The sequence below is a fragment of the Protomyctophum parallelum genome, assembly GCF_964188405.1.
Source record: "Protomyctophum parallelum genome assembly, chromosome: 17".
Taxonomy (NCBI): Eukaryota; Metazoa; Chordata; class Actinopteri; order Myctophiformes; family Myctophidae; genus Protomyctophum; species Protomyctophum parallelum.
Genome location: NC_139719.1, coordinates 3,751,730 through 3,823,818, shown reverse-complemented (window position 1 = coordinate 3,823,818; position 72,089 = coordinate 3,751,730). Strand labels below are relative to the sequence as shown.

The 72,089-nt window shown below is 42.5% G+C and overlaps 1 protein-coding gene across 1 annotated transcript; it reads right to left on the bottom strand.

The window, feature by feature from the left end:
- Nucleotides 1-25,889: 25,889 nt before the first annotated feature.
- LOC310874551 (equilibrative nucleobase transporter 1-like) lies at nt 25,890-49,580 on the bottom strand (the record flags this gene model as incomplete). The annotated part of the gene is made up of 13 exons (XM_083787409.1): nt 25,890-26,000; nt 35,291-35,414; nt 38,445-38,631; nt 39,637-39,744; nt 41,535-41,684; nt 43,161-43,270; nt 44,321-44,460; nt 44,630-44,722; nt 45,256-45,332; nt 45,501-45,547; nt 45,761-45,890; nt 46,631-46,844; nt 49,500-49,580. 13 exons carry the CDS (start codon nt 49,578-49,580, stop codon nt 25,890-25,892), a joined length of 1,572 nt encoding a protein of 523 aa, XP_083643535.1.
- Nucleotides 49,581-72,089: the final 22,509 nt, after the last annotated feature.

Genomic DNA, 72,089 nt, shown 5'->3' with positions numbered 1-72,089 from the left:
CCAGTCACGTATAGAGTGAAAGATGGAGGCTTGTGTCTGGTTGAGGTTTCGACACATTGTGCGCAGATGATCCGGGCTCACCGGTGGGGCCAATACAGCAACACCTGTATTAGGCACCTCTTGAGCACTGAACTCTGGCACGTCGTCTCGTTCCTCATCATCTAGGGGAATTTCATCTAGTTGGGCAAGACATGCTAATCGATCGAGCTCATTCTCTGCTGCAATGTCGGCCCACGCGTCTTCAGCAGGGCCATTCTGGAGGAACTCCTCCATGGCTTTTTCGATCGAGTCACTGTGTTTCTCAAACTTCTCCCTGTTCCTAGCAACAATTGTATGTGCTTCCCAAATCTCATCTGTTCCAGGTAATCTGACAGACGCATTGTAATAGAACTCTGTGTAAGAGGGGAACTTTTCGGTTTTAAGCGTCGTTTGGTAGCGATGGGGAAGGTACACTTTAAGCAGTGCGCCATAGTATTTCTCGGGTTCTTTCTGTTCCGAGAACTTCGCAAATCGGATGACTGCGACGTGGCTAAGGTCTTTGCGCTTCTTAATGGTTCCCAAGTTGTCGGAGAGCTTTTCGCAATCCTGCTTTTTAGCTTCGTCACCATACACTACCCTGTATTCGGATGCAAATGTAGCTAGACACATGTTGTCAAACTCGGGGGTTTTTGGTCTGGCATTGTATCGATCCAGAATACCCGTCATCCACACATGTTCTGAATCGTCAGCTCTATTCTGCAGCGCGCTGAGCGGAAGGCTCATTTTCATGGCATTGTCATCTACGGGGAGAAAGATAACTTGACGGGAGCATGCTTTCAATTTCAAACTGCAAGTCCGGGCGACTGCCTCCTGTGCACTAACCTGCCTGTTTTTTACATAGGCGTGAACCAATTGGTTCATCGCATCTCTCTCGTTCACTTTCTCTTTGTCTATGCCAACAACTACTTGCTTGAGCAGTTCGCCTATCTCATGTTCTGCCTTGGATATGTAGGACAGCATGTAGGAGATGCACACATAGTGGTCCAGGATAAACTGGATATCTATGTTTGCATTCCAGGCCTTCAGTAAAGCTGGGTTGTAGTTATTTACATAGCCGTCCTTCACTCCACGCTTCATCAAGAGGACATGCGTCTTCCTCATGTTCTCAATACACTCTTCGTATTCTGCCTGAGTCAAATTGCACTTTGCCAGCAAGTCTGAAAGGTCAGTCAATTCTGACGTACTATCAAGCAGCATATCAAACAGTGGTTTGAGTTTGGCCATAGCGGCTTGTGCCTGTGCTGTACGTTTTTTGCCTAAGGGTTTTGCAGAGGCCTTTGCCTCAGGAAGAACTTTTTGAAGTTCTTCCTCCTGAACTTCTTTAAGTTCTTCCTGAATTGGATCAATTGGCCTGGGGTTTGTGATCCACGTTTTGTCCACTGGGGGCTTTGGGAATCCAAACCTGCATGTCTTGTGACCTTTCTTGCATGATTTGGTATGGTTTCTACTGTGCATTTGAACCTCTGTGACAATTTTGTAGAGGATGGGATCTTCCTTCGGATCAGGCACAACGCACTTAATGTACCGGTCTGCAAACTCGCAAATCTTATCGTCTGAGTCTACCCCATACACGGGGGCGTCGGCTATCCACATTAAACAATGACAATGAGGGCTCCCTCTTGCTTGGTATTCCACGCGATGAAACCAAACTATGACGCGGCCAATTGGATGCGCGTTAGACCACAGCAAATTACTATAATACGAAGCAACTCGCCTGTCAAACATGCGCATGGTTGTTACTGCATTGCTTCTGAGAATGTCGCATTTGTCATTCCAGTCCAGCTTGTCGAAGTCAACTATTTGCCCTTGCTGTGCTTTGATTGCCTTTATAACCTCTGGCCATCTAAACTCGGCTGCACTTATTGTCAAAAAGAAGGTGGGTGGACCTAACTGACGAACCATGGCAAACAAATCCAACATGGTCTTGTGCCAGTAAGCTGGAGTACCCCTCATTGGCGACATGAATCTAGTTGCGTCTCGGTTTCCTACAAGTCTTTCAACTTCAGACTTGTTCTGCAACATCTTATTATCTATGCGGCGACCATCTTTGGTTTGGGGTTTGCCTTTTCTCAATTGGATTTGGATTGTGTTTTTTGCCAAGTTTGTCTCTGTGACAAACTGTGCAAAGAACAGATACGTTTGGTTTCTTGAAAAACGTGCGTCAGCACCGAAAAGTCTCGTGTTGAAGTACCTGCTAGGGGAGAGTTTGACCTTTCTCTTCCTATCAAATGTGTTCTTCCCAGTGGGAAACAATGTAGGGAAGGCCCTCGCTTCGAGGTTAGGGACTGTAGTGTAACTGACAGGCTTGTTTCCTTCCGCTGGGGCTATGGTGAATATACCATCTCCATATGTTATCATGTCCTGCCCAATGTCGTCAGGTTGCAAGCAACTGTCTAGGCCATGGCCAGGTCTCAGCGCATCTTGCTCATCTTCAGTACTGGGTGGATGCTGATCCACTGTTTGTGATGAGTCAAGAGCTTCAAAAGAATCAACCGCTTCCATCATTTCGGCCTCATCAAAACTATCCATGTCTAAGTCTGTGGCTGTCTGTTCAGAAGCGGGTAGTTCTATTACAGCTTCATCACTGATACTGTCATCATCTCGGCATGTGATGTTACTGTAGCCTGGATGTGTCTGGATGAGTTTCTTCAGAGCCAGAACCACATTCCTCATATTGACAGTGCGAAACAAATGATGGCCCTTGTATCGCAGACGTCGCTTCAACTTCACTCTGTACAAGCCAGATGAATCGAGCGGTCTAGGTAAGACATTTACGGTGGTTTCCACATTTGATGGTACACACACCACAGCACCAAGTACAGCTCCTTGTTTACCTTTAGGGAGAGTGAGAATCTTGGCAAATGGGAGATCTATTGCAATCAATTGTCTTTCAAGAACATTTAATTGGCAAAGCTCTGGAGGAATGTCTGCTAGCTCCAAGTCGTTTGCAACAGCTATGTCTGGCATTCTACCTGCTGATACAATTCTCTTACAGCATTTACATATCCACTCTGTATGTCTTTCTTTGGGTACGGTGCATTCTGCTGGGCCTCCACATTCATTGTCACAGACATGAACATATTTTCCAGTTAAGCATGCTTCAACTATGTCAAGGTTTTTCGTGTACTTTTCCCGGTGACAAACCTCCACTTGATTAGAGAACAGCGCCCGGTGACACGTTGTGCATACATATGTTGGTCCACCTTCTATGTCTGCATGGAATTTAGCTATACAGCAGTCTTGGAGATGCTTTTCTTCTAAAGCTTTCCTTGCTTCCTTTTCAACGCGCCTATCTTCTCCTTCAACGCGCCTTTTGTGGTCTTCAACCTGCAATCTGAGCTGCACTCGACATAACGCAATGTACCTTCTTTTTAATTTTAAGGCTTGGCGGATGTCACGGCGCATCTTGAAGTACGCGTCCGTTTTGCATTTGTAGGCCATGTAGACCTTCATTTGTTTCCTGACTTTTGCTCTGAAGACCTTATCTGTATCGTACCTAATTTTGTTATTAGCCTTACGCTTCGCCTCATCTGTATTGTACCTAATTATGTTATCAGCCTTACGCTTCCCTCTGAACGCCTCATCTGTATTGTACCTAATTTTGCTATTAGCCTTACGCTTCCCTCTGAACGCCTCATCTGTATTGTACCTAATTTTGTTAGTAGCCTTACGCTTCTCTCTGAACGCCTCATCTGTATTGTACCTAATTATGTTATTAGCCTTACGCTTCCCTCTGAACGCCTCATCTGTATTATACCTAATTATGTTATTAGCCTTCCGCTTCCCTCTGGACGCCTCATTTGTATTGTACCTAATTTTGTCATAAGCAATCTTCTTCAATTTTCTTTTGAAGTACACACTGTTGTGTTCATTTTGTTTAGCCCTATCTATGATGCACCTCTTTGCCTTGTACATTCTCATATACTCGCTCTTCCTGGCCCTAATATCTTCAATTGTTTGTTTTTGAGGAGTTGTTTTCTGTGAATTTCTTTTCACTTTTAGTTTACGGGCTTTGTTCACTTTGTTTAAAGGGTCAAATGAAGTGTTTGACCTGACTTGTGTGGATGATGAAATGCCTGACTGCAGAGGCGGCTTGTTGCTTGATGGCACAGTGTTAGCTTCATCCTCACTAGTTGAGGGTGATGGGACATTTGTCTGTACAAATGTCACTGGCATGAAGTCAAACTGCAATCTGTCAATCGGATTGGCATGTACGCTGGCAGTTAGATGTTCAATTTTAGCGATCAGATCATCCAAGTGAGTGAATGTGAGCATTACTGCTGTTCCTCCTGGACCTAAAGGTAAGCCATCAGCATTTCTTCTGTGCGGGTCAAACATGCCATATCTTCCTAATGCGTCTCTAAATACAGCAATTGTGTATGGCGATATTGTAAGCAGTGCATGCGTCACATTTGCAGACAAACACTGGAGTCTTGAATGAAGATTCAAAAACCAACTCTGCCGTCTAGTCGGTCCCTTTTCTCTCATGTATCCCGTCTGTACAGTAGATTTGATCACAGAGTAGTGATTGTGTTCCGTTTGCACATCGAGAGGCGTTTCCTCCATTGACAGCAAATTGCTCTGAAACAGTTTCCGTCTTTTTAGTCTAGTGATTGTTCTTCTATACAGAACGTCACCCATGTCCAGTACCTTGTTGAGATCCTCTTTCTTCAACTGAAGTCCCTCATTTTGCTTTGCCAGAAATGTGAGAGACATGCATGTACACTGCTTATTCCTTGAACAATTGGGATATAAACGATGATCCTGGCTTCTGGATGCTTGCACAGATATCACAGCGGGTTGTGAAACGAGTGGTTCTTGTACAGGGTCACTGTGGGAAAGGTCCATGGCTTGCACACCACCGTCGGATGCTTGCACAGATATCACAGCGGGTTGAGAAACGAGTGGTTCTTGTACAGGGTCACTGTGGGAAAGGTCCATGGCTTGCACACCACCGTCTTGTAGCCGCGCTTTTTTTGAAGGCGGCACCTCGAGTGGAGAAATTGGCTGTTTATTTGCATCGACTTCCTCGACTGAAGCGCTACCGTTTGGCGATTGGGAAAGGTTTGCCTTAGCGGGGCTATTAAGCCAGAATTTCTTTTTAGCTACCGATTTCTTCTTTGGACGAGTCATGATGTCACAATGTTATGGGACAATATAATGATCACAATTTTACCTCTAAATATGTAGTCGTTAACTAATCAAGAATTTACTTACTGTATATTTACTTACCGTTAAATATATGTAGTATTCAACTAACTAATAATTAACGTACTTACCGTTAAATATAAGTAGTCTCTAAATAAGAATGAACTAACTTACCCCGATATATGAAGTCACTGGTGGCAGACCTGGTGACAAAAAAAAAAGATTCAACTTGACAACTAGTTTCATTGTCTGTCAGCAGCTGTGAATTGTCAAGGAAAAAATATCTTTAGGCAAGTGAAGTGACCGTTTATTACCAATCCTTGATTGATGTATTCAGAATCATGAAAACCCCCTAGTCTGACATGTTACAGGCTACTTAAAGCAAAAGGAAAGTTTGACATTTGACTACCATAGGATGTTAATGGTACCCAAGCATTCAAGAATAGCCAAAAATAGCCGATCTACAAGCGCACAGTGGCAGCATAGACAGGAACCAAACAGACAGTCACGCACAAGGACACATGGAAAGACGGCAAAACATACTCTCCCCATGCTTCTGCCTTATGATCAGCTTTTGTACAGGTCAAAATGTGCAGATCTGCAAGCCTGCGACAGGTTGAGAGCTTGTAGATCTGCTCATTTTGACGTCTAAGTAACCAGTGACTGTGTGCTTACACTACAATACTAGCTGTTGAAACATAGCAGATCTACAAGCTCAGTTCTACTTTAGCTGTTGGAAAATAGCAGATCTACAAGCTCATAGCGCGGCACCGAAGCCGCACTACGAGCTTGTACATGGTGCTATTTTAGAAAAATGTGTCGCAAGTCTTTGAATATACAGTATATTCGCTCAGATTGAATATGTGCTTTTAAGGGGGGGGGGGGGGGGGGGGTCAGCTTTTGTACAGGTCAAAATGTGCAGATCTGCAAGCCTGCGACAGGTTGTGAGCTTGTAGATCTGCTCATTTTGACATCTATCTGGTCAATATAGAGTTGCCGTTCATCCATGCGTGTTGTGTATACGTCAGGACTCAAATGTTAAAACAATGTGACAAAAACAAACCTGAGTGTGGGAACACTACAGACAGTAGACCAGGATGGGAAGGGACGGGTCCACAGTCAATCTCTAGATGTCTGTCAGCAGCTGTGAATTGTCAAGGAAAAAATATCTTTAGGCAAGTGAAGTGACCGTTTATTACCAATCCTTGATTGATGTATTCAGAATCATGAAAACCCCCTAGTCTGACATGTTACATGCTACTTAAAGCAAAAGGAAAGTTTGACATTTGACTACCATAGGATGTTAATGGTACCCAAGCATTCAAGAATAGCCAAAAATAGCCGATCTACAAGCGCACAGTGGCAGCATAGACAGGAACCAAACAGACAGTCACGCACAAGGACACATGGAAAGACGGCAAAACATACTCTCCCCATGCTTCTGCCTTATGATCAGCTTTTGTACAGGTCAAAATGTGCAGATCTGCAAGCCTGCGACAGGTTGAGAGCTTGTAGATCTGCTCATTTTGACGTCTAAGTAACCAGTGACTGTGTGCTTACACTACAATACTAGCTGTTGAAACATAGCAGATCTACAAGCTCAGTTCTACTTTAGCTGTTGGAAAATAGCAGATCTACAAGCTCATAGCGCGGCACCGAAGCCGCACTACGAGCTTGTACATGGTGCTATTTTAGAAAAATGTGTCGCAAGTCTTTGAATATACAGTATATTCGCTCAGATTGAATATGTGCTTTTAAGGGGGGGGGGGGGGGGGGGTCAGCTTTTGTACAGGTCAAAATGTGCAGATCTGCAAGCCTGCGACAGGTTGTGAGCTTGTAGATCTGCTCATTTTGACATCTATCTGGTCAATATAGAGTTGCCGTTCATCCATGCGTGTTGTGTATACGTCAGGACTCAAATGTTAAAACAATGTGACAAAAACAAACCTGAGTGTGGGAACACTACAGACAGTAGACCAGGATGGGAAGGGACGGGTCCACAGTCAATCTCTAGATGTCTGTCAGCAGCTGTGAATTGTCAAGGAAAAAATATCTTTAGGCAAGTGAAGTGACCGTTTATTACCAATCCTTGATTGATGTATTCAGAATCATGAAAACCCCCTAGTCTGACATGTTACATGCTACTTAAAGCAAAAGGAAAGTTTGACATTTGACTACCATAGGATGTTAATGGTACCCAAGCATTCAAGAATAGCCAAAAATAGCCGATCTACAAGCGCACAGTGGCAGCATAGACAGGAACCAAACAGACAGTCACGCACAAGGACACATGGAAAGACGGCAAAACATACTCTCCCCATGCTTCTGCCTTATGATCAGCTTTTGTACAGGTCAAAATGTGCAGATCTGCAAGCCTGCGACAGGTTGAGAGCTTGTAGATCTGCTCATTTTGACGTCTAAGTAACCAGTGACTGTGTGCTTACACTACAATACTAGCTGTTGAAACATAGCAGATCTACAAGCTCAGTTCTACTTTAGCTGTTGGAAAATAGCAGATCTACAAGCTCATAGCGCGGCACCGAAGCCGCACTACGAGCTTGTACATGGTGCTATTTTAGAAAAATGTGTCGCAAGTCTTTGAATATACAGTATATTCGCTCAGATTGAATATGTGCTTTTAAGGGGGGGGGGGGGGGGGGGTCAGCTTTTGTACAGGTCAAAATGTGCAGATCTGCAAGCCTGCGACAGGTTGTGAGCTTGTAGATCTGCTCATTTTGACATCTATCTGGTCAATATAGAGTTGCCGTTCATCCATGCGTGTTGTGTATACGTCAGGACTCAAATGTTAAAACAATGTGACAAAAACAAACCTGAGTGTGGGAACACTACAGACAGTAGACCAGGATGGGAAGGGACGGGTCCACGGTCAATCTCTAGATGTCTGTCAGCAGCTGTGAATTGTCAAGGAAAAAATATCTTTAGGCAAGTGAAGTGACCGTTTATTACCAATCCTTGATTGATGTATTCAGAATCATGAAAACCCCCTAGTCTGACATGTTACAGGCTACTTAAAGCAAAAGGAAAGTTTGACATTTGACTACCATAGGATGTTAATGGTACCCAAGCATTCAAGAATAGCCAAAAATAGCCGATCTACAAGCGCACAGTGGCAGCATAGACAGGAACCAAACAGACAGTCACGCACAAGGACACATGGAAAGACGGCAAAACATACTCTCCCCATGCTTCTGCCTTATGATCAGCTTTTGTACAGGTCAAAATGTGCAGATCTGCAAGCCTGCGACAGGTTGAGAGCTTGTAGATCTGCTCATTTTGACGTCTAAGTAACCAGTGACTGTGTGCTTACACTACAATACTAGCTGTTGAAACATAGCAGATCTACAAGCTCAGTTCTACTTTAGCTGTTGGAAAATAGCAGATCTACAAGCTCATAGCGCGGCACCGAAGCCGCACTACGAGCTTGTACATGGTGCTATTTTAGAAAAATGTGTCGCAAGTCTTTGAATATACAGTATATTCGCTCAGATTGAATATGTGCTTTTAAGGGGGGGGGGGGGGGGGTCAGCTTTTGTACAGGTCAAAATGTGCAGATCTGCAAGCCTGCGACAGGTTGTGAGCTTGTAGATCTGCTCATTTTGACATCTATCTGGTCAATATAGAGTTGCCGTTCATCCATGCGTGTTGTGTATACGTCAGGACTCAAATGTTAAAACAATGTGACAAAAACAAACCTGAGTGTGGGAACACTACAGACAGTAGACCAGGATGGGAAGGGACGGGTCCACAGTCAATCTCTAGATGTCTGTCAGCAGCTGTGAATTGTCAAGGAAAAAATATCTTTAGGCAAGTGAAGTGACCGTTTATTACCAATCCTTGATTGATGTATTCAGAATCATGAAAACCCCCTAGTCTGACATGTTACATGCTACTTAAAGCAAAAGGAAAGTTTGACATTTGACTACCATAGGATGTTAATGGTACCCAAGCATTCAAGAATAGCCAAAAATAGCCGATCTACAAGCGCACAGTGGCAGCATAGACAGGAACCAAACAGACCCTTATGTGTACAAATGGACCCATAAGGGTGCATTTCCATTTGGTCCTAGCTAACATTACATAACATTGTTTGAGTGACATACCTATAGAGGCAGTGACGGACCAGTCAGGTCACCACAACCTGTGGTGACGTGACGGCTACTTCCAACGGAAATGGGATGTCCACACCTGTAATTATGGACAGTAATTTAGTTGTAATTTAGTACCAGCGACACTATATGAGTGCTCCGTACTGTGCAGTTCCCACATAGTGTTTAATATAAAATGTTATATTCCAAACTATTCGTTTTTGATTGATTGATTGATTGAAATATTTATTAACAGTTTGTAGAATGTACAGTACATTTTAAGCACAAACTCAATACAAAGACTGTCAACTGTGAGTGGACGACCCAATTAAGCATTACACTTGTTTACAACAGGGTCCACATTGTTCAATTCATCAAAAAATGTAACAGTGGAATATCTATATTATGGGCGCGTTCGGAAATGCGCCCTGAACGCACTGGTGTGCTCTCTTGTCGTTCGTTTATTCAGTGCACTCAGTGCGTTGTCGTTCGAAAATCCAGTGCGCTGCGCACCGGGTGTGCCGAGTGCACGCACTGAGCGAGACATAAGGGGCGCGTTCGGCTATGCGCACCGGGAATGTGGTCAGTTTGTTGAGTGTGGTGGGCGGTGACGTCACAGAGTGCGTTCAGTGTGCCTTATTTACGAACGACCAGTTACAACACACCATTCACACTGAGCAACCCTACCCTGAGGGTAGGGTTGCTCAGTGCGTGCACTCGGCACACCCGGTGCGCAGCGCACTGGATTTTCGAACGGCAACGCACTGAGTGCACTGAATAAACGAACGACAAGAGAGCACACCAGTGCGTTCAGGGCGCATTTCCGAACGCGCCCATAAACTATATATATACTACTATGCTATACATATGTACTATGGCGTGCTATGACTATATACAATGCAATTATAGTGCCTCACGGCACTCACGGCTATGGTCTCACGGGATATGTGCGTTTCGCATTGTTGATGCCATTATTATTATTATTTTCATTAAGCCTCACGCCTAGCTGATACCACCACATACGATGGTCTCACGGCCCGGGATATGTGCGTTTAGCATTGTTGATGCTATTATTATTATTATTATTTTCATTAAGCCTCACGCCTGATACCACCACATACGATGGTCGTACGGCCCGGGATATGTGCGTTTAGCATTGTTGATGCTAGCCCTGGTCCAAGGCTTACAGCGAGCCTCTCTCTGACAGAGAGAGGCTCGCTGTAAGCCTTGGACCAGGGCTATGTTGATGCTATTATATTATTATTCTGATTATCCTTACCCTGCTTGAATATTAAGTTCATTTTGAATGTACGTTGGCTGGTATTTACTGTAAGAATAACGCGAGTCGTGTCGATCGGTAGTTTAGAGCCAATATCTCACCAATTAGGTCCACACATTGTGTCAAGTAAGTGTAAAGTAAGCACATTGTGTAGAAGTAAGCTAATGAATTAGCCTAGTGATGCTAATGCATGGAGAAGCCGAGAAGCCGTGTTCGTTTACAATAAAAAATATATGAATGGAATACCATTACATGGCTAGAATGGAGTTTACCATACCTGCAAATCTTGTCCTGTAAACGGGGGGAACACACACAAAAAAGGGAAAAGCAGGGAAACAAATAATACCGAGTAGATACGATACAAATACAAAAAAGACAAAAGCACACGAGAAACACCAAAACAATAATACCGGAGTAGATAAAACAATTCAGTAAACTTCGCTCAGAATACAGTACTGTACGGTTCTGTGTTTAGAGAGAAGTGAGACGAGAAAGCTTCAAAGATCACACCATACCAATTCGGCCAATAGGAAAGCAGCTTACGTCACCAGATAGCTGAACCAGGACTTGCTTCTGGCCAATGGACGGCGACGTCGTATGCGTGGCGGCCATCTTAGATGTAGTTTTTGATAACCATAGCTTTCTCAATCTGCAACCGATTTTCAAATGGCTTGGTTTGTTATAAACGACAGAGACGTCCGCATTGCTTTTAGAACTTGGTCGATTGAACCACCCCGGACATGTGATTGAAATTTGGGATGGATTGGACATTCCGTTCGTGATTTATGGCATCTTTTGTGATATAGGCCCCTTCTACTAACTTCGGAAGACGATTACGGCCGAACGATACGCACTACCAAAATTCTGCAGTTGGTGTTTTAATCGGATAGGTCCAGAGATCATGTGTGCCGATTTCTGTGAGATTTGGACAAAATCTGTAGGAGGAAAAGCAAAAAGTGTGTTTTGGACAAAATTCAAAATGGTGGAAAATCTATCATGGCGGAAATGGGGGTGGTCTATATGGGGAGATGCGTCATGACCCAAGGAATCCAGGGAAAAAAATATTTTGATTTTACGACCTACGGTTCAAGAGTTATAAGCCAAAAGGTAAAGTGGGCTGTTATAGCGCCACCATGAGGCCGACCTATAAAATTATAATTTTAATAAATTTTAGTCATAATTAAGAAATATCCCTAAAAGTTTTGTAACTATAGTGATTACAGTCTCCGAGGAAAAAATACTTGAATGTGATTTTTTGCCTTTTCCCATTCATGTCAATGGGGAAATTTAATTCACTAATAAATTCATATCAATTAAACTATACAACATTTCTCTTAACAAAATACAAGCACACGATTCCCGATTTTTCCGGTCAATTTGACATATGGCTCAAGTGCGTACAGCGTACAGTGTGGGAGGTATAAAGCGACAAAAAAAAGACTACTGTGGAATAATAATAAAATTAATAAAGTGTTACAATTACTAGAGTCTGGTTGCCCCTTTTGGGGCAACCACACTAACTAAGCTATTTCGGCTTGCAAGTCTCACATCCAGAATGTATTTTTACATTGACTGTTACTTGTTAAACAAATGAACTTATACAGTTTTCCCCAGTGAGATCAGCCTGTGAGCCATACGGTTTTCTGTAACTCAGTTCACCTGCCGAAACCCGGGATCGAACCAGGGACATTTAGATCTTCAGTCTAACGCTCTCCCAACTGAGCTATTTCGGCTTGCAAGTGTCACATCCAGAATGTATTTTAACATTGACTGTTACTTGTTAAACAAATAAACTCATACAGCTTTTCGTGAGATCGGCCTGGGAGTCATACGGTTTTCTGTACCTCATTTCACCTGCCGAAACCCGGGATCGAACCAGGGACATTTAGATCTTCAGTCTAACGCTCTCCCAACTGAGCTATTTCGGCTTGCAAGTGTCACATCCAGAATGTATTTTTACATTGACTGTTACTTGTTACTTCTTAAACAAATGAAATGATACAGTTTTCCCCGCAGTGAGATTGGCCTGGGAGTCATATGGTTTTCTGTTCCTCATTTCACCTGCCGAAACCCGGGATCGAACCAGGGACATTTAGATCTTCAGTCTAACTCTCTCCCAACTGAGCTATTTCGGCTTGCAAGTGTCACATCCAGAATGCATTTTAACATTGACTGTTACTTGTTAAACAAATAAAATCATACAGCTTTTTCCCCAGTGTGATCGGCCTGGGATTCATACGGTTTTCTGTACCTCATTTCACCTGCCGAAACCCGGGATCGAACCAGGGACATTTAGATCTTCAGTCTAACGCTCTCCCAACTGAGCTATTTCGGCTTGCATGAGCCACATCCAGAATGTATTTTAACATTGACTGTTACTTGTTACATCTTAAACAAATTAACTGATACAGTTTTTCCCCCAGTGAGATTGGCCTGGCAGTCATATGGTTTTCTGTACCTCATTTCACATGCCGAAACCCGGGATCGAACCAGGGACATTCAGATCTTCAGTCTAACGCTCTCCCAACTGAGCTATTTCGGCTTGCAAGTGTCACATCCAGAATGTATTTTAACATTGACTGTTACTTGTTAAACAAATAAACTCATACAGCTTTTCGTGAGATCGGCCTGGGAGTCATACGGTTTTCTGTACCTCATTTCACCTGCCGAAACCCGGGATCGAACCAGGGACATTTAGATCTTCAGTCTAACGCTCTCCCAACTGAGCTATTTCGGCTTGCAAGTGTCACATCCAGAATGTATTTTTACATTGACTGTTACTTGTTACTTCTTAAACAAATGAAATGATACAGTTTTCCCCGCAGTGAGATTGGCCTGGGAGTCATATGGTTTTCTGTTCCTCATTTCACCTGCCGAAACCCGGGGTCGAACGAGGGACATTTAGATCTTCAGTCTAACTCTCTCCCAACTGAGCTATTTCGGCTTGCAAGTGTCACATCCAGAATGCATTTTAACATTGACTGTTACTTGTTAAACAAATAAAATCATACAGCTTTTTCCCAGTGTGATCGGCCTGGGATTCATACGGTTTTCTGTACCTCATTTCACCTGCCGAAACCCGGGATCGAACCTGGGACATTTAGATCTTCAGTCTAACGCTCTCCCAACTGAGCTATTTCGGCTTGCATGAGCCACATCCAGAATGTATTTTAACATTGACTGTTACTTGTTACATCTTAAACAAATTAACTGATACAGTTTTTCCCCCAGTGAGATTGGCCTGGCAGTCATATGGTTTTCTGTACCTCATTTCACATGCCGAAACCCGGGATCGAACCAGGGACATTTAGATCTTCAGTCTAACAATCTCCCAACTGAGCTATTTCGGCTTGCATGTGTCACATCCAGAATGTATTTTTACATTGACTGTTACTTGTTACTTCTTAAATAGCCTCGATACCCAGGCTTTCATTTCGTCTGCGCGAAAGATGAAAGCCTGGAAAAATCCGTGGGCTGAACCAGTCTAAAAGTGGGAGTCAACCCTTCCGGGTGGGCGTCGCTCTAAATTATGTGACGTAGCGCTGCACTAGGGGGGAGAGGAGGGGCCGGGGGTGACGGACAGATCGATGAGATCCAATCAGGGTGCGCGCATTTCTGAGGCGCGACCCGCCCCTCTAGACGAGAAATGTCTCTGTTTGGGTCAGGCTACTTCTTAAACAAATGAACTTATACAGTTTTCCCCCAGTGAGATCAGCCTGTGAGCCATACGGTTTTCTGTACCTCAGTTCACCTGCCGAAACGTGGGATCGAAACAGGGACATTTAGATCTTCAGTCTAACGCTCTCCCAACTAAGCTATTTCGGCTTGCAAGTCTCACATCCAGAATGTATTTTTACATTGACTGTTACTTGTTAAACAAATGAACTTATACAGTTTTCCCCAGTGAGATCAGCCTGTGAGCCATACGGTTTTCTGTACCTCAGTTCACCTGCCGAAACCCGGGATCGAACCAGGGACATTTAGATCTTCAGTCTAACGCTCTCCCAACTGAGCTATTTCGGCTTGCAAGTGTCACATCCAGAATGTATTTTAACATTGACTGTTACTTGTTAAACAAATAAACTCATACAGCTTTTCCCCCAGTGTGATCGGCCTGGGAGCCATACGGTTTTCTGTACCTCATTTCACCTGCCGAAACCCGGGATCGAACCAGGGACATTTAGATCTTCAGTCTAACTCTCTCCCAACTGAGCTATTTCGGCTTGCATGAGTCACATCCAGAATGTATTTTAACATTGACAGTTACTTGTTACATCTTAAAGAAATTAACTCATACAGTTTTTCCCCCAGTGAGATTGGCCTGGGAGTCATATGGTTTTCTGTACCTCATTTCAAATGCCGAAACCCGGGATCGAACCAGGGACATTTAGATCTTCAGTCTAACGCTCTCCCAAATGAGCTATTTCTGCTTGCAAGTGTCACATCCAGAATGTATTTTAACATTGACTGTTACTTGTTAAACAAAATCTCATCCGCAGCTTTTCCCCCAGTGAGATCGGCCTGGGAGCCATACGGTTTTCTGTACCTCATTTCACCTGCCGAAACCCGGGATCGAACCAGGGACATTTAGATATTCAGTGTAACGCTCTCCCAACTGAGCTATTTCGCCTTGCAAGTGTCACATTCAGAATGTATTTTAACATTGACTGTTACTTGTTACTTCTTAAACAAATGAACTGATACAGTTTTTCCCCCAGTGAGATCAGCCTGTGAGCCATACGGTTTTCTGTACCTCAGTTCACCTGCCGAAACGCGGGATCAAACCAGGGACATTTAGATCTTCAGTCTAACGCTCTCCCAAATAAGCTATTTCGGCATGCAAGTGTCACATCCAGAATGTATTTTTACATTGACTGTTACTTGTTACTTCTTAAACAAAGGAACTGATATAGTTTTTCCCCCAGTGAGATCGGCCTGGGAGTCATACGGTTTTCTGTACCTCATTTCACCTGCCGAAACCCGGGATCGAATCAGGGACATTTAGATCTTCAGTCTAACGCTCTCCCAACTGAGCTATTTCGGCTTGCATGTGTCACATCCAGAATGTATTTTAACATTGACTGTTACTTGTTACTTCTTAAACAAATGAACTGACACAGATTTTCCCGCAGTGAGATTGGCCTGGGAGTCATATGGTTTTCTGTTCCTCATTTCACCTGCCGAAACCCGGGATCGAACCAGGGACATTTAGATCTCCAGTCTAACTCTCTCCCAACTGAGCTATTTCGGCTTGCTAGTGTCACATCCAGAATGTATTTTAACATTGACTGTTACTTGTTAAACAAATAAACTCAGAGCTTTTCCCCCAGTGAGATCGGCCTGGGAGTCATATGATTTTCTGTTCCTCATTTCACCTGCCGAAACCCGGGATCGAACCAGGGACATTTAGATCTTCAGTGTAACGCTCTCCCAACTGAGCTATTTCGGCTTGCATGTGTCACATCCAGAACGTATTTTTTACATTGTCTGTTACTTGTTACTTCTTAAACAAATGAAATGATACAGTTTTTCCCGCAGTGAGATTGGCCTGGGAGTCATATGATTTTCTGTTCCTCATTTCACCTGCCGAAACAAGGGATCGAACCAGGGACATTTAGATCTTCAGTGTAACGCTCTCCCAACTGAGCTATTTCGGCTTGCCAGTGTCACATTCAGAATGTATTATAACATTGACTGTTACTTGTTACTTCTTAAACAAATTAACTTATACAGTTTTCCCCCAGTGAGATCAGCCTGTGAGCCATACGGTTTTCTGTACCTCAGTTCACCTGCCGAAACGCGGGATCGAACCAGGGACATTTAGATCTTCAGTCTAACGCTCTCCCAACTAAGCTATTTCGGCTTGCAAGTCTCACATCCAGAATGTATTTTTACATTGACTGTTACTTGTTACTTCTTAAACAAATTAACTGATACAGTTTTTCCCCCAGTGAGATTGGCCTGGGAGTCATATGGTTTTCTGTACCTCATTTCACATGCCGAAACCCGGGATCGAACCAGGGACATTTAGATCTTCAGTCTAACGCTCTCCCAACTGAGCTATTTCGGCTTGCATGTGTCACATCCAGAATGTATTTTTACATTGACTGTTACCTGTTACTTCTTAAACAAATGAACTTATACAGTTTTCCCCCAGTGAGATCAGCCTGTGAGCCATACGGTTTTCTGTACCTCAGTTCACCTGCCGAAACGCGGGATGGAAACAGGGACATTTAGATCTTCAGTCTAACGCTCTCCCAACTAAGCTATTTCGGCTTGCAAGTCTCACATCCAGAATGTATTTTTACATTGACTGTTACTTGTTAAACAAATGAACTTATACAGTTTTCCCCAGTGAGATCAGCCTGTGAGCCATACGGTTATCTGTACCTCAGTTCACCTGCCGAAACCCGGGATCGAACCAGGGACATTTAGATATTCAGTCTAACGCTCTCCCAACTGAGCTATTTCGGCTTGCAAGTGTCACATCCAGAATGTATTTTAACATTGACTGTTACTTGTTAAACAAATAAACTGATACAGCTTTTCCCCCAGTGAGATCGGCCTGGGAGTCATACGGTTTTCTGTACCTCATTTCACCTGCTGAAACCCGGGATCGAAATAGGGACATTTAGATCTTCAGTCTAACTCTCTCCCAACTGAGCTATTTCGGCTTGCTTGTGTCACATCCAGAATGTATTTTAACATTGACTGTTACTTGTTACTTCTTAAACAAATGAAATTATACAGTTTTTCCCGCAGTGAGATAGGCCTGGGAGTCATATGGTTTTCTGTTCCTCATTTCACCTGCCGAAACCCGGGATCGAATCAGGGACATTTAGATCTTCAGTCTAACACTGTACCAACTGAGCTATTTTGGCTTGCATGTGTCACATCCAGAATGTATTTTAACATTGACTGTTACTTGTTACTTCTTAAACAAATGAACTGACACAGTTTTTCCCGCAGTGAGATCAGCCTGTGAGTCAAACGGTTTTCTGTACCTCAGTTAACCTGCCGAAACCCTGGATCGAACCAGGGACATTTAGATCTTCAGTCTAACGCTCTCCCAACTGAGCTATTTCGGCTTGCAAGTGTCACATCCAGAATGTATTTTTACATTGACTGTTACTTGTTAAACAAATAAACTCATACAGCTTTTTCCCCAGTGTGATCGGCCTGGGAGTCATACGGTTTTCTGTACCTCATTTCACCTGCCGAAAACCAGGATCGAACCAGGGACATTTAGATCTTCAGTCTAACGCTCTCCCAACTGAGCTATTTCGGCTTGAATGAGCCACATCCAGAATGTATTTTAACATTGACTGTTACTTGTTACATCTTAAACAAATTAACTGATACAGTTTTTCCCCCAGTGAGATTGGCCTGGGAGTCATATGGTTTTCTGTACCTCATTTCACATGCCGAAACCCGGGATCGAACCAGGGACATTTAGATCTTTAGTCTAACGCTCTCCCAACTGAGCTATTTCGGCTTGCATGTGTCACATCCAGAATGTATTTTTACATTGACTGTTACTTGTTAAACAAATAAACTCATACAGCTTTTCCTCCAGTGAGATCGGCCTGGGAGTCATACGGTTTCTGTACCTCATTTCACCTGCCGAAACCCGGGATCGAACCAGGGAAATTTAGATCTTCAGTCTAACGCTCTCCCAACTGAGCTATTTCGGCTTGCAAGTGTCACATCCAGAATGTATTTTTACATTGACTGTTACTTGTTACTACTTAAACAAATGAAATGATACAGTTTTTCCCCGAGTGAGATTGGCCTGGGAGTCATATGGTTTTCTGTTCCTCATTTCACCTGCCGAAACCCGGGATCGAACCAGGGACATTTAGATCTTCAGTCTAACGCTCTCCCAACTGAGCTATTTCGGCTTGCACGTGTCAACTCCAGAATGTATTTTTACATTGACTGTTACTTGTTACTTCTTAAACAAATGAACTTATACAGTTTTCCCCCAGTGAGATCAGCCTGTGAGCCATACGGTTTTCTGTACCTCAGTTCACCTGCCGAAACCCGGGATCGAACCAGGGACATTTAGATCTTCAGTCTAACGCTCTCCCAACTAAGCTATTTCGGCTTGCAAGTCTCACATCCAGAATGTATTTTTACATTGACTGTTACTTGTTAAACAAATGAACTTATACAGTTTTCCCCAGTGAGATCAGCCTGTGAGCCATACGGTTTTCTGTACCTCAGTTCACCTGCCGAAACCCGGGATCGAACCAGGGACATTTAGATCTTCAGTCTAACGCTCTCCCAACTGAGCTATTTCGGCTTGCAAGTGTCACATCCAGAATGTATTTTAACATTGACTGTTACTTGTTAAACAAATAAACTCATACAGCTTTTCGTGAGATCGGCCTGGGAGTCATACGGTTTTCTGTACCTCATTTCACCTGCCGAAACCCGGGATCGAACCAGGGACATTTAGATCTTCAGTCTAACGCTCTCCCAACTGAGCTATTTCGGCTTGCAAGTGTCACATCCAGAATGTATTTTTACATTGACTGTTACTTGTTACTTCTTAAACAAATGAAATGATACAGTTTTCCCCGCAGTGAGATTGGCCTGGGAGTCATATGGTTTTCTGTTCCTCATTTCACCTGCCGAAACCCGGGATCGAACCAGGGACATTTAGATCTTCAGTCTAACTCTCTCCCAACTGAGCTATTTCGGCTTGCAAGTGTCACATCCAGAATGCATTTTAACATTGACTGTTACTTGTTAAACAAATAAAATCATACAGCTTTTTCCCCAGTGTGATCGGCCTGGGATTCATACGGTTTTCTGTACCTCATTTCACCTGCCGAAACCCGGGATCGAACCAGGGACATTTAGATCTTCAGTCTAACGCTCTCCCAACTGAGCTATTTCGGCTTGCATGAGCCACATCCAGAATGTATTTTAACATTGACTGTTACTTGTTACATCTTAAACAAATTAACTGATACAGTTTTTCCCCCAGTGAGATTGGCCTGGCAGTCATATGGTTTTCTGTACCTCATTTCACATGCCGAAACCCGGGATCGAACCAGGGACATTTAGATCTTCAGTCTAACGCTCTCCCAACTGAGCTATTTCGGCTTGCAAGTGTCACATCCAGAATGTATTTTAACATTGACTGTTACTTGTTAAACAAATAAACTCATACAGCTTTTCGTGAGATCGGCCTGGGAGTCATACGGTTTTCTGTACCTCATTTCACCTGCCGAAACCCGGGATCGAACCAGGGACATTTAGATCTTCAGTCTAACGCTCTCCCAACTGAGCTATTTCGGCTTGCAAGTGTCACATCCAGAATGTATTTTTACATTGACTGTTACTTGTTACTTCTTAAACAAATGAAATGATACAGTTTTCCCCGCAGTGAGATTGGCCTGGGAGTCATATGGTTTTCTGTTCCTCATTTCACCTGCCGAAACCCGGGGTCGAACGAGGGACATTTAGATCTTCAGTCTAACTCTCTCCCAACTGAGCTATTTCGGCTTGCAAGTGTCACATCCAGAATGCATTTTAACATTGACTGTTACTTGTTAAACAAATAAAATCATACAGCTTTTTCCCAGTGTGATCGGCCTGGGATTCATACGGTTTTCTGTACCTCATTTCACCTGCCGAAACCCGGGATCGAACCTGGGACATTTAGATCTTCAGTCTAACGCTCTCCCAACTGAGCTATTTCGGCTTGCATGAGCCACATCCAGAATGTATTTTAACATTGACTGTTACTTGTTACATCTTAAACAAATTAACTGATACAGTTTTTCCCCCAGTGAGATTGGCCTGGCAGTCATATGGTTTTCTGTACCTCATTTCACATGCCGAAACCCGGGATCGAACCAGGGACATTTAGATCTTCAGTCTAACAATCTCCCAACTGAGCTATTTCGGCTTGCATGTGTCACATCCAGAATGTATTTTTACATTGACTGTTACTTGTTACTTCTTAAATAGCCTCGATACCCAGGCTTTCATTTCGTCTGCGCGAAAGATGAAAGCCTGGAAAAATCCGTGGGCTGAACCAGTCTAAAAGTGGGAGTCAACCCTTCCGGGTGGGCGTCGCTCTAAATTATGTGACGTAGCGCTGCACTAGGGGGGAGAGGAGGGGCCGGGGGTGACGGACAGATCGATGAGATCCAATCAGGGTGCGCGCATTTCTGAGGCGCGACCCGCCCCTCTAGACGAGAAATGTCTCTGTTTGGGTCAGGCTACTTCTTAAACAAATGAACTTATACAGTTTTCCCCCAGTGAGATCAGCCTGTGAGCCATACGGTTTTCTGTACCTCAGTTCACCTGCCGAAACGTGGGATCGAAACAGGGACATTTAGATCTTCAGTCTAACGCTCTCCCAACTAAGCTATTTCGGCTTGCAAGTCTCACATCCAGAATGTATTTTTACATTGACTGTTACTTTTTAAACAAATGAACTTATACAGTTTTCCCCAGTGAGATCAGCCTGTGAGCCATACGGTTTTCTGTACCTCAGTTCACCTGCCGAAACCCGGGATGGAACCAGGGACATTTAGATCTTCAGTCTAACGCTCTCCCAACTGAGCTATTTCGGCTTGCAAGTGTCACATCCAGAATGTATTTTAACATTGACTGTTACTTGTTAAACAAATAAACTCATACAGCTTTTCCCCCAGTGTGATCGGCCTGGGAGCCATACGGTTTTCTGTACCTCATTTCACCTGCCGAAACCCGGGATCGAACCAGGGACATTTAGATCTTCAGTCTAACTCTCTCCCAACTGAGCTATTTCGGCTTGCATGAGTCACATCCAGAATGAATTTTAACATTGACAGTTACTTGTTACATCTTAAAGAAATTAACTCATACAGTTTTTCCCCCAGTGAGATTGGCCTGGGAGTCATATGGTTTTCTGTACCTCATTTCAAATGCCGAAACCCGGGATCGAACCAGGGACATTTAGATCTTCAGTCTAACGCTCTCCCAAATGAGCTATTTCTGCTTGCAAGTGTCACATCCAGAATGTATTTTAACATTGACTGTTACTTGTTAAACAAAATCTCATCCACAGCTTTTCCCCCAGTGAGATCGGCCTGGGAGCCATACGGTTTTCTGTACCTCATTTCACCTGCCGAAACCCGGGATCGAACCAGGGACATTTAGATATTCAGTGTAACGCTCTCCCAACTGAGCTATTTCGCCTTGCAAGTGTCACATTCAGAATGTATTTTAACATTGACTGTTACTTGTTACTTCTTAAACAAATGAACTGATACAGTTTTTCCCCCAGTGAGATCAGCCTGTGAGCCATACGGTTTTCTGTACCTCAGTTCACCTGCCGAAACGCGGGATCAAACCAGGGACATTTAGATCTTCAGTCTAACGCTCTCCCAAATAAGCTATTTCGGCATGCAAGTGTCACATCCAGAATGTATTTTTACATTGACTGTTACTTGTTACTTCTTAAACAAAGGAACTGATATAGTTTTTCCCCCAGTGAGATCGGCCTGGGAGTCATACGGTTTTCTGTACCTCATTTCACCTGCCGAAACCCGGGATCGAATCAGGGACATTTAGATCTTCAGTCTAACGCTCTCCCAACTGAGCTATTTCGGCTTGCATGTGTCACATCCAGAATGTATTTTAACATTGACTGTTACTTGTTACTTCTTAAACAAATGAACTGACACAGATTTTCCCGCAGTGAGATTGGCCTGGGAGTCATATGGTTTTCTGTTCCTCATTTCACCTGCCGAAACCCGGGATCGAACCAGGGACATTTAGATCTCCAGTCTAACTCTCTCCCAACTGAGCTATTTCGGCTTGCTAGTGTCACATCCAGAGTGTATTTTAACATTGACTGTTACTTGTTAAACAAATAAACTCAGAGCTTTTCCCCCAGTGAGATCGGCCTGGGAGTCATATGATTTTCTGTTCCTCATTTCACCTGCCGAAACCCGGGATCGAACCAGGGACATTTAGATCTTCAGTGTAACGCTCTCCCAACTGAGCTATTTCGGCTTGCATGTGTCACATCCAGAACGTATTTTTTACATTGTCTGTTACTTGTTACTTCTTAAACAAATGAAATGATACAGTTTTTCCCGCAGTGAGATTGGCCTGGGAGTCATATGATTTTCTGTTCCTCATTTCACCTGCCGAAACAAGGGATCGAACCAGGGACATTTAGATCTTCAGTGTAACACTCTCCCAACTGAGCTATTTCGGCTTGCCAGTGTCACATTCAGAATGTATTATAACATTGACTGTTACTTGTTACTTCTTAAACAAATTAACTTATACAGTTTTCCCCCAGTGAGATCAGCCTGTGAGCCATACGGTTTTCTGTACCTCAGTTCACCTGCCGAAACGCGGGATCGAACCAGGGACATTTAGATCTTCAGTCTAACGCTCTCCCAACTAAGCTATTTCGGCTTGCAAGTCTCACATCCAGAATGTATTTTTACATTGACTGTTACTTGTTACTTCTTAACCCATTCTGACCTGAGATCAGATTCATACAAGGTTTCCACCGGACACACACTGGTCTGATTAACCCATTCTGACCTGAGATCAGATTCTAAAAATGTCAGTCGCTCTTCGATTTTTCAAAAATAGCAGACCTACAAGCTCGTATCGCGCCACTCGGTGGCGCGATATGAGCTTGTAGATCTGCTATTTTTCAATAGCTAAAGCACAACATGATGCTGACACCAAAATGGGTGCCCGTTCAGAATGGGTTAAACAAATTAACTGATACAGTTTTTCCCCCAGTGAGATTGGCCTGGGAGTCATATGGTTTTCTGTACCTCATTTCACATGCCGAAACCCGGGATCGAACCAGGGACATTTAGATCTTCAGTCTAACGCTCTCCCAACTGAGCTATTTCGGCTTGCATGTGTCACATCCAGAATGTATTTTTACATTGACTGTTACCTGTTACTTCTTAAACAAATGAACTTATACAGTTTTCCCCCAGTGAGATCAGCCTGTGAGCCATACGATTTTCTGTACCTCAGTTCACCTGCCGAAACACGGGATGGAAACAGGGACATTTAGATCTTCAGTCTAACGCTCTCCCAACTAAGCTATTTCGGCTTGCAAGTCTCACATCCAGAATGTATTTTTACATTGACTGTTACTTGTTAAACAAATGAACTTATACAGTTTTCCCCAGTGAGATCAGCCTGTGAGCCATATGGTTATCTGTACCTCAGTTCACCTGCCGAAACCCGGGATCGAACCAGGGACATTTAGATCTTCAGTCTAACGCTCTCCCAACTGAGCTATTTCGGCTTGCAAGTGTCACATCCAGAATGTATTTTAACATTGACTGTTACTTGTTAAACAAATAAACTGATACAGCTTTTCCCCCAGTGAGATCGGCCTGGGAGTCATACGGTTTTCTGTACCTCATTTCACCTGCTGAAACCCGGGATCGAAATAGGGACATTTAGATCTTCAGTCTAACTCTCTCCCAACTGAGCTATTTCGGCTTGCTTGTGTCACATCCAGAATGTATTTTAACATTGACTGTTACTTGTTACTTCTTAAACAAATGAAATTATACAGTTTTTCCCGCAGTGAGATAGGCCTGGGAGTCATATGGTTTTCTGTTCCTCATTTCACCTGCCGAAACCCGGGATCGAACCAGGGACATTTAGATCTTCAGTCTAACGCTCTCCCAACTGAGCTATTTCGGCTTGCAAGTGTCACATCCAGAATGTATTTTAACATTGACTGTTACTTGTTAAACAAATAAACTCATACAGCTTTTCCCCCAGTGTGATCGGCCTGGGAGTCATACGGTTTTCTGTACCTCATTTCACCTGCCGAAACCCGGGATCGAACCAGGGACATTTAGATCTTCAGTCTAACGCTCTCCCAACTAAGCTATTTCGGCTTGCAAGTCTCACATCCAGAATGTATTTTTACATTGACTGTTACTTGTTACTTCTTAAACAAATTAACTGATACAGTTTTTCCCCCAGTGAGATTGGCCTGGGAGTCATATGGTTTTCTGTACCTCATTTCACATGCCGAAACCTGGGATCGAACCAGGGACATTTAGATCTTCAGTCTAACTCTCTCCCAACTGAGCTATTTCGTCTTGCATGAGTCACATCCAGAATGTATTTTAACATTGACTGTTACTTGTTACATCTTAAAGAAATTAACTGATACAGTTTTTCCCCCAGTGAGATTGGCCTGGGAGTCATATGGTTTTCTGTACCTAATTTCACATGCCGAAATCCGGGATCGAACCAGGGACATTTAGATCTTCAGTCTAACGCTCTCCCAAATGAGCTATTTCGGCTTGCAAGTGTCACATCCAGAATGTATTTTAACATTGACTGTTACTTGTTAAACAAAAACTCAGTGAGTCAATGTATTTCCTCCAACTGCGCCTTGGTCTGCCTCAAGTGAATATAATGTGAATTGTAAAGCGTAATTTTTGAAAGGGAATGGTTGGACTTGGAGTCTGGTATTGTACCAAATTAAAAAAAAGACTGTCTGATATTCTTCTGTAACAATAACTGAAGTGTCTGTGTGTGTGTGTGTGTGTGTGTGCTACAACGGAAATGTTCATGTTCACCAGCAGCATGAGGTCATTGCACCTTCTTCAGCTCAGCTCTGACTGTGTAGCATGGGGCTCTTACTGAGGAAAGTGCACCTCGCCCACAATCCTTTTGCTAACTGGGAACAACATTTAGAATTATATTATATTGAAATTTGACAAGATTTCACTGTATGTTGAAATATACCGTATTTCCACACTTTGTTAAAATATACATAAAAAACAACAATACATCTGCATAATTGTGCAGCATTTCCAATATCTAGCCAGATAACTTGAGACATGGCATTATTATGATAATGCAAACATACATTTGTGTAGAAAACCAATTTATTTAAAACTAACAAAGAATGTACATACTTTCAAGTTTGTTTTAGTTGTTTCAGTCCACGTTACTGTTTAGATGAATTAGTAGTAAGTACATTTTATTTATAAAGCACCTTTCGAAACAATGTTATAAAAGTGCTGTATAATTAGTACAAGATATAGTAGTGTAATAAGGCAAAAGATACAGTACGACAAATACATAAAAAAGCATTATATTAATATGTTATGGGAAGTTCCGCTCCCATTATTAATGTTTACAGTAGAAATATTCTGTGAGCGGGCTCTTTACAATTCTCATACCTGAGACAAGGTTTATTACTCTATAATAACCTTAAGGCCTGTAGAATGGTTGAAGAAGTATAGTCGATAGTCAGGGCTTCCCTTTTCATTCAACGCCTTCAACTGCAGGAGCTACTGTAGTTCGGAAACATCATCTTTGTGTCTGGCGTCGCGGCAGTGGAGGTAGACAGAGAGGGGATGAATGAATGCTAGCAGGCTGAGCAGGGTGAGTGTCGCGTTCACCTGTATATACGGGTAAGACAGAGAGGGGATGAATGAACGCTAGCAGGCTGAGCAGGGTGAGTGTCGTGTTCACCTGTATATACATGTAAGACAGAGAGGGGATGAATGAATGCTAGCAGGCTGAGCAGGGTGAGTGTCGCGTTCACCTGTATATACATGTAAGACAGAGAGGGGATGAATGAACGCTAGCAGGCTGAGCAGGGTGAGTGTCGCGTTCACCTGTATATACGGGTAAGACAGAGAGGGGATGAATGAATGCTAGCAGGCTGAGCAGGGTGAGTGTCGTGTTCACCTGTATATACATGTAAGACAGAGAGGGGATGAATGAATGCTAGCAGGCTGAGCAGGGTGAGTGTCGTGTTCACCTGTATATACATGTAAGACAGAGAGGGGATGAATGAATGCTAGCAGGCTGAGCAGGGTGAGTGTCGCGTTCACCTGTATATACGGGTAAGACAGAGAGCCAATGAGTCAATGCCAGCAGCCTGAGCAAGGGCCCCAAAACCTTTTTCCCGCACCCCTTGCAACTATAAGGCCTCGTTCACACCTACTGTCTGTAAGACATACACAAGACACACTTGTTGTGTCCTGTGTCTTCTGTGTGTCATGGCCGCCTCAATGCATTTCCAATGGGATGACACAACCTTGTTGCATGTCAAACCATGTGACTCCCATTGGAAATGCATTTAGGCGGCCATGACACACAGACGACACAGGACAACAAGTGTGTCTTAGGTGTGAATGAGGCCTATAAGGCCCCGGAGCAAAAACATCCTGAGTCCTTGCTCTGCCTATAGCAAGGAGGATGTGATGAAGGGAGTGCATCTGAAAACCAATCGACTGAAGAATGTGTGTGCATGATAAAAGTGGATCTGACAAACAGTAAATGTAACATGATTCAATCTGTTATGAGTAACAAGCCACATTGAAGTATGTTCGTTTACAAGAAAATGTCAAGTATTTCGATTATCATCTCTCGTTAAAAATACAAGAACGTGTGCATTTATTTATGCAATGGATTTATTCACTTAATTCTAACCAATAGTTTTCAGTACCCACACACAATGGTCAAAATGCATTAAAATGTACGGGCAAATGGTTATTAGGAACAGTAAATGTAACATGATTAAATCTGTTATGATTAACAAGACACATTTACGTTTTTTGTGTACAAGGATATGTCACTTTTTTCGAGAATCATCTCTTATTAATAATACAAGAACGTGTGTATGTATTTATCAAATGGACTAATTTACTTAATTCCAACCAATGTTGTTCTGTACCCACACAAAATGGTCAGAATCCAGTAAAATATACAGAATTAAGCCTTGTAAACCTGGACACGCCCCTTCAATAACTTTTTCCCCTTCAAGAAGTGTCCTCACATCAGACGCCATTTTCACAGCACCTGCACGAACTTTCTACTGTCTTCACTTCACCATTTTTCACGTTTATTTAAGGTAAGATTGAATAATATTAGCCGCATTTGATTGAGGTTCAATTTAGCAAGTGTTTACAATATGTTTTGTTTAGTAGCAGCTGTAAAAAACGTACTGTTTGCTGCTTTACAACACACATCAAAGCAGACGCACGTGTGACGCCAGTGACGGTTTCGCACCCTGACATTTTAATGGACGCGCTACGTGTGGAGGATTAAATGTTTAAGGCCTATTCATAGTTTAGTTGTGTGTTTTTGATGAACGTGCTACTTAGGGCTGACCTTCGATTACGTTTTTGATGATCGACGCTTCGATATAAATTTGTTTCGATCTTCGACGCTTCGAAACCCAACGGGGGGCGGGGGGGGGGGGGGTGCGAGGTGCGCGATGCGAGGCGCACACCTTAAACAATAGCGGAGAGAAAGGCATGCTTGGATTGGTCTCATTTATTTAAAACGATAAGCATTGAAGCAACAACTGTTGCAGCCTTCATGAAAGCAGTGACGCACAAATAATTAGGCTTAATAAAACAAGTCAACTGCCTGACGCAGGCATTACCTCTAAAAAATATATATATATATAGCCTATAATCAAAGCTTCTCTTCCGATTGAAACTCAGATGTGAAAACACCAAAAAAAGCACCAGTCCTGGAGCTCCAGGCGCGCTAATTTGCGCCGCGGTCTACGCCGCTCTCAGACCCTTCCGACGAGGCTCTTTCTTGGGGTAGAAAAGTGTGGATGACCGCGGCTCAAATTAGCCTGGAGCCCAGGAGGTCAGGGGCCTTTTCCCCTGTCCCATGAGTGATTCGCCGCAGATTTTTCGCCGCGGATTTTTCGCCCCACTTGGGCCATCCCATATGTGTTCTTTGTTCTCCTTGCATATTCTAAAATGCAACCACACTTTAGATTTATTTTGTGGCGGCATGAGTGCAGGCTGCTGTGTGTGTGTGTGTGTTGACTTCCTTGTTGTTACCACCACGAGTGAGGGGGAGAGGGGAGGAGGCGTTGTGGTGCTGCGAGGCGCGAGCATGGCTCGCGGACCAAATGGGGCCGTCTCGCGGACCAAAAGCGGCCGCTTTTTTTTTAATGACTATTCGATTCAAAATTTAAAAATCGATTCCCGTGCGTATCGATTGAACATCGATTAATCGATTTTTTTGGGTCAGCCCTAGTGCTACTGCAGTGTATACCTATACCCTCCATGGCCAACACTTCCTCAAATTGAACGGCCGGGGGGAGCACACCGAGTACCTAGCCCTGGTCCAAGGCTAAGCCTTGGACCAGGGCTAACCGAGTACCCGGCCTGGGCCGGTGGGAGCACACCGAGTACCCGGCCTCTGTCCCCCGACATTGTCAATTGCATTACAAGTGTGGCGAAGTAGAAACGTGGAGAGAGTGTTTTGTAACAAGCTAGCAGTGGTGTACATTTATTTGTGTCAAATAGAGTCTCTATGGCTGAAGATAAATTAACACATGACGTCGGTGGGAGAAGAGTTGGTTGCATACCGGGCGCGTTTTGCGGAAAACCGAAACGCCGCTTAAAAATCCGAATTCGTGCTCTGTGTGTGGAGACCTTTATTGTGTGTTTTGGACAAACGGCGTGTTGTTTTGTGTCAGCTGAAGCTTCATGTCAGATGGTTTGTGTTGCGCTAAATCTCAACCATGCGGGGCTAAACTGAAACATGTTGTTTGCATGCAACCGGCCCAGATGATTTAATCCCACTTGTAGAGCATACATGTATGAGTCTGTAAAAAGAAAAGTAACTCTCTAGCGCATTCCTGTCAAAAGTTATGATTTCTTTCAGCTGTGCTCAATTAAATGTACTGTTAAAGCGACGCATGCCCCCACCTCCCTCTCTCTCTCTCTGCTACTGCGTATCGAGTGTTTGATTGATTGAAATATTTATTAACAGTTTGCAGAATGACAGTACATTTCAAGCACAAACTCAATACAAAGACTGTTAACTGTGAGCAGGCCCTGTGCCAGGATTAAATGACTGAGGGGGCAATTGAGATTTTTGAGGGGGCACAAAAAACGTTTTTTTTCTTATTTTTTTAATGTCAATAATAAAATATAAAACTCCACGGGGGGTGTTTGCCCCCTTAAATCAACCTCTTTGCCCCCTTAGATCAAAAGTGGATTATTTTAGTTGCAGACAAAACAATGGTACATTTCCAGGCATTCAATTAAATGAATGGCGGTGGGAGGGGATTCAGATTTTACAGGGGCCAGTTTCGAATTGCAGCCTTCCGTAGATGCCGTAGAGGACTATACTACACATTTTGTAGGTGTGTGTGTGAAGCACACCTGCCCCAAATATAATGTCATTGCTTATTGGCTACATTTATGTACCTGCTTGTGATTCATGCATTTAAAGATGTCTTTTTATCAGATGTCTGATAAGTTGTTTAACTATGTTTTTACTGTGTCAGTCTTCTCGACCGACCGGCACCCCACCCCACCCCACCCAGCCAGCTGACGTCAACTGCAGCCTGGACTGGAGGCGTTCACACAGTCACACAGGTATTCTTTTGAGCTCTGGTCCTATTGGCTGTTTGTTTTGTCTGACTATATGCTTGGAGAAGTATTTCTTCTCATTGGAGGCAAAATCACAGTTTAACCAATTTAACCCTAGACATTGGCTATTTCAATACAAGGTTGTAGATCAGCTATTTTACAAACATATTTATAGTAGGCATATAGTCAATCGCACACATTCTAGTTTAAACTTCTAGTTCGAGCATGCACAATGTACTGTAGTCATGAGGTTTCACTAACTGTTTTTACTGTGATTTCAGGCTCCTCAACCGACCGACCCACGCCCCCCCCACCCAGCCAGCCAGCTGACGTCCACTGGAGGCGTTCACACACAGTCACACAGGTATTATTTTGAGCTCTGGTCCTAGATTGGCTGTTTGTTTTGTCTGACTTCTATGCTTGGAGAAGTATTTCTTCTCATTGGAGGCAAAATCACAGTTTAACCAATTTAACCCTAGACATTGGCTATTTCAATACAAGGTTGTAGATCAGCTATTTTCCAAACATATATTTATAGTAGGCATATAGTCAATCGCACACATTCTAGTTTAAACTTCTAGTTCGAGCATGCACAATGTACTGTAGTCATGAGGTTTCACTAACTGTTTTTACTGTGATTTCAGGCTTTTCAACCCACCCAGCCAGCTAGCTGACGTCCACTGCAGCCTGGAGTGGTCACCTGCACCCAAGCCACAGAAGCAAGTCGCAGCTGTCGCACAGGTAAAGACCTTCACATAACACGCAATGTTCTCATTTTCTTTTCAGCTTCATTCAACTCCAAAAATAGCCCATCTACAAGCTCATTTGTTTTGCTTGACTCCCAATATGTTTGAAGTATTCCTTCTCATTGGAATTTATGGAAAGTAGACTTGCAATAGTGTAGTGGTTAGTTTGATGCACTTCTGCATTCTGATGTCTGTACTGTTCATTTCATGTGTTTGTAGGACCACAGCATTGAGTCCTGTAGAGAAGCTGTCATCAGAGGCCTCATTGTCTTCCTTGGGGAAAAGACGGAGGAGTTGATCGAGGATTACAAGGTAAAGAAAATCTACCTCTGTTCTAAACTTCTTGCTAAAAGACCTAGCCTAAATGAGCCATCTACAATATAGGGTATGCGTGTGACATCATCATACCCGGAAGTTATGCGGGAATGCCGCATGGGATGACATACATCCAAACAGAAAAGTCCTATTTGATTGCATTAAATTACTTTAAATAACTTTAAATTCACTTCATCACTCACTTTGCCACTTGATTTGCCACTCAATCTGCCATTCACTTTATGCATGTGCATACCCTCTATAGAGCCTATCTGATGGCTACGTGGGATCAATGGCTGGTCAGTTGGCTGGTCAGTTAAGTAATATCATGGTCGGCAGGCTATAGGGGTAGGCAACCTTAGGCACGGGTGCAAACATTGGCACAGGGGAGGGTGATCACTGGCACACTGGCATAAGGGTGAGAGAGAGAAAGTTTTTCTTTTAAAATTAAATATTCCAAAAAAGTGTAGTCAGTTAAATTAAGTCCATTCACATCTACAAATGACATGATAATTTACATCCTGCACATAATTGTACATTCATTCAAACTTCTAACTCATGACTGGGGAGGGATTAGGTGGGTTATTGCTCTGAGTTTAATGATCATTACATCCTGAAAATATTCCTAAGCCTGTTATATGTATCCTATATGGACAGTCATAATTATATATGGCACACTGACTATCACACAAATGAAAACATGGCACTTCATGTAAAAAGGGTTGCAGACCCCTAAGCGGCTATACCATACTAGTAGTTTTGGCACAAAGGACTAAAATGTCCTGGTAGATTGTGAGGTTTTCACTTAAGTGATGATTTTCTGCTGGTGTTGGTCCACTGTGTTTTATCAAGTCCACACACTAAAAACACGTGGGTTATTTCTGTAACTCAATTCCTGGGTTACTTGCGTTGAGTTATATTTTTGGGTTATTTTCCAGAGCCATAACCATTTCCTGGGTTATAGGGACCCAATTCATGGGTTTTTAAAGTGGGTTAACATTTCTGGGTTATTTTTCTGAGGGTAACCCCGTTGTTGGGTCGGATAGGTCACACCCCATGGGAGTGGTTAGAGGAAGTCCATTTCCCAGCATACACTGGGGTGCCAAGGACCATGTGTTATTGTTCTTATATGTGTTATTATTTGAATATTAGAATGTGTATGTTATGGGTCGTTGTGTTTAGTGTTTTGTTATGGTATTATTTGGTGATATGTTGTTTTATGTGATTTGTTATCAAAACCATGAATCCAAATGTCTGTTTGTTTGGTCAGTCTCTCTCCTCTTTTCCCATTCATATAGTATCTGTTGGAAAGTGTTTGTTGTTGATGGTTGCTCCAACAAAGAGTTTCCATGCCTCTTGCAGGCAACTATACACAGTAAAACACTTTGGGATATTTATGTAACCCATCCCAGCCATATCCATTTCCTGGGATATAGGGACCCAATTCATGGGTTATAAGATTTCTGGGTTTATTTTTCTGATAGTAACCTTATTGTTGGCTCAGAGATTTGGGATTGATTGGTTGATTGGTTGATTGATTGATTGATTGATTTACTGACTGATTGAACCAAAAATGCTTCATTCATAACCGACATTATGGGTCAAAATAACTTGGAAGTTGGGTTATGTTGACCCTCTGAATGGGTTATTTTTATAACCCAAGTTATAACCCAAATTATGGGCCAAAATTAATAACCCATTTTGTTGCGTCAAAATAACCCAGGGGTTGAATAGGACCCTTTGTAACCCAGGAGGGGGGTTAAAAATAACCCAATATGGGTTATTTTAACCCAGCCATTTTTTAGTGTGCAGAGTCGATACAGCCATCTACCATGAGATGTGTTGTTGACAAACTTTATGGTAACCCACCTAATCCCTCCCCAGTCATGAGTTAGCAGTTTGAATGAATGTACAATTATGTGCAGGATGTAAATTATCATGTCATTTGTAGATGTGAATGGACTTAATTTAACTGACTACACTTTTTTGGAATATTTAATTTTAAAAGAAAAACTTTCTCTCTCTCACCCTTATGCCAGTGTGCCAGTGATCACCCTCCCCTGTGCCAATGTTGACCTTTAGAACATACTTTAAAATATCATGTCATGAGGGCTATCATCCACGAAAACATTAGGCCAATGACTTTCAGAACATAATTTTAATTGTTTTTAGGAGTAGCCCTAAGGGTTGGCTTAGTACTTTAAACTTGAAACCATATACTTTGGGAGACATTTTGGTGCTTGCGTGATAGACACACGTTCGTGCCAATGTGTTACTCTATATTTGAACAAATACAATTATGTTTCTTTTGTGTTGTTATGCACTGATAATTTTAAGAAAAGCCAAACACTGTGGGTTCCCACTGCCTACAGAGCCATAGAGAACCACAGTACACTGTGGGTCCAATGGGGCCCACAGAGCCATAGAGAACCACAGTACACTGTGGGTCCAATGGGGCCCATAGAGAACCACAGTACACTGTGGGTCCAATGGGGCCCATAGAGAACCACAGTACACTGTGGGTCCAATGGTTCCACTGCCCACAGAGCCATAGAGAACCACAGTACACTGTGGGTCCAATGGTTCCACTGCCCACAGAGCCATAGAGAACCACAGTACACTGTGGGTCCAATGGTTCCACTGCCCACAGAGCCATAGAGAACCACAGTACACTATATGGGTCCAATGGTTCCACTGCCCACAGAGCCATAGAGAACCACAGTACACTGTGGGTCCAATGGTTCCACTGCCCACAGAGCCATAGAGAACCACAGTACACTATGGGTCCCACTGCCCACGAAGCTATCATATTGTGGCTGTATTTACTTTGTTTTTATGCACTGATATAATTTTGTTTAAAAAGAAAAGCTGTACATGCATGAAGGTTATGTTTCAGTTTGAGGAATAAAACAATAAAAAAAAATGTATACCTGATGCCATTTGACTCTTGCTAGTGGTGTTCATATAGGACAAGACAAACATTTATGTTTATGAGTATTTTCAGCAGAAGTTGTGTAGAAAAGAACATGATGGTCATAGGACATTTGTTTGATTACAAACTGAAAATACCCATTGATCTTTTTTTAATAAATGGGGTGGCATTTCTTCTACACAGAAATTCCACCCCAGTTTATTAAAACAAATCAATGAATTTAATTGAGTCAAAAAGTTACTTTTATTATACAAGACTAGTTCTTGTATAAGATACTTAATCCATTCAATTCAATAGTAGGCCTACATACATTTTCCAGTGAAATCTACAAGACATGTCCAGTAAAGTTTACTGGATCTACAAAATATGTCCAGTAAAATCTACAAGATATGTCCAGTAAAATCTACAAGATATGTCCAGTAAAATGTACTGGATCTACAAGATATGTCCAGTAAAATCTACAAGATATGTCCAGTAAAATCTACAAGATATGTCCAGTAAAATCTACAAGATATGTCCAGTAAAATTTACTGGACATATCTTGTAGATCCAGTAAACTTTACTGGACATATCTTGTAGATCCAGTAAACTTTACTGGACATATCTTGTAGATATTACTGGACATATCTTGTAGATTTTACTGGACATATCTTGTAGATTTTACTGGAATTTGTAGACTATTGAACTGAATCGATTACGTATTTTATACAAGAACTAGTATAATAAAAGTAACTTTTTGACTCAATTAAATTCATAGATTTTTTTAGGTAAAAGGTGTGCCATATTTTTATCAGTGTGCGGCCACGCTCTGCAGCGTCCTGTGTAGCCCTCTGTGAAACACATTCGCCGCCAGCATTAATTCATTAATTTACCCGTTAACCGTCAGCATTAATTCATTCATTCATTTACCCGTTAACCGTCAGCAAACCCTGAAGGATCCACCGGGACCCAAAAAACGGAACTGGGTGTTACTTATGACGGACCAGAGGGTTTACTTTATAGCTTTCAGAAGACATAGTGTTACCTCGATCGTCACTATTTTGGCTAATATGGGTCAAATAAAGCTTGTTTTGACCCGGGGCACCAACTTGAGAAAGGACCCCGAGATTAAGGCATTTGAAAAGCTTGGACTCCTTATGGAAGCATGAGGTCAGGGGGGGGGGGGGAGGCAGTGGCAGAGGAAGAGGCAGAGGAAGTGTATAGCGCCCATATAGGATTACATTAGATAATTGACACTGGGTGGTGGAAACAAATGGGTTGCAAAATTGTGGGATACAAATTATTTAAAAGAAACAAGACAAGACATTAGAGGACAGCATAGAAAAACACACTATACTTACGTAGAGCGGGTCACCTCCCAAGGCTCCGTTAACCAGCAGGACGATGGGGTACTGCAGCAGACCGAACACAGCAGCCAGACCCATGACCAGGCCGAACAGCTTCCCAAAGTGACACTGCGGGAAACTACACACACACACACACACACACATGCACACACACACGTGCACACACACGCGCACACACACATGTGCACACACACGTGCACACACACACACACACACACACACACACACACACACACACACACACGTACGTTCCAGTGGAAACGTTGCTGCAGGAACGAGCCAATTGACGATATTCAGACCGTGGCCATCTTGCCAGTAGCCTAAGGTGCTAACTAGGTGCAACGTAATCCCATTGACAGTGAAGTATATTTTCTACCATACAGAGGAGATTTGTGCACGGCAGACATGAGACGAGATGAAGTTCCAAGATGTTTATTTCTCAACGAAGTATACAGCTTACAGCAGTGAAACAACGCATAAGCTCACGCCAACCAGCGAAGTGGCTGACGTCTCCTGCACACAAGGCTTGCGCCCCTGACTGACTGACCACTCATTGTATCCTGGTTAACCTATTTAAACAGTTGACATGGGTGTAGGGTGTCAGACTTTGGTTTGCATATTATTAGTGGCAAGTCTTTTGATCAACCAGTCTGTTCCTTCAGTTCAACCAACTCCTTTGTTACACAAATAGGCTAGCCACCGGCAGCTCCAGGATATCTCACCCTGGGACGGCCGACACCCATAGATGTTAATCACCAAAAATAGGTCTACTGCAGAGCATGACACAAGAGCATGTCAATCACACAAGGAATGAAGGAAGAAGATCATTGTAGGCTATAATTATGGAATCCTATATTCTTCATATCCCCCCTTGACCATCACAGATGGTCACCTAAAAATATGGAACCATAATTATCTTAGACCCCCCTTGACCCTCAGCTGAACAATACATTCAAGAAACCAAAAATAACAGCATTACAGTACAGAACTTCCCAAAAATGGTTTTCAAACAGACATCCATACATATATGAAAAATGGAAAAATGATTAGTACAGTTAACAGACATTTAAACAAGACATGCCGCTTTCCGCTCCTATTGTTACAAGAGCACTTTTCTGATATGCAATAACTACATGTTTTACTACTAAACTCTGCTACCCAATGTCAATACAATATCAGTTAAGTCACTTCCTCGGACGTTACCCTGACAGATCACCTGGTGATACTCGAAAGAATCCATTGATGCGCCAGAGTTTAACCATAATAACACATATCTCTTCATATCCCTAGGAAAATACCTCATCGACTCATAATTAGGCTATATGACTCAACTTATCTAATTATACGACAAACACATACCAACATGAGGCCTATTATTTCATGTTGAAAACAAACGTGACGCACAATTTGTAATCAGAGTGAAGGAAAGTTCGTCTCCCCTCCGAATTGGACAAAGAAAGTTCTTCTGTATGCTTCTTTCTAGTTTACCTCGAAATGTTCGCTCAGCTGCACGGATCAATGTGAGAAAAAGTACAATGCTGTTTTCGCTGTCCTCGTCCTCATCTCTTCTCTCCCCCCTCCCAACTCTGAAACATCAGAGATGGGAATATGAAGAGAAAAGCAAACATCGTCATGCACAGACTCCTTTCTGTGAAGGCCCTCAGCTTAGGTCAGCCAACCGGCCACTGCTGCTCCGTGCTGCGTCTCACAGCTCGCCGCCCGTGATTGCCGTCCCCGCGCCGACGTGATGACCAAGGCCTCCGTGTGGCTGTCGCCGCTCCATCGACCGCTCCGCAGCCCGCACCGTCCGGCGGCTGGTATCGGTCCCCGTTGCGCAACACTCCTCGTGGTGGTCTTCGTCATCATCCCCGCCGCGTAGACGAGATCACGGTCGGGTCCGCTGGAACTTCTTCGTCGCCGACTCGCCGTCCACAAGAACTCCCCTCCACCGAATTTAGACGGGAAAAAAAGCCACCGGTTCTGTTTCATCTGACGTGAAAAAACACATCACCATGACGAGTTTCAAGGCACCATCTGAAGTATATTTTCTACCATACAGAGGAGATTTGTGCACGGCAGACATGAGACGAGATGAAGTTCCAAGATGTTTATTTCTCAACGAAGTATACAGCTTACAGCAGTGAAACAACGCATAAGCTCACGCCAACCAGCGAAGTGGCTGACGTCTCCTGCACACAAGGCTTGCGCCCCTGACTGACTGACCACTCATTGTATCCTGGTTAACCTATTTAAACAGTTGACATGGGTGTAGGGTGTCAGACTTTGGTTTGCATATTATTAGTGGCAAGTCTTTTGATCAACCAGTCTGTTCCTTCAGTTCAACCAACTCCTTTGTTACACAAATAGGCTAGCCACCGGCAGCTCCAGGATATCTCACCCTGGGACGGCCGACACCCATAGATGTTAATCACCAAAAATAGGTCTACTGCAGAGCATGACACAAGAGCATGTCAATCACACAAGGAATGAAGGAAGAAGATCATTGTAGGCTATAATTATGGAATCCTATATTCTTCAACAGCCCATTCATCCACACAGAAAAAGTCCTATCTTATTGTTATTAAACAACGTCAAACTCACCAACATTGTTGAATTATCCTCATTCTATCTGCAAAGTGTTGGCTTCATAAAAATCCTTGCAGGTGATATTTTTCAAGTATTGAAGTTTGGAAGCACTCGTTTTTAGTGCGTGCGTGTTTGTGTGTCCGAGACACACACATGTTTAGCCCATTCTGACCTGAGATCAGATTCATACGAGGTCTCCGCCGGACACACACTGGTCTGATGAACCCATTCTGACCTGAGATCAGATTCTATAAAATGTCAGTCGTTCTTCGATTTAAAAAAAAATAGCAGACCTACAAGCTCGTATCGCGCCACTCGGTGGCGCGATATGAGCTTGTAGATCTGCTATTTTTAAATAGCTAAAGCATAACGTAATGCCGACACCAAAATGGGTGCCCGGTCAGAATGGGTTAGAGTGCGTGGGACAGTCACATCAGAAGCAACTGAAAAATAACTGTGCCCTTGATAATAATAATTTTATAAATTTGGGCTCAAATAAAGACATTGAAATGTGCGTGTGTGCATGCGTGCGTGCGTGTGTGCGTGCGTGCGTGAGACTCACGCTATGCTGATGAAGGCTGCGTTGCCGCCGTACAGGAAGGATCTGTTGACGACCTGCAGGACGAAGGTGAGGTACTGGAGGGGCAGGTTGGGTATGGTGGCGCAGACAGAGAACAGCACACACTGCAGCGGGGTCAGGGAGAGAGACAGGACCGACGCCCTGAGATCTGCCTCACGCTCACTCTCCCCTGCACGCACGCACGCACACACACACACACACACACACACATGCGCGCGCACGCATGCACGCACACGCGCGCACGCGCACGCAGGCACAAGAAACAAGACAGCAAGGATTTGTTTAACTGTGCTCTATACCGTTTACATTTCTGCCAATCAATGAATCAATGAATCAATCAAACACACAGATCTGCAAGCTCATTTCTAAATTAGCTTTTCAGTGAATAATAGGCTACTTGGACAGTCAGGCATGAAGGAAGCATGAGGTCAGTCCGTTGCTCTCCCTAGGTTGGCGGAGGGTGTGTATAGAGCCCAGGATCACATTAGATGATTGACACAGGGGTGAAAAATGGGTTACAAAATCGTGGGGTGAAAAATATATAAAAATAATGGGCTAAATTATATATTTTGTAGGTTTGGGTCAGACGCTGAATTTCGTAATAATAATGTGGGAACCCCAGCTGGCCTAGCTGTCCCGCCTTCCCCAAGTCCAACAGACTTGGGGAACACTTTGGAATTGTTCTTGTTTTTTTGTAGGTTTTCTAATCTCAATTGCACCCAAAAAACATGAACTTTTAACATTCAGTAGATTTCCTGTGATCAGGGGTTTTCTGGCTCAAACAGGTGCTCTGATTTGCCGGCAGTAAGTGACATCACTTACTGCAAATCAATGTCAATGGGATTTGCCAGCAGATGTCACTGTTTCACTGTGTTGCCTGTTTTCATTGTAGCTCAAAAGGCCCAAAAAAAACCCAAAGAAAACTTCTGACCACAGAAAATCCACTGAATGTTCAAAGTTCAGGTTTTTTGGGTGTAATTGAGGTTATAAAAAATAAAAATAAAAATAAAAATAAAAATAAAAATAAAAATAAAAATAAAAATAAAAATAAAAATAAAAATAAAAATAAAAATAAAAATAAAAATAAAAATAAAAATAAATGAATGTCATAAAACCTTTAACTTTTCATGTCTATGTTCTGACTTCACTAGTTGTTCGCTGTCTAGAGCTTCACCTGCGGCCTTGGGCTTGCCCTTGCGTCTGTCCATGATCAGTCCGTTCCAGGGAGCACACAGCAGGCCAAACAGCTGCGCGAAAGCAAATGCATCAAGGTACTGGCTCACTGCAGGGACACAAGTCATAACCATGGAAGAGACCGTTAGACTTGCAGAATCACTAATACAACAACAATGTACCTAATCCAACACTGTAACCTTTTAGAAATAGAGGAATGGAAGCGCTGCAGGGATCTGTTAGTGGCTCTTTGATGGGTGCTCTTTGGTGATACAGGTAAAACCATATAGACAAAAGGTGTCCTTCCTCCAAGTTGTACTGCTTGTCAAGGTGTAAGTTGCAGACTTGAAAAGAAAAGAAGGGAATCCAAGGCACTCCGTCATTGGTGAAAAATGTAATAGTTTATTTGATGAGCAAGTCAAATAAATGAATAACATTATTATTGATTTGGATGAAAGGATACCTTTTGTCAACACTGTAACTGTACACTCTAACACTGTAGATCAGATCATATCTAGATCAGAAGTTTTCAATGAGCTCGAGCTGAAGTAAATATTTTGTTTGAGGGATTAATGTATTAATAGGTCTTGTATTAATAATCTAAAACTGCAAATGAACAAATTAAAGCTGTCATATATTTAGAGTGTATTAGTGATATTTAAAGATATAATAAAGTGCTGTAAAAATGGAAACACTCAAGTACACACTTAGTTGCTTTCCACCACTGTTTGTAGGGGTGCATATGTTGGGTTACAGTATATAGAGCGTACCAAAATCTCCTTGAGGGGGTGTCAACATAATATGTGTCACGTGGTAGCGGCCACCATACTTCTGGGATTGTCTGGTTTGTTTACACAGTGAGCGACTATCCGTGTGCGTTCTTTTTTTTTTAAACACCAGAGGGAGTTCAACAAACGACGTGCAACCATTCTAAACTGACATCTCACAATGGTGCTTGTAAGCACCATTGTGACATACACGTTTTTTTACACTCTATACCAACAGTCCTGTCATGAGTCCAAATCACAGTGGCTTCCGTGTGTGGTTAGGTCAGACTCATGACTGCAGGACTGTTGGTATGTCTAACAGAACACATGCACCCCTGTGTGTGTATGTTTACACAATGTATACCACAATTTCTATGTTAGCCGATACCGAATACCGATACCAGAGAATAATATGTATACTAATAAAAAAGAAAATTACTTATTTTATCTCGTTGTGTTAATAGCAGACTCCTCACTCAATTGTGCACTTGCAGTTTGGGCAACTCGAAAGCAAACTCCACATGTCCCATTATTGACCTGCCATAGTGTCAACCCCTTACCCCTGTGTCAGATCGGTGGTTAGTGGTATATTTGCAGATACCGAAAAAGGGCCGATACTTTTCCGATACCGGCGATACAGTATCGGGACATCTGTAGTTTTTCCCCAGCGAGGGCTCTCCCATGGTCAGTCTCTGCAGCATGGGGTTAACCCATTCTGACCTGAGATCAGATTCATACGAGGTTTCCACTGGACACACACTGGTCTGATTAACCCATTCTGACCTGAGATCAGATTCATACGAGGTTTCCACTGGACACACACTGGTCTGATTAACCCATTCTGACCTGAGATCAGATTCATACGAGGTTTCCACTGGACACACACTGGTCTGATTAACCCATTCTGACCTGAGATCAGATTCTGAAAATGTCAGTCGTTCTTCTGATATTTCAAAAATAGCAGACCTACAAGCTCGTAGCGCGCCACTCGGTGGCGCGCTACGAGCTTGTAGATCTGCTATTTTTCAATAGCTAAAGCATAACATGATGCCAACACCAAAATGGGTTCCCGTTCAGAATGGGGTTGAGGGTGTGTGTGTGTGTGTGTGTGTGTGTGTGTGTGTGTTTTTACCCAGCGAGGGATCTCCCATGGTCAGCCTCTGCAGAGTGGGGTTGAGGGTGCTGATGAACAGGTAGTGTCTGAGCTGCATGACCGACAGCCACAGCAGGTGCCACAGGAAAATCCTGGACAGTACACACTCTCTGAAACTCCTCTCTGGCGCTGCCGGAGAGACTTCAATTGTCATCCAGGAAAAGAAGGAAAGGCCAAGACATTGAAAGAGAACAACAAAAGAGGACATTTTGAGAAGTCAGTCTGCTATATAATCAACGGTATGCCAGTGCCAGTGAATTCCCAAACTGTGGGTTGTGACTCATTTATATGGATCACGACAATCCAAGACATAACAAAATAAATCACACCTGTGTGAACCGAGTGGTGCAACTCTCCTCTCTCCCCCCCCTCCTCTCTCTCTCTCTCTCTCTCTCTCTCTCTCTCTCTCTCTCTCTCTCTCTCTCTGCTCTGTCAGATTAGGATTATTATGGATATCAATGAACCTAGACAGTCAGTAGTTGGATTTGCGTCCAGCAGGTGGCAGCCATGTCACATACTTCTCTCTTTCCAATTTCACGCATGAGCACACCACTCGTGCTCATGACGGATACATACATGATACCCACGGACATTGCTGCTTGTAGGAGTGGTTGCACCACTCAAAAACAAGGAGATAGTGAAAATAGCCAATTGACAATTTTCAAGTTGTAACACTGGTTGTGAACATGGGGACCAGTAAAGGGTTCATTTGGAATTAATTCAATGAACACTGAGGAATGTACCGTGTCGATTGGAGTCTCAGAGGTTTAGTCTATTGGGCTCTGTGGCCTAATTAGAGTCACCAGATCCAAACTGTTCACTTGAGGGACAGACGCATTGCTTGTGTGGGACAAGTGGGACAGGGGGTTGGGACGGGGTTATAAACATATTACTTAAGTTGCTATTCAATTACTTGATTTGATGTCATATTATGATGACCATAGGCCTAATATTGCCTATAAATGTATAGTGGTTAATTGGAGTAGTCAGCTGTGGGGTGGGGGTAGGGAACTGTGCATTTGTTTGTTTAACTGTTTAACTGTATGTAATGTGTTTTGTTTAACTGTATGTAACGCGTTTTGTTTAACTGTATGTAATGCGTTTTGTTTAACTGTATGTAATGTGTTTTATTTTCGTTTTATTTTTCGTTTTGTCATTATTATTTTTGTTCTGTATTTATTGTCAAATCATTTTGTGATAAGATTTTGTTTGTATTTGTGCTGTCATGGGGATGTGGGGGGAAAAATATATGTAAATTGTTTTGAAAAATACTTCTTTGTACTTTAAAGAAAATCAATAAACATATGTTTAAAATATATATATTGCCTATAATTCTGTTAAACCCCTCTGGCGTCTCACATTTAGTTTTACAATATATGGCTGACTTGGTACTGTAGCCTATAGGGCAGGGGTGCCCACACTTTTTTGACTTTTGCTACTTTCAAAATTACCGCAGTATTATCCCATTGCTGAAAATTGTTTATTTTCGGGGAGGAAATGGAACTGGTTTGGGTTTTGTATAACTTTCTAATGCTACTGCCGTCTGAGTATTCCTGAAAACAAAGTATTGCCTGTTTGAGAACCACTTGTGCATACAATACTCACCGTTCTTTGGAGGGCTCTCCTGGTCAACTGGTGTAGCCGCTGTAGCGTCGTCACCCTGTAGGCCTATCTGACCTCTCGCTGCCTCCACCTCCGTTTTTCCACAGGTCACCCTGGCAGAGCAAAGAGCACACACACACACACACACACACACACACACACACACACCATACAATCCTTTATTTAAAGCTGAGATCTGTAACTTGTATGTCCTGCCCTGGATTCGAACTTCAAGATGGAATTCCCACTTCTAGGGAGGAGTCTCTACATTTGTATGAACAAACTCTACCATTTATTTAAAGATTAATTAATTCCGCAGTCAAAATGTGTCAATTCCATTTTTGACACTGTAGATAAATGGACACTATGGATGTTACTGCACAGACTAAAGAACCTTGTTTTTTAATGTCTTACCCATAATGCATAGCTGTCAGGTAAGAGGTAGGGAATCTTACCCATATGTATAGCTGTCAGGTAAGGGCTAGGTAGTGAATCTTACCCATATGTATAGCTGTCAGGTAAGAGGTAGGTAGTGAATCTTACCCATATGTATAGCTGTCACGTAAGGGCTAGGTATAGGAATCTTACCCATATGTATAGCTGTCAGGTAAGGAGTAGTTAGTGAATCTTACCCATATGTATAGCTGTCAGGTAAGGGCTAGGTAGTGAATCTTACCCATATGTATAGCTGTCAGGTAAGGGCTAGGTAGTGAATCTTACCCATATGTATAGCTGTCAGGTAAGAGGTAGGTAGTGAATCTTACCCATATGTATAGCTGTCACGTAAGGGCTAGGTATAGGAATCTTACCCATATGTATAGCTGTCAGGTAAGGAGTAGTTAGTGAATCTTACCCATATGTATAGCTGTCAGGTAAGGGCTAGGTAGTGAATCTTACCCATATGTATAGCTGTCAGGTAAGGGCTAGGTATAGGAATCTTACCCATATGTATAGCTGTCAGGTAAGGAGTAGTTAGTGAATCTTACCCATATGTATAGCTGTCAGGTAAGGGCTAGGTAGTGAATCTTACCCATATGTATAGCTGTCAGGTAAGGGCTAGGTATAGGAATCTTACCCATATGTATAGCTGTCAGGTAAGGGGTAGGTAGTGAATCTTACCCATATGTATAGCTGTCAGGTAAGGGCTAGGTAGTGAATCTTACCCATATGTATAGCTGTCAGGTACGGGGTAGGGAATGCTGGACGTGGGCATCAGTAGGAAGGTCCTGGCCGTGTGAATGACACCACAGGCGGACACGAAGAGGAGGCAGTCACGCAGAGAAACACCCGACTCGACCAGCAGCTAAAGAGGAAGAACAGGTAGGGATGCCGTCTGTCATTTAACAACATCATTCCCCTCCTCCTTCGGCGCACCTTCTTAGAAGATACTGTACTATACCCTCACGTATTCATTTGTGTGTGTGTGTGTGTGTGTGTGTGTGTGTGTGTGTGTGTGTGTGTGTGTGTGTTACCTTGATAACGAGGAAGACTGCTGAGGAAGAGTCAAAAGCTCCATTATATAGTGTGATGATGGTGGAACGACAGGAGCCAAATAGGTTTCCGACCTGCAGTAGATAAAGAGATGCAAATATGTTTCATTATATACACTCAGATTACACGCACGCACGCACGCACGCACACACACACACACACACACATGCCCTAGCCTAGCCCCTTAGATAGCATTTTATGTCGACTTAGATAGTATTTTAGACAGACTTATAGCTCGTTACGTATAGACAGCACTAGAATTGCATTTTATGTAGTCATCGCACTTTATGGTACACATGTATATTGTATAATAATATAATATAGTATAGTATGTATAGTTTCCATAGATACTCCACTGTTACGTTCTTAGTGTATACATGATTCATGATAACTACTTTTTATATATGTGATGTATGCCATGCTTTTGTTTTTACTTAATGTAAGTCGCTCTGGATTAAGAGCGTCTGCTAAATGCCTAAATTGTAAATTGCACACACACACACACACACACACACACACACACACACACACACACACACACACACACACACACACACACACACACACACACACACACACACACACACACACACACACAGTACCATACCTGCATGTTGGAGATCAGGAGCAAAGTCCCTCCCAGAGCGATGAAGGTGAGAGCGGGGAAGAGCATGTTGGAAAGGGCTGAGGGAGAGCAGGTAATGTGACCATCCATCCACAACTGTAACTCATTTTCAATGTAGTCGTTCAGTGTATAGTTAGTGTATATATAGTGTACAGTGTAAAGTTAGTGTATATATAGTGTACAGTGTATAGTTCAATGTGAGCAGCGAGATGGAGGTGAGGACTAACCTGAACTTGAGAATGCCAGAAACAAGGTACCCAGGGTGTAGAGTAATCTGGTGGGAGAGAGGATTAACAATAATAAAAATAAAAAAAAGATTAAAGTGATGTGACTTTTTATGCTAATTCAAATGGTTTGATTCCGAGATCAATTTGCTGATTTGTTTACAGTTTAAATATTTCGAGTATATTTACATTTGGACATTCAGCCATTATTCAGTGTATCTCTGAATCCATCCAGCCCAAAAAAAAAAATCTAAACGACTCACATTCCAAACAGTCGAGCCACTGCAGTGCCGAAACGGTCAAACAGGTAGCCATTAGGCAGCGTCAGGGCATTGTCCACAAAGACGGCGATGGTGAAGACCAATGAGAACTGGTCATCCTGTCCACTGCAGTCTGTGTGTGTGTGTGTGTGTGTGTGTGAGAGAGAGAGAGAGAGAGAGAGAGAGAGAGAGAGAGAGAGAGAGAGAGAGAGAGAGAGAGAGAGAGAGAGAGGAGAAAGGATAAAACAGCTGGGTAATCAATGAAAGTGTGTGTTCATCGAGGTGATAATGGAACAGAAAAAATAATGGAAAAGAAAATAATCTCCTTTATCTGACTCTCTGAGGTTGGCAGATATGGTGCTGTAGCAAAGAAACACCATGGCACCAAAATATGTGATATTTGAGGAGAGGATTTCTGATGTCTGTCTGGATGTACTTTAAGGATAAAAACACCAGCTCAGTGGCCTTGTGGTTAGAGTGTCCGCCCTGAGACTGGGAGGTCGGTGTTCGATCCCCGGCCGGGTCATACCAAAGACTGCTGCTGCAGAGACTATGACAGAAATGCAGTCTCTGCTGAGATCCGTATACTATTCACAGTATCACACCATTATTATGATTACAGTTGTTTGTGAGAAAATCCTAATTAACTAAGTTTCAGAATTACATCATTGTGAAACATAAAATCATGATTTTCAATTACTTGCAGTTAATTGTGCAGACCTAATCCAAAGCTATTAGTAAAAGACTTTAGAGGACACCATTATTGACTTCTACATCTTGCCTGCCAAAGGGTACAGTTTCAGGTGAAGGACATTCAAGTGGAAATCCGACGTCAAAAAGATATGCAAGAAGACCAGAGTGAGCAGAACTTACCCACTGTTTGTGTTCCGTTGACATATGTTGTGTTGACACACAGCGAGCTGAAGTAGCCCTCTGTCTTGAGGACAAAAACAAGGGAAGCCCATCCGAACACAACCCCAGTGAAACACAGGCACTCCACCAGACCCGTGGCCAGTGTGAACCAGCGACGCACCCCTGAGGTGCCAGCACAAGTCAGCAGCATCAGTGGCGTCCTTGGTGAGCTTTCCTGAGAGAAATGGAGAGGAAACAAATTACTACTAAGTCACAATGACACTCAAAATATATTGTCAGCAAGACAGACATGAGCATCACATGGAAACAGCTTGGTTAGTTCAACACAAAAACAAACTTAAGTACAGGTGGAATTCAAACATTGTCTGAAGTCATTATTCAGATGATAGTCCATTACAATGATGTCTTCAGTGAAATAGACAAATTACCCACGGAGCTGTGCCCTGCAGGCCAGGTCAATACTGAGGTGCTCTTAATGGTACACCTCAGCTATGGCTGTGCATGCCCAGGGCATTAGTCTATAGCACAATGCAGACAACAAGCATTAGCTTTGCACAAAACTACACTCCTTGGGCTAAGAACGGCCATAGCCACTTGCCCAAAATGTGCTCTATATCCCACGGTTAACCTTCTCATAACGTCAACTGATATACTGATTGTATCTTACGTATGAGCGAGCAGACACATGCCATTACATGGGCACATTTCCTAATGATGACTCAACCAGGAACACCTTCTCTTCTTGAGATTCTAACTCCCTTTTCCTGTGGAAAGTTTCCCAGTAACTGACAACACTGACATGAATGATGTTCCCGCAGCATAACTTCCAGGTACGATGATGTCACGCGCATATCTTCTAAGGTCGCGAATACAAGCGGCCGAAATGAGTTTTCTTCGACAGGTGGTTGGCATCTCCCTTAGAGATAAGGTGAGAAGTTCAGTCACATGAGAGAGACTCGGAATAGAGTTGCTGCTTCTTCGCCTGGAAAGGAGCCAGCTTAGGTGGTTCGGGTTCCCTAGGGAGGTCCTCGAGGCACGTCCCACTGGGAGGAGACCCCGGAGCAGACCAAGGCACAGTTGGGGAAACACATCGACTCACTGGCCTTGGAAAGTCTCGGGATCCCCCAGGAGGAAGTTACTAATCTTTCTCTGGAGAGGGAAGTCTGGAGCACTCTGGTGGAGCATGTTGCCCCTGCGACCCAACTACGGATAAGCGGTTGAAGATGGATGGATGGATGGACAGCAAACCAAATACAAACCACTATTAATGAATGGCCCAGCACCACTGGCCCAACAAACAATATGGTAAAACACAGTCTCAAATACAATATGGCACGGTGAGAAAAACAGTGAAAGGTTGTAGGTTAGTTATGTTAGTTCAGTTGTCCTCCTACAATTGATCACATAATACATCTGGTTTACCCCTCAATACAAATGCATTATACAAAATATAGTAAAATACAACAAAATACCAAAACCTACCCAGTCGTCAATATTCCCAAGGCTTCCACTGCCGTGGCTGTGGATGTGGTTATCTATCTTGCTTCTGAAGAAGGCGGTCGCATCTTTTTCTCTCTCCCTCCCTCTCTGCATATTCCCTGCTACACACACACTCCTACACCACACGCCGCCTTTCTTTTCTGAAGATGCAAGTGAAGTAGGCCGGGCGCAGCGCACGCTTGCGACCAGCAATAACTTTGGTTTGATTATGTGTTTCAAGCCTTATGACCTGCTGTAAAACCTTTTGCCCTTCGGGGGAACACTAATAAACAACCTTGAACCTTGAACCTTAAACCAGGATAGGACCCGGAGGCTCTGGAAGACGATAAATCAGGCTAACAGTTGACTAACATTGTCCCCATGCAGGTCAAAAGCCCTCTTAAAACCCATTCCCCTTGGCTTATACCCTTTACTGACTCCGGCAGCATACTTCCACTGCAGTACGGTCAACAGCATTAAGATGAACCAGCCCATGACTGAGATTGATGTCCATCTTCATTCTCATATTATGTCCAAGAGTGGCCTCAACTGTTTCCCAAATGTATCTTGCAGCTCCTTAGTACAACTAGCTTGATCGTTTCAGTTTTGCTTGTTGTCTGTGCTGCCCTATTATTAATTACATCCCCTAAAAGTAAGACATTACAAAGTCCTTTTTGTTCACTGTCATCATAGTGTCCTCTTTTTCACCTTATTGTCACATGTTTCACATTTCCTTGTTCCTTGATAGTCTGACTCTGCAGTGTTTCTCTTGAAACCAGCTTCTATACTCTGCATAGCTGACCAGGTCCGTGGGAGGATATTTACAAGAAGAGCGCATTTTCACGCAGAAAAGTACTTTCCCTCTCCACACGCATGAGCAAACTGACACAGGCAATTAACCAGGATAAGGCCCCGATACTGTGATACAGCACAGTACTATTTATTAGGCCTAGTAACAGAAATCTGTTTTGATTCAAATTATTATAATTTTTCCCCCGCTCCTGTCCGAGGGGGGGGGGGGGGCTGTGCCTTGGGGGAGGGGGTGCTCCAGCCCCCCAGCCCCCCCCCCCCCCCCCCCCCCCCAACACCCCTACTTCCCTCAGCCATGTTAAGCTGACTCATTGAACAAACCTGGCTTTCTGATCTTCAGGGTTCCGTTCATGAAAATCCTGGAAATATCTTAAAATTAGAAAAATGGAAAAGGTATTTGGATATGCTAGCTAATGTGTACCGGATGTGGCAAAAATAACAGATCTACAAGTTCACAACGTGCTGCAGCGTGAAAAGGCCCTTTTTATCTCATTCCTGTTTGACTTCATGCGTATGACCTCGCTTATCTTGGCACGCTTAATACCTTTTAACATCCTCTTCTGTTCTGACACATCTTCACCGTGCCAATAAGTTGCTCTGTTATCGTCTCAGTAAATTGCATCAGATTCCAACCAGCGAAATACGCTCCCAGCCTCCCCATTTCAGCTGGTCTAACAATTACTTCATGATCGCAGTGTTGTTTTCGTCGACTAAAACTAAGACGAAAAATGTTCGTCGACTACCACCTTTTCCACTGAAGAAAACTAAATGTAAACTAAATTAAAACTATGCTATGGTGACTAAAACTAAGACTAAATATACTGACAATTTCGTCAACAAATAAAAACTAGACTAAAATGTTAGGAAGGAACTAGTGGACAACAGATCCAGTATAAGGCATTTTACACTTGGTTGCATGCTGAAAATAGCCCATCTGCAAGCTCACAACGCGTCGCAGTGCGACGCGTTGTGAGCTTGTAGATCGGCTATTTTCAGCAAGTGTAAAATAAGTCATTATGACGGTAACAAGGCCCGCAAAAACACATTTTAGTCGACTAAATCACCCGTAGATTTAGTCGACTAAAATCTTATGACATTTAGTCGACTAAAACTAGACTAGCACTAATACATTCCAGGTGACTAAAATGTGACTAAGACTAAGTGAAACTATTCAGGAGACTATGACTAAAACTAAAATAGAAAAAAAATTAAAAAAATCTCGATACCTAGCCTCCTCGAAGGTTCTTACCTGACCATGAGAACATAAAATCATATATAAAATCATATATAAAATCATATATAAAATCATAATATAAAATCATATATAAAATCACTAAAAAAATAGGGAGTTCCAAATAGTAATGTAGCACAGCAGCTTAGCTCCACTATATCAATGAATCGTTCAGTTTGTGATAAAAGCATGACATTTGGTACACTTATAGCCAAAGGCATTCTAAAAAGATTTGGATGTGGACCCAACTTGAATTTTCAACATGGCGCCCATAGCAGCCATTTTTCAAAATGGCCACCAGCAACAACCGTTTTCTTATGAGTGATGGATATAATATGATATTCGAGACATATTTGGACATATTTCCATGCATAGTACTTGGTAAATGTTTCTTTTGGATAATATAACATTTTCAATGAAAATTCAAAATGGCCGCCATTTTTCAGACTGGTTAAATATGGATGATCTCTGTCTTGAATGATACAGTATTCTTGATCCAGAATTTGAATTAGGAACTTTGTAATTTCTAAGAAGCTTCCTTCTGTCTCACAATACTTATATTACTACAGTGGCTAACAGCCATATTGTGAGAGAAGATGGCGGCCATTAATTTCAAGATGGCCACCAATATTAGACTGATTTTGCATTTCAGCATATATTTGGCTATACCTTTGTGATGTACTGTACCATACTGTATAATACTGTACGGCACTGTAGGGCATCATACTGTACCATACTGTACCATACTGTATGGTATCATACGGTACTGTACTGAACTGTACTGTACCGTACCGTACCGTACCATACCATACCATACCGTACCGTACCGTACCGTACTGTACTGTACTGTACTGTACTGTACTGTACTGTACTGTACTGTACTGTACTGGACTGGACTGTACTGTACTGGACTGGACTGTACCTTACTTTACGGTATCATACTGTACTGTACTGTACCTTACTGTATGGTATCATACTGTACTGTACTGTACTGTATCATACTGTACCGTACTGTATTGTACTGTACTGTACGGTACTGTACTGTATCATACTGTACCATACTGTACCGTACTGTACTGTACCGTACCGTACCGTACTGTACTGTACTGTACTGTACTGTACTATACTGCACAGTACCATACTGTACCGTACTGTACTGCACTGTACCGTACTGTACTGCATCGTACTGTACCATACTTTATGGTATCATACTGTACCATACTCTACTGTACTGTACAGTGCCGTACCACACGTTACTGTACCGTACTGTACTGTAACATACTGTAGTGTACTGTACAGTACCGTGTGTGTGTGCACGCGCAGGGAAAAGGGGAGGGGTCGGTTAATGTGGAAATTGTAATGTAATTTGCGTCACAGTGAAATGTTGCGCAATAACAGTATGTCATACAAAAGCAATATTTGTACAGTAAATATGACATGGATGCAATGTAGTGCAGATGGTTTTCTGTGGCATGCATCATTTTTTGTGCATAGAGATGTGTACTAACGGAGTGATTTGGTAGGAGAAGTCGGACGGATAAACGGGCATATTGCTTTGCATCCCCTATAGTAGTAGGATCTAGGATGAGCATCAAAACTATATATTTAAATACTTTTCATTAGCACATGCTTGAATTTTACATTCCATAGGGCTGGACCACACATGGACCCCATTTGGTTTTGTTTTCTGCATCTTCCTCTGTGACCTGCCACCTTCATGTCATCTCTCACAGCATCCTTAAACCTCGTCTTTGGCCATCCTCTTACCTGGCAGCTACATATTCAGCATCCTTCTCCCAATGTACCCTCATCCCTCCTTTTCACATGTCTAAACCATCGCAAACTCACCTCTCTTGCTTTATCCCCAAACCTTCTAACCTGGGATGATCCTCTAATTCAGTAATTTCTGATAATGTCCTTCCTTTTCACTCCTAATGAGAACCATAGCATCCTTAATTCTGCCACCTCCAGCTGTGCCTCCTTTTCATCAGTGCCACCGTTTCCAACCGTACAGCATGGCTGGTCTCACTACCATCGTATACATCTTCCCTCTCACAAATAACTCCTGACACATATGTCCCATATTCTCAATACACTGGCTTCGCTTGCTAGAACATTTCCATCTCTATACTCACCTTAACCTGTTACACTACTGTCTACTGTCTAGTCAATTGGTACAAATAATTTTCTCCCTCCCTCACCATCTCTCTTTGCACTTACTGTACATCTCATATACTTTATATTAGCCCTGACCACTTCTTAGCCCACACCACCTGACATCACATCTGTCCTGTAAGGGATTGAGTGACATGGTTGGTGTTGCTAGACGGACCGGAATGTATGTAACACGTTACTCTGCTTCCGCCCAACATGAAGTAAACAGTGAACTACAACAGCTCTCTCCGTCTCTTATTATATGTGAACTATAATAGCCTAAGGCTTACACAACATGGTGTCAGAAGCTCGGAAGGAATTAAGAAGAACGCACGGAAAGAAAAAAATAAAATAAAAAGACGACAGGATGGCAGACGCAGCACCGTTGTCCTCGCTACCACAGGTAGCCCCGCTAGGCAAGTTTGATTTCAGCAACATTAATGACTGGCCGAGATGGATGAAGCGATTTGACCGCTATAGAATAGCATCGGGATTGGATAGACAATCGGATGAATTCCAAGTAAATGCCTTCATGTATGCAGCAGGGGACGACGCAGAAGACATATTAAGTGTGTTGCCGCTCACGGACGCACAGAAACAACAATACAAGGACGTCACGGACGCTTTCACTGCACATTGTGTCGGCAAGAGGAACGTCATATATGAGAGGGCACGTTTCAACAGACGGGACCAAGAACCTGGTGTCGAGTCCTTTCTCACTGCTGCACACACGTTCGCTGAACATTGTCAGTTTGGAGCCTTAAGAGAAGAATTGATTAGGGACAGAATTGTAGTAGGCATAAGAGATGCCAAGCTATCAGAAAGCCTGCAAATGGATGCAGATTCAACTCTGGAAAAGGCAATGACCAGAGTGAGGCAGAGTGCAGCAATAAAGAAACAACAGCCCACCTTAAGAGGCACTGAGCAGCAGGCAGCAGCACAGGTAGAGGCTATACAAAAAAACAAGTGGCAGAAAGCACCATACAAGTCTGACACACAGTCTTCAGGATGTGGCAGATGTGGAAATATGAGAAAACATACATGGAAGGAATGCCCTGCTCGTGATGCTGAGTGTAGAGTGTGTCATAAAAAAGGACATTTTGCAAAGTCATGCAGATCAGGAAAAGGAGTCCATGATATCACACTGGCACACACAGAGTCTTCTTATGACGAAGAGGAGGAGGCATTTGCATTCCTGAATGTAGTGAACCTAGAGGAACCAGAAGATGAATGGCTGGAACTGCTGGAGCTGAATGGACAGGAGGCTATATTCAAACTGGATACAGGTGCCCAAGTCACAGCTGTACCGAGCAGCATGCACTCGGTTGAAAAACATGGAAATCTACAGCCACCACGCAAAGTACTGTATGGACCTGGAAAATACAAGTTGAATACAATAGGGTGCTTCGGGGGTGAGCTGACCATTAGAAAGAAAACAACAGAACAATTAATTTATGTTGTTGAAGAGCTGACCAGGCCCCTGCTAGGCCTTCCTGCAATAGAGGCGCTTGGACTCATCAAACGGCTGCACACGGTTGCAGTCCAGCAAGAGGATGTCAGAGTTCAATACCCCACAGTGTTCTCGGGTTTAGGGAAGTTAAAGGAGCCCTACAAGATTGAGTTGGAGCCCGATGCTGTCCCATACACCCTGTCAACTCCGCGTTGCGTGCCCTTGCCCTTACGAGAAACAGTGAGAGCAGAACTAGAACGGATGGAGAAGATGGGGGTGGTTACTAAAGTGACACGCCCCACACCATGGTGTGCAGGCATAGTCGTGGTTCCCAAGCCAAAAGGGAAAATACGGCTGTGCGTGGACATGACACCGTTGAACAAGTATGTCAGACGTGAGAGACACATTCTTCCGGCGGTAGATGAGACACTTGCTATGCTAAGGGGCGAAGATATTCACAAAGTTGGATGCTACTGCTGGCTTCTGGCAAATCCCACTGTCGGAAGAAAGCAGACTACTCACAACCTTCATCACCCCGTTCGGGCGGTATGCATTCAACCGCCTCCCGTTCGGGATTTCATCGGCACCAGAGCATTTTCAACGCCGTATGTCACAGATGTTGGAAGGCTGTACAGGTGTCCAGTGTCATGCTGATGACATACTGGTGTATGGAAAGGACATACAGGAGCATAATGAGAGGCTGCACAAGGTCCTAAAGACACTGCAAGCAGAAGGCCTGACACTGAACAAGGAAAAATGTGAGTTTGCAAAAAACAGCATCATGTTCTTAGGGCACCGCATAACGGCAGACGGAGTGGCCCCGGATCCAGCTAAGGTCAGAGCAATCTTGGAGATGCCTGAGCCTACCGACGTCGAGGGAGTGAAGAGACTTATGGGGATGGCCCAATATATAGGGAAGTTCTTACCGCATCTGGCCACGTACACTCGTCCGATCAAAGACCTGCTGTGCGGAAATAATGAATGGGTCTGGGAAGCTCCACAAAAGGAGGCTTTTCATAGACTGAAGGCAGAGCTGATTTCTCCGCGGGTGTTAGCCCCGTACTCACCTACAGCTGAGACCTGCGTATCTGCTGATGCCTCGTCCTACGGTATCGGAGGCGTTCTGACACAGCAGCAGGAGGATGGAGCATGGAAGCCGGTCATGTTCATTTCCAGAAGCCTGTCGAGCGCGGAGAAGAATTACGCACAAATAGAGAAGGAGGCGTTAGCAGCCACATGGACATGTGAGCGGTTGTCATCCTATCTTCTGGGACTCAAGTTCAGACTAGAGACTGATCATAAGCCGCTGGTGCCGTTGCTGAGTTTCAAAGCGCTGGATGAGCTCCCACCCAGAGTCCTGAGGTTTCGGCTGAGACTGATGAGATTCACATACGAGGTTGTGCATGTGCCCGGTAAGCGTCTGATAACGGCAGACACATTGTCAAGAGCTCCTGTCGAACACACTTTCACACAAGAGGAGTTGGACAGAGAGACAGAAGTTAAAGTGTTCGTGGATGCAGTTGTACAAAGCCTCCCAGCCACGGAAGCCAGGCTGAGGAGCATTCAGGAAAAGCAGAGTAAGAGTGTTACATACATTCCGGTCCGTCTAGCAACACTAACCATGTCACTCAATCCCTTACGTCACATGGCCCCGTCATTTAACGTGAGGCAAAAAAGACACAACAACTAGATCGATATAGACTTTGATACAAAAATATACCTTACCTTTCTAGTGAGACAACTGCAGTTAAGGTACTAGCATAGTACTGTAGTAGTGTAGTTACTAGTAGACGCTCAGACGGATATAAAACCGGATCTTAAACAAGAGAATGCTTCCGGTTTCCGGACAAAACTAAGATAAATTAAATAAATTACAATAAAAACATCCATATCTAGTTATTCCGTGTGGATTTCAAATATAAGGTTATTAACCCATGCCCACTGATGTTACAATTATGTACGGTCGATCAACTAATAATAATAATTATTATTATCGTGGTCTGGGAGGGAAGTCTGTTAATTTCGTTGAAAAGTTACGTGTTGCTCATTTCATATCGACAGCACCTGGAAAAGTGGATTACGTCTGCATCCAAAACAATTAAGTGCTTACCCCATGGATGTTAAAATGCTTTGCGGGCCCGCAGAATTAACCGTATCTTCCGTGTTGTTCAATTAAAAAGCATTTTAATCCGATCGATGGCCATTTCTTCCTATTTCTTTCAACTACGACCCTATCGTTTGGTAGGTGTACTGCATGCTGATACAGTGAACGTTCTTTTAGAAAGTTGCGTTCGATCCGATTAAAATGCTTTTTATTAAACAATACGGAAGGAACGGGTACTTCCGTGGGCCCGTCAAATATTGTAACATTTATGGCCTTGGGATAAGCCTAAAGATGAACGTTTATGTAGAAGTAAGGGCCAAATGTGGAGGAAGTAAACGATGGCTTCATAGCCATGCCCAAATATGTATTACAGGCGGAGCCTTAAATGTTATAAAATGAATTACAAAAAGTCAATAACAATTATGTTTATTAAAATACAATACCATACATGTTATAAAAATGAACGACAGAAGCGATATCAGCTTGGATCATTTCAATTTTTTTTATTTTTTTAACCTATAGGTTTCAATGGTGGGCATAATAGTACGCTATGAACGGACTTGCGGTGTGGGTTTTTTTTTAAGTCACGTGACATCATCCGGGACACGAATCCATAGGTTTCACTGGTGGGACTTTTAGTATGATATGAACGGACTGCGGTACCTACTAGTATTCTATGAACGGAACGGCAGTGTACCAGTCCGTTCTATTTCAACGAGTTGGCCTGCGACCAGGTTGGTTTCTTAAAGCTTCAACGCCAGAAACACCACAGAGAAGAGTGCATGGAGGGGAACCCAGCCAGATGTTGCAAGGCAAGTATAATTTTCTGATCAACGTCTTAACCTTTCTGATGACATCTGAATTGACAAACGTGTCCCTTCGTCTTTACTGTCTTTGTTAAGCATTTAATGGTTACTATAAGCGAGGGGTGCAGACATCAGCGAGTTGGTGTCATTTGATTGAAAATGGTCAATCTATCCTTGAAATTTAATGTCAAATTGTTTTTCTTCCAAGACCTTTCTTCCCAGAAAAACACTAAAATGCTGGCAGAGATACTTATGGAGGTGAGGCAGATGGGGAGGGACATTCAATTCATCAAAACTGAAATGGCAAAGTCCACATTGAATGTCCGAGGTGTTCCTGAATCCCAACGAGAGGAATCCGTCCCCATCAATCTGCCTCTCTCCAACGAGGAGCAGTTTGATCAGGCGGAAACTGCACTGAGGGAGGAGGGAGTGCGTCGCAAGATGGTGAGCCTTAGAACGCCTTGTGATGGGTGCAATTATTCTTTCTTGGACAATATTTGACTTTCTTTTGCTAATTTTTGGCATTGTTTCATATTTGAAACTATGGGGTCGATTATGCAAGTGGAACAATATTACATATAATATTACAGTTTTATGAGCTGGGGGCGTGTGGTATGTCATATTGCAATTTTGGGCATGTTAACACATTGTATGCTAGAGTTTTCTATTTGCTCAGGCTTGCTGGTGCTAAGCGATTAACATTGGACTTTTGAACTTTTTAGGGGCCCACAGCGAGGGGCCTCTTATAGCTAGAATCACATCGCATAAATAAAAAGTAGGCCAAACATGTCCACTTCAATTTTAAAAAAAAATTATGATTCTACCATCTTCCATTCTGGAGATATTGACCTTTTTCTAAAACCTGCTTTTGAAGGCACGCTGCTCGCTTGAAAAAACAGCAGAGATATGGAAGGTTGAAGTTGACAGACATTGACAGACAGATATAAAAATGAACACAAATAATATCATATACATACTACACACTGAATGAAAGCCCTGAATGTCTACTTTTAGGAGGAAAACAAATACACATGGTCCCATGTATAGTTTGTCAGTAATTGGCTATTGAATGCAGCTTGCGCCCACCAGAGAGGATTTCAGAAAATGCATGGACCAGAAGAACTATTATTCACAAAATAAGGCCTATAGCGAAATGTACATACTATATACCGTATGAAACAGAAGACTCTCTGCTTTCATAAGAAAAATACTTCTACTGTAATAATAATGAAAATCACACCCCTGTGAAGTGAGCAGTGCAATGTTGCGCAACATTGCACTGCTCACTTCGCTATAGGCCTTATTTTGTGAATAATAGTTCTTCTGGTCCATGCATTTTCTGAAATCCTCTCTGGTGGGCGCAAGCTGCATTCAATAGCCAATTACTGACAAACTATATTTGTATATATTTGTATATTTGTTTTCCTCCTAAAAGTAGACATTCAGGGCTTTCATTCAGTGTGTAGTATGTATATGATAATAATTTATTTATGTTTATATCTGCCTGTCAATCTCTGTGACTTTAAACCTTTATAACTCGCTATGATAACTTCATGAGGAAATGCTCACTTCACAGGGGTGTGATTTTTATTATTATTACAGTATTAGTTTTTTTCTTATGAAAGCAGAGGGTCTTCTGTTTCATACGGTATATAATATGTACATGTCGCTATAGGCCTTATTTTGTGAATAATAGTTGGACCTGAACAACTGCATTCAATAGTCTGACAAACTGTACATGGGATCAATATTATGTATTTGTTTTCCTCCTAAAAGTAGACAATTAGGGCTTTCATTCAGTGTGTAGTATGTATATGACAATAATTTATTTATGTTTATTTTTATATCTGCCTTCAGAACGATAGTATAACGGTGAGATGCGTTACTGGATCGGTGAGTTTAGTGGTTGAGGTTGACATGTCTGGACATGTTTGAGGAAAGAAGCACAGGAGAGAGAGATGATCAAATAACTGGCTGCTTTGTTGGACAACGCTATCTTCACTTTGTTTGGGCAAAGAAGCAGAGATCAGCGATGGAAAAGAGTTTTATCCACGGCAGATAAGTAATGACGTATTATCGAGGGACCGCCATGATCAACTAACTGCCTGGGACCGAGGCTACGTTGTCACCAGCCAATGCAGCCATCGCTATCCGTTGTGTGATTGTAGCCTTTTTATTCATTATAATTGCAGTGATAAGACCTATATCACAGCCGGGCGTCTCTCTCGATACCGTGGATATAGCCTACACCCTACATCCACAATCACACAACGGATAGCGATGATGGCTGCATTGGCTGACGAAGACGTAGGCAGTAAGTTGATCATGGCGGTCCTTCGATAATACGTCATTACTTATCTGCCGTGGATATAAAGCTCTTTTCCATCGCTGATCGTGCTTCTTGCCCAAACAAACAAAGTGAAGACGCGATGGCGATACACACAACGGATAGCGATGGCTGGTGAAGACTGAAGACGTAGCCAGGCAGTTAGTTGATCATGGCGTGTGCCGTGTGCGTGTTGAAAACGTTATGAAATGGCGATCGTTGAAGATTATTCTTGGTTTATATACTGGCAGAGGGCAAATCGACACGACTGCGTTATATCTTTTTCCGAGAATGAGTGAGCGGTGCAAGGCGATCGCAAGGCGCAGTGGGGCCTGGGGGGGGGAACTCAAACTGCCAAAGCGATCAAGAGACTCCCCCCACAAAGCTTCCTCGGGAGAAACCATGTAGAAACAGGAGGGGAGGGGGAATCGAGTGTATTCACAGACACTAGAGTATGGGTAACTCCATTTTAGATGCCCTGACATCTGCGTTGGTCTATGCCGTTGCCGTGCAGACCCATACGTGTAATGGAGGCATTGGAGGAGGGAGCGTCTTCGCCACAGACAGACCTCTTTTCAGGAGGGAGGGGCTTTTTACTCCCGGATCACATATTGGAGCTTCCTGGAGACGAAAGCTGTTATTTTCTTCGGTGTCCTGGAGCATAGGACGTTGATGTACAGTAAGCAATAAAAAAACGTATAAAACGTATACATACGCTTCGCGCGTACGGCGTTCGATATTAATAAAGCGTATGGATACGTTTCCAGCATTTTTTGTGTTAAGAAGCGCTTTTGACACCCCGCGGAGTGCGCAAAACGGCCTTGAATTAGTCATGGGTGTGTTTAAGGCGTGTTTGAGACGGACCCAATCAACATGTCCGTACTATTCTATTTACCAGTCAGCTGATGTCACATACGGAATGCGCACTTTGGGGATCGTGGTATTACATTTCTTCAGGCTGGCACCATAGAAGACATGACATGACTTTGTCACATTTGGGTTAATTATTCCTATTGCACTGCATGCTATCACCTTTATGCCTCAAAAGAACAGACCCACCTATACCTTTCAGATCGGAATGGAACTGCGAGTAGATAGCAGCATATTGGCAAATTGGCAATCCATGCGTAATGTTCCCAGAATCGTCTAACCCCCGAACATGCAAGTTCGTTTGATATTGTTTAATTCGATAACGATAGAACCATGTACCATACAGCGAATGAAAGCAAGATTCCTAAGGAATATGGAGATTATACATTTAATAAAACGGTTGAGAAATGAGAGAAGTATTTTTTTATGAAAGACAAACGGGCTGTGAACTTGAAGAGCTCAATCACCATCCCGACACGGAAGAAATATAGCCTAGTGCATGCATGCACTGTTGCACTTGCACACAGTAGCCTACACACGCTCTTTATTTGTTTCTATTGAAAAACACCAGTAAAATAACGTTTATTATATTTTATTTCATTCAAGTCACGACGAAGGAATGAGTTGAATGCGTGCTGCGTAATGCTGTGGCCCCGATGGTATGGTCTTCGCTGAGTTCGCTCGTAGCATTTTATTGAAGAAGACTTGAATCGGGTGTGATACAGCATATGAAAGCAAACTTCCCACGGATTATGGAGATGTTTTTATTTATTTTTAAGGTTGAGAAATGAAAGAATTATGGCCGTTTCTAATCTCAACATTAAAAAAAAGACGCAAAACGAGGCTGTTGCCATGTCTCATAGAAACAAGTAAATAGGTCTATAAAAATAAGCGCATATAACAGGGGTCTGTAACCTATTTTAAATGAAGTGCCATGATAGTGAGTCTGCCATATCCAGATAAATTTTTAATGACACCACATTAAAATAATGTTAAATATATTCTTGCACATTGTTATAATGATCATTATATATATCCCCCTGCAGTCAGAGTTCATAGTTTTAATGAATGAATGTGATGCATTGTGAGCTGGTATAGATCTGCTATTTTCAAAAGTAATCTTGGAATTATTTTATTAAATTTTTGGATTAGCCGTCCTTAGTTGGGCAAATGCATTCATCTGGGGATCCTTGACATGGGAATGTGCTGTGTGAGGATCACTGGTTTAAACAACATTAGGAGAAAAGCCCAAATAACCAATTTAGAAACAAGAAAAACAACCATAAAATAGTACAACTACCAATATTTACAAGCAACTTTACAGAAAAAGAAGCCGCTTATAATAAACAGACATGGCAACACTCTACCAGCCTCCCAGAGCCGCTCAAGTGTAAAATCAAACAGTGCTTGTTGCGTTTATGAGGTGGTCAGACCCACGTCTAATCGTTATGCGCTGAGTGTCTTTAGGTCAAGGGGCTTAATAGCAAATTGCGCAAAGCGAAAATAATTAACATATGGACACTCCCACAATGCTAAAATATTCAGGAACGCCGTATGCCATAATGTGTGTGCGTTCAACACGGGCCGAGTGCGTTCAACACGGGCCGATATGCCTTTCATAATACGAATGTGCGCAGAGCGAGGCCAATTTATGTATTACCATAGGTAAAACGCACCTTCAAAATCTAGGCCTAATGCTCTTATGTAATATAAATAAAAATCTTAATGCACTACTTTGTCCATTTGACATGGCACGTTGTACAATAACTATTTTATCTCTCTGTTTATATTGCACGCCTGGCATTAGTCGGAGGGACCAATAGTGAGAACATGATCCGGCGAATGGTTGGCGCCATCCTGACAAACAACCTGGCATGCGTTTTCAACTGGGCTGGCAAGGGAGAGAAGAGGGCCTTCAAAGACACCCTACTTCAGGACTGCATTTTTGGTGAGTCTGCACATCAAAATACTTGGAGTTGTTGTTGAGGTATTCAATTTGACTCTGTAGATTGGCTATTTTCACTATTTCTCCTATCGGACCATATGCCTGATTGACACTGCAGCAGTGGTTGATTTGGCCAATGTTTGACCAGTTTTATAGTATAAATTGGCTTTTCTAATGGTATTACTTTTTAATTTCTGAGGTATTCATTATTCTTCACTGTCATCTGGGGACACCCCATATTCATGTGGGGGTCCCGAGCCACAGGCTGATAACTACTGCTCTAATGCTCACAATTGGACTGCACAAATTTGTCTACTCGCTCTGCATCTCAGAGGTGTTCTGTGCCTGTGTACAGTTAAGAATGTCACTGGTAGGCAAGTTTCAGAACTGTCCAATGCCCTCCTCTGAGACAGAGTAGACAAACTGTGACATTTATCTAATGAACATTAGTGTGGCTCAATTGTATGTAGGTTCCCGCCTGAACCTAGTACACAATGGACATTTGTCACTTTGAATGGAACTGCAGCTTTATTTTAGTTTAATTTAGTAACGCCTGTTTTCTTTTTTTCAGCGGCTGCTCGTCAATTTGACCGCAAGTTGACAGAATTGCAGTACAAGGATGCTCTGCAGAAGTGGCTGCGTTATGCACCCGACAGGAGTGGCGGGGTACCCAGGAAAGACAAGGTTCCCACACCTGCAGGTCCTTAAAGTCTTAACCCATTTAGGCCTGATGTCAAAAATGTAAAAATCTCTTCTAAAGCAGCCAGTGGGTTTGATTGATCATTGGACTGTTTGTTTCGTTCATGTTGAACTGGGGTCCTATTGGTTCTGAAGGACTGCCTGATTTCTTTGTCCCCTGGAGTCTCAGGACAAATGGATGGACGGTTAATGTGGTGTTCATGTTGAACTGGGGAGGAAGTTTCTTTAATTGTGTCCCCTGGATTTTCAGGGCTGTTTTTGGTTCATGTTGAACTGGGGTCGTTCAAGGACATTACTCTTTTGAAAATTGCAGCTCTACAAGCTCACAATGTGACTCATTGAGCTGTGTATAGGACTGAAGTGGTGTATGTTTTGTAATAATCAAAATCTGCATAGAGTAACTTCTCAAATTCAGTGTAGCAAAATAAATGCTGGGAATTGGATGTGCACTTCTCACTTATCCATGTGTTTGAATCTAATAAATAAGTAAATGAATAATGGTCTGTTTTGTTTTTGTTCATAGAGAATGTTGTAAAGCAGCTGTTCTCAAACCTTGGTTACTTTAATTGTTTTGGAAATGGCCAATCCAGAGGCTCAAAAAATCACAATGTGGGGTCTTTGTATTAAAAGGTTGAGAACCACTGCAGTATAGCATACTTAAAGGTATATTCAGTGATTTCACTCAAAAAACCTTAGGTTTCGTTTTTGGCTGTGGGACCCAGCCTTTCGTCCAATCAGGATAGAGAGTCAAAAACGAAACCTAAGGTTTTTTGACCCCCAGGGGTTAACTGGGGACAGGGAGGAACTCCTTATATGGCCAGCACACTCTATAGTAGGGAGGACTATCACAACAAAACAAAAAAATAAGTGATATTTGAATTAAGTGAAATCACTGAATATACCTTTAATGGACCATTTCAGCTTTTTCTATGCATCATTTAAAAAATAATAATTTTACTCTTCTGCGGTGGTAGCTCCAAACGTGTCTGTTAGTGATATCACTGACTAGACTACTTTGGTGTGTTCCTTGTTGAACTATACCATTCATTTTGTAATTTATATTCTTTTTTTAATGAGACATATTGGGCATACAGAAGAAGGTTGAAATGGCCCTTTAATAACAGCATTGCTTCAATGTATGATGGATGGATGGATGTATAGTTGAATCAATGTTAATGGATGGATAGATGCATAGTTGAATCAATGTTGATCCAATTCTACATTCTTTCAATGTTGATTATATCATAGTTGAATCAATGTTGATTCATTGTCACAATTGGTTGGAAGTGCAACATTATTTCAATGTGGATCATAGCGAGCACTTTCAACATCTTCTCAATACCTGGCATCAATGTTGATTGCAACCATCATGGCTGACTAATATCACAACGTTGATTCAATCATCTTTTGTTATCTGGGATTCCTCCTCCTACAGATTTTGTCCAAATCTCACAAAAATCGGCACACATGATCTCCGGACCTATCCAATTAAAACACCAACTGCAGAATGTTGGTAGTGCGTATCGTTCGGCCGTAATCATCGTCCGAAGATATAGTATAGGGGCCTATTTTACCAAAAATGCCATAAATCACGAACGGAATGTCCGATCCATTCCAAATTTGAATATTAAACAGTGAGGATGGCTTCTACAGTAATATTTTGCCCCAGCATTTCCAGTGGCATATCAGTAACTTTCTTTCTAAAATGTTAAACGTGAACAAACACATTAAAGCCAGTTGTAAATGATGAACTGTCGTCACTTTACTATAGGGCACTTAATGACATGTACTAAGGATTTATAGATATTTTAGGAATGTTTTACAAAGCATATGTTAAACATTAACAAACACATTAACAGACAGTTGTAAATGATGAACTGTCTTCACTTTACTATAGGGCACTTAATAACATGTACTAAGGATTTATAGATATTTTAGGAATGTTTTACAAAGTATATGTTAAACATGAACAAACACATTTCCCAAATATACAAATAGCTTGTATATATTATATAATCAGTTACAAATGATTTAATAATCATTTACAGATGTATTATGCATGGCTTATTCATGAATAGTTTTACTACTTACTAATACCTTATAAATTATTTGTAAATTTGTTATAAAGGTTTTAGTAATCATTTACAAATGTAAACAAACAGGTTGTTAATGATTTGTTAATAGTCTACAAACTGCTTATACATGTTGCACCTGCAATGAGGAGATTGCCCCAAGAAAGGCAATCCTGGCTAAGGCACAAGATGACAGGGCTGTTCCATGAGGCCGAATTTGGACCGGCCTATTCTCAGCAGCAGCATCAGCAGCAGTACCAGTATTTTACCTGTCTGTAATTTGTCACCGCATTCGACCGTTATCTCTGTATTGAATAGGCGAAATCATCCGTTATCAGCACCTTCGAATAGGGCCAATATGGCCATACTGGCATACTCACTGTCTCAGTATGACATTATCACCTATTGTGACGGGTGATAATGTCACTGATGTCCTGACGGAGGCGCGCCGTGTCTGGTGGCCTTGAGCGAGGCGCTAGCCGAGCGAGTCGCCGTGCCGAGCGTTGCGACGTCCACCAGACCCGACTCAGCGCCGTCCGAGTTACGTCCCGATAGGCAGAGAATAGTATATATTAGTAGCCCCTAGTTTCCATGCACCGATAATAGTTGGAAATGACACGTCCACCAAGGGGAAACCTTGACAAGGCTATGTTCAGCCAATTCCCTATTCGAAGGTGCTGATAAGGGATGATTCCGCCTATTCAATACAGAGATAACGGTCGAATCCGCTGAATTTGTAATGTAGAGGGTATACTTAATTTGCTCATGAATAAAGTGTGTGGTAAATTGAGTGCCAAAGTGAGTTTAACGTTGTTTAACGTTTCATGCAATCAGATAGGGCAGATTTTTTATTAAACTTTTATTTAACCAGTAAAAAAGCACATTGAGACTAAAGTCACTTTTAGTGTGAACTTTACACGTGTAAAATAGACTTTAGTCTATTTTTTGACTTTAGCTCACATGCGTGTCGTGTAGATTGGCTATTTTGACAAACATATTTGAAAATAGGCAATCTACATCGACACGCATGTGAGCTTGTAGATAGTTTAGGGATAAGGGGTTTAGCATGGACGAAAATAGAGCCCCCCTTATCCCTTAGCCTTAAACATAGTTGCCATTTTTTTACTATTTTGAAAAACATTTTAAAATAGTTCAACTAGCCGATCTACATTGAGAAATTGTGAGCTTGTAAATTGGCTATTTTAACTATATTAAAATTATTAAGGGGTGGCGCAAGATATAGCCCTTAGGGCTCCATTTTCCTCACCGTTAAACCCCTTATCCCTAAACGTCTACATTGACACGTTGTGAGCTTGTAGACTGGCCATTTTAACTATTCAAAAATGTTTAGCAAAATAGTAAAAAGGAATAAGGGGTTTAGCGGTGACGTAAATGGAGCCCTTATTGTACAACTGTGTAAAAGTAGCAGAGAGATAATGTCTGTCTGTCTGTCTGTCTGTCTGTCTGTCTGTCTGTCTGTCTGTCTGTCTGTCTGTCTGTCTGCCTGACTGCCTGACTGCCTGCCTGCCTGCTTGTGTTTTTTACTGATTAAACAAAGGTCAAATTGATAAATCTTCTTAGCAGCATATTCAATTAAAAACAGCCACTACTATGTGTTTAATCAGTGGCTGGTGAAGGATTAGTGCACCAGAGGTCAATTACAGTACATTAAACTACTATGACTGTGTTTAATCAGGGGCTGGTGAAGGATTAGTGCACCAGAGCTCAATTACAGTACATTAAACTACTATGTGTTTAATCAGGGGCTGATGAAGGATTAGTGCACCAGAGCTCAATTACAGTACATTAAACTACTATGTGTTTAATCAGGGGCTGATGAAGGATTAGTGCAACAGAGCTCAATTACAGTACATTAAACTACTATGTGTTTAATCAGGGGCTGGTGAAGGATTAGTGCAACAGAGCTCAATTACAGTACATTAAACTACTATGTGTTTAATCAGGGGCTGGTGAAGGATTAGTGCAACAGAGCTCAATTACAGTACATTAAACTACTATTAGGGATGTGTAAATGTGTCCAAAATGAAAATCGATTTGTATAATTCAATATTAACGATTAATCGATTAATCGTTTTGGGGGGGGGGGGGTTTATAAAAAAAATAATAAAAAAAAACATTTTTTTTTTTTTTTTTAATGAACCCTACAAATAAAAAAAAATCTTCCCCCCAAGGGGTACCTAAGTCAAAAAAGTTTGGGAACCCCTGATGTAGTTGATTAACAATAATTGTAACTCTTGAGAGTTAATAAGGGTCCATTTGGTTACTAACTCCATCTTTTAAATGAGGACCACTGGTGGTCCCTGGACCACTGTTGATCCAATTGATCACCATAGCAACCCCAGCCTAGGCCTGATTAGGTAAATTCCCAACACCTGCTAAATCCTCCAAACCTGTATCTTGATTGGAATCAATCTCCACTCACACTCCTCTCAGTCATGCAGCTACACAGACACATCCCAGGCACACTTTGGTAGGCCTATAGCCCTGTCCTGTTTGGATGACAATATTGCCTTTCCAACAGATTTTCATTAAAAAAAAAACAGAAAAAAAAAGAAAAAAAACGATTATCGATTATTCATTTTCATAATCGATTTCGGGTCCTATCAACGATAATCGATTAATCGGACCCATCCCTAACTACTATGTGTTTAATCAGGGGCTGGTGAAGGATTAGTGCACCAGAGGTCAATTACAGTACATTAAGCATGTTCATAATGCCTGTGTTTTACACTACGGAAGTACCATAATGTCTGGGGCAATAAATTAGGTCATTAGTTAGAGTGTGTGTGTGTGTGTGTGTGTGTGTGTGTGTGTGCGCACGCGCAGCAATGGCGGCACGGTGGAAACGCCGGTGGACGCCAACTTTGCTTGTTCTTTAACATCTAACAACCGCACCCGTTCTAACTACGATCGTTAATGTAGTGGGTACAGCTTTTGGAACTTTTGCAACTCCTGTGGCGGTGGCTGTGTGTCAGGATATCACGTCAAGATGTACCCAGCGACGTAGTCTACTACCGGCGCCACGCTGCCTGTTGGTCCCTCCCGTGAACAACAGGTGCCGGGAGGAGAGGCAGTGGACCCGGTGACTTCCCCGTTGTGTCGGTCCCCCATCGGGGCAGCGGTGTGTGGACTTCCAGGCCCATGAGAGCGGCTAGGGAGTATGGAGGGTGCAGCGTCACCGGGAGAGACCCGGTGAGTCGGCAACTTCCCTACGGCAAGCGGACGCCGTGTGTTGTCACCGGGCGGCGGTGTGAGACGGCTCCGTTCTCTCTGATGGTCCAGCCTGGGACATGCCCACAGCGTGGGAGCGTTTGTGGGAGCGTTTCGAACTCTCGACAGCTTGGAGTGTCCATAGGATGAGGCAGAAGGACATGCGAGGTGTTGTACTGTCCCTGTTGTACTGTCTATGCCACCATATGAGACTAAGCCTAGTCCTGAGCACCGTCGTGTGAACGAATATGGCTATCAGAGACGCTGCTGAGTGACATTCTTGCATGCTGTATCATGATTCCAAACATGTGTCATAGGCTTGTGATTGTAACATAACTGCACCCATACTGTTTGTGTCCTTATGCATTTTCCTTTTAAAGTGTGGACCAAATAAAATAATTCAAATGTGTGCGTCAAAGTCACAAGTTGTCTATATCTGATTATGTCCATTTTAATAACCTTACACGGTCGGGAAGACATAGCCTATATGATATGTCTGTGCACGTTAGTTATATTCATCAACATATTATTATTATTATTATTATTAGAGGCTATCCAATGTGCAGCCCCTGGCGTCTCACTTCAGACGCACTCTTCCCCTCTGACGGACGGGAGTCACGGGACGCACGCACGCACGCCCCATGCTGTTTTCTGTAGCCTATATTGTTTTGCATACTTAACTGTATTTTTGGAATGAACATGCAAAGCAGTGATGTGCGCAGCTGGGAACCCCATATTGCACAATGATGATTAGCTGGATTTAGGCCTATATTATTCATGTGTAGGCCTACTCTAATCAATCCACAAGGCCTCAGTTAGATTGATCCCCCCCCGCCCCATTTCCCCTCACTGTATATGTATCTTTTCCCTTTTTGCTTCCTATATGATGAATTCCTGTTCTGTTCTTTAGCTACATAGAAGTGTCTATTTGTATGTCTCTAAATTTTTGATGAATTGAACAATGTGGACCCTGTTGTAAACAAGTGTAATGCTTAATTGGGTCGTCCACTCACAGTTAACAGTCTTTGTATTGAGTTTGTGCTTAAAATGTACTGTAAATTCTACAAACTGTTAATAAATATTTCAATCAATCAATCAATCAATAGGCATATTGTGCGTTCCTCATAAACACTATGTCTGGAGCGCAGGAATCACCTTAGATTGTTGTTGAGTTAAAATAACTCATAAATGGAGCATGGATCTTCAAGACACCTCAGACCTCAGACTACATCTCCCAGAGTGAATCAGCTGCAAGATGGCTGCTGGTGCTCATTTGGCTGATTGAACACCTGTTAAAGGCTGGTGGTGGTGACACTCACACAACTAACAAACAAGCAAGCTGAAGGTCTACCCAAGAGCTCTATAGACCGATTCCGTACCGGTTTCATGGTCGCAGCCTACGTATTTCCTGTAGGCGGACTCGACATAGCTGCGGGAGCAAAACCCTCACCAGGCGCACCTCTTCCACTACAGTGAACGGCAGAGTGACTGATGTTAGTTTGCCTCAAACTTTACTCCTTTACCTGATTTTTTACTAACACTAACATTACAAAGATGCCCAGAACATCGAGATGAACCTTTGTAGTTTATGGCTGCTCCAACAGTAGTGGCAACATAAAAATAAAATAAAAACGGAATGTCTAATATCCACCGCGATGGCGGAGACCAGAGCCATTGAGTAATGGTTGAGACAAAGCAGTGAAAGATACATAACGCCAGTCTTACCCAATACCAAATATTTATGTTTTATTAACACAAGGCTGCTGTACTTTATACCTCATACTTTAAATGCTTAGTATGAGGTATAAAATACAGCAGCCTTGTGTTCATAAAACAGAAAGATTGGGTATTGGGTAAGACTGAAATTATGTATCTTGCAGGATTCTTCACTGCTTTGTCTCAACCATTACTCAATGGCTCTGGTCTCAGCCATCGCGGTGGATATTAGACATTCCGTTTTATTTTATTTGTTATGTTGCCACTACTGTTGGAGCAGCCATAAACTACACAGGTTCATCTCGATGTTCTGGGCATCTTTGTAATGTTAGTGTTAGTAAAAAAGCAGGTAAAGGAGTAAAGTTTGAGGCAAACTAACATCAGTCACTCTGCCGTTCACTGTAGTGGAAGAGATGCGCCTGGTGAGGGTTTTACCCCCGCAGCTACGTCGAGTCCGCCTACAGGAAATACGTAGGCTGCGACCATGAAACCGGTACGGAATCGGTCTATACCCCCAAAGACGCCAATGGTCTGTTATGTCTACTGTATTTTCTTCTTCTACTTTATGCTTAGGCCTACTGCTTAATGTGGTTAAAAATCTGGCGTTAATGGGCTAATGCCTGTAGATTAAGTTCAGTTTGGAACTTTAAGTAGGCCTATAGCCTCAATTTGTTTGAGTTTGCATTTAAAATTATATTTACTAATTTAAGAGACTACAAAAATGTGAATATATGATTTACCTGCATGTTTAAAGGCATGTCAAATGCCTAGGTTACTTGTAGCTGATCTACAAGCTCTACAAGCTCAAAGTTCAGTTTTTCCCTTTAAATTATTATACATACTTTACTTACTTACTTAAATGCATAACATTTGTTGTTACTAAATTATTCTAGCTTAAAGGTTACAGTTCTGAAATGTTTAATAAAAAATGACTTTAATAATTTGGTTAAAATGTCGACTTTACATTTTTGCATTCATTGTGTAAAAACACTATTGTTAAAACGCATTGTTTAAAAGACGTTTGATTATTTAAAAAATATATTTAATGTTTAAAATCAAGCATGTTTAAAAAGGGAACTTATTGTTTTAAAAAGATACGTTTATTGTTTGGCATTGTTAAAACCTGTTTCTTTGTTTTCGAAGGTTTTCAACCTAATTGAAGAACCAACCATGCAGTCAACAACACAAGCAACTGTGCAACCGCAACTGTGCAAAAAAGCTGAAAATGGTCAAAGTTCAAAATGTCAAAATGCGTTGGCAGGCCGCAGGAAGGAACAACCCAAACAAGCTGCTCCGATAAATCTCAACATTAGTGTATTCATTCAACCCATTCAATAGACAATACACAGAACCACTTACTTCAAGAAATACTCTGTTACAAGTAAGTCCGGTAATAAACATTTATTGATTTAAATAAAAAAGGGCCTTATATCAAACCCATAGCCATGGGCACACAAACTGTAGGCTACAGCTACAAAAGCCTATAGGCCTACATTCTTTTTAGTTTACAAATAAATAAATAAATGCATTTACAGTACATTTTAAATTAAACAAAGTTATGGATTTTATTAAACCAACTACAGGTGCCCATTGGCCATTGCAGTTATATTTATGAACATTCATCGTTTTTCTTTCTACATAAACCTGTGCGTAAACGTGCGTAATACAGCTCTGAGCCTCTATGGTGTTCATATTGACATTGTGACCCACATCGGACCCTATAGAGCGTTGACATACAGTCATTTATAATCCTCAGACAAAATGAAACCCTCTTTTATAGTTGTCGTCCACCGCCCCCATCTTTTTGTACTGGTATGTAGCCTAGGGTTTCCTCAACGCTCTATAGGTAGCCCATTATAGAGCTGTATTACGCACGTTTACGCACAGGTTTATGTATAATGAAAAACGATTAATGTTCATAAATATAACTGCAATGGGCACCTGTAGTCGGGTTGCAGTTGGTTTAATAAAATACGATGATACTTCAGCACCTTGGACAGCTATTTCTAAGGTGGTGCTGGACATGGATTGGATGATCGCAGTCATTACACGCGGGTGTTACCAATGTCCCAGCACGTTAAAAATTTTACTCCTTGACATTTTTCAATTTGCCATGGCCAATGAGTTTGAGGTATTCGTACAATGTATTGGAATCAGGTGTTAATCAATCAAGTTAACGGGTATAAAAGAGCGTCCCATGGTGAGATATATTCTCTTACATCATGGACGCTGAAGCATATATTCAAATTGCGAACAGTCGCGGAGGGAAAGCCCTAATAATTAATAATTTTCGTTACCTCAGGAATAAAACCAAGCCTGACAAAATATATTGGCGTTGCGCCCGTCGGGGGTGCAATGTGTTTCTACACACGAGGTGGCTAGATGTGGAGGCCGACGATCCAGCCATCGTCGTTACAAGTCCTCCAGGGAACCGCGGCCGAAGAGGACCTCGTCGCCACCACTGCTGTAATTGAGCAGATGCTCGAGCAGGTGGCTGCAGACCCAACCCTCCCCGTCAAGCGGGTCTATGACCGGGTCGTGGCCCAAACGGCTGACGTGCAACACT